Genomic DNA, 72089 nt, shown 5'->3' with positions numbered 1-72089 from the left:
AGGTGGAAATCAAACAACTGGAAGTTTAATGCTGCTCCCAATGGGCAGAAAGCAAGTAGGACGCTCAACTGTGATACACACCCACTGCAATGTCACCATAGTAGGGAATCACTCTGCAAGAAAGGTAGTGTTCATGTGCACTTTCATTTGTACACATGCAGGCTGAAGTGCAAATTGACTGAATTTCAAAATATCTTCGCATCAAAACTGGTTTGTGAAAAAATATATGAACTCATTGAAATAAAGGTATGTTTGAATTGGGGTTGACATTGGTTGTTCAACAGTAAAGAAACCAGCACATGGAGAGCACTAAACTGTAGTGTCAACCTCCGCCCCTGTTTATTAGACGTTTTGTCCTGGGAAACCCTGTTAATCAAAGAAACTTGAGGGCTAGGCCCATGATTTGTAGTAGCCTCAACATTTGACCATACAGCCCCCAGTCTGGCATTAAAATGTCCACACAGCAACAGTCTGGAATTTGGAAATTGGAACTCCAGCTGAGACAAAATTTCTGACAGTCAATCCCATATACTATTGTGACCCAGGTTCTTAGCTAGGGTAGGGGGAAAGTATACATTAATACAGATAAGGGGTCCTAGGGTTTTACCCGTGATCCTCAGAATCTGAATATACTGTGGGCAGTTATTATTCAGCTGCTGGATATCTACTATCAAATCCACGGAGATGAAGATGGTGAGGCCACCACTACCACGACCTTTTGTGCTGCATTTTACGGCAGGATTAGAAAAAGCGCGAAAGCCGTGTAAAAGCGGTGGATTTGCTTCAGCAGCCCAAGTTTCTTGTAAACACAGGATCTTAAATTTTTGAAGGTAAGTAACAAAGTCCGCGTTGTGATACTTATTTTCCCAGCCCATGATGTTCCAGGATAAAATAGATAATTGTCAAGCTAAAGAAATTTTGTCAACATCTTTAGTGTCACATATACAACCATCTACTTTGGTGTGTGATTGGGTAGAGGTTGGAAAATGAGGGCTTTTCCCCCTAGGTTCTGTATCAGTCTCACAATAACCCAGCAGCTTTCGGCTGGACGGGCATGAGTGTGGATGCCGCGTTCATCTTGGCGGCCTGGATTGTGGCTTGGGGCTTGAGCTGCTGTATTATGGCGGCTCCAGCTGAGGAACGGTTGCAGCTTTCCAGTTACCTTGGCGGTTTTTGCGGGGCGTGCTGCGCCCCAGGGTTGCTTCTGGGGTTGCCGTCGTCGCTGTCGCTTGGGTGAGGGGGCCTGTCTGGGCATCGTCGCTGCTGCTGTCGTCATCACTGCGGGCAGAGTTGGCGTCGTTGTCGCTGTTGTCGCTTTCGTCGGCGTGGCGGCTCCTGGTGGTTTTGTTCTCTGCTCGCTGCTGCACCTGGGCTGGGTCTCTGCTGTTGTTGCTGCGACCTGCTACTATCAGCTGTTGCTGCCAATTGCTGTCTACTACTATCATCTGCCACTGCCATTTGTTATCATCTGTCGATTGCCTGGAATTGAATTGCCGTCAATGCTTTGGTCGTGGGCGTTGTCGCTGTTACTACAGCCTTGATTGTTCTATCATTGACCTGAGTCTGGACGTCGCCATCATTATTATTGTTATTTGTTGTTTTTAGGTTGTTGTGTTGTATGACTGAGGACTGTTTGTGTGTATGTCAGTGTGTGTGTGTGTATGAAATCTTTGTGTTTTTAACACGTGCCTGGGAGAGAGGATTTTATGTGTAGCGGGGGGACTTTCGGGGGGCCCGATTAACGTAGTGACGGGTGATGGGAGGTATGGTGTTAGGAGGAGAACAGGCCAGGTAAGGGGAACTCGTCCCAGACAAGTCGTGTCTGTGCCTTGTTCCGGTTCTCCTCATATCCACAGGATTTCGGGTTGTCCTATCAGCCAGCTCTCGGATCTCCAAGTGCTGCTTTTAAATGCCAGGTCGGTATATAATAAAACCTCCTTAGTCCATGATATAATTGTGGATGAGGGTGCCGACCTGGCTTGTATAACCGAGACCTGGGTGGGGGAGCAGGGAGGAGTTGCCCTTTCCCAGCTTTGCCCACCCAGGTACATGGTTCAGCACTGTGGTAGATCCGAGGGCCAGGGAGGGGGGCTCGCTGTGGTCTATAAGAGTTCTTTTCTTCTCACCAGGCACCCTGTCCAGACGGCGACTGGCTTGGAGTGTCTCCACCTTGTGATGGGCCAGCGAGACAGATTGGGAATTCTGCTGGTGTACCGCCCACCTTGCTGCCCAACAGCTTCCCTAACTGAGCTGACCGAGATAGTCTTGGAGGTGCTGTTGGGATCCCCTAGACTTTTGGTACTGGGGGATTTCAACATCCATGCCGAGGCTGTCTTATCTGGAGCAGCTCAGGACTTCATTGCCGCCATGACAACAATGGGGCTGTCTCAATTTTCTACTGGACCAACGCATGTGTCAGGACATACTCTTGATCTGATCTTTGCCACTGGACATGGAGATGGTGATCTGCAGGTGGGGTGTTTTTCATCTACCCCATTGTCATGGACAGATCACCGCCTGCTGAGACTTAGGCTTACGGCGTCCCTGTCCCTCTGCAAAGGTGGGGGACCTATTAAGTTGGTCCGCTCCCGGAGACTAATGGATCCTCTGGGTTTTCAGAAGGCTCTGGGAGATTTTCTGGCTGATAAGACTAGTGCTCCTGTCGAGGCCCTGGTCGAACTGTGGAATACGGAAATGACCCGGGCTGTTGACACGATCGCTCCTGCGCGCCCCCTTCGATGTAGAGCTCATACAGCTCCGCGGTATACCCCGGAGCTGAGAGTTATGAAACAAGAGAGGAGGAGGCTTGAGTGCAGATGGAGGCAAACTCCTGACGGATGCAATTATGCTTTGGTAAGTGCCTCCACTAAGTTGTACATAGAAGCGGTAAGGGCAGCAAAAAAGTGTTATTTTGCTGCCACTATTAGATCATCTTTATGCTGCCCAGCGGAGCTTTTCAAGATAGTACGTGGACTTTTACACTCTAGCCCTCAGGATATCACAGAGTCATCTGAAGCCCGCTGCAACGAGTTTGCGGGGCACTTCCAAAATAAAATCACATGCATCCGTAGGGTCCTCGACTCTAATGTTAGGACAGTTGAACCCATTGAGGTACCTAGATCACAGTCTTGTCCTCAATTATTGGATGAGTTTCAGTCAGTGCAGCTTGAGGAAGTTGACAAGATGCTTGGACTGGTGCGTGCAACCACGTCGGTACTGGACCCTTGCCCCTCCTGGCTAGTTAAAGCTAGCCGGGCTGGAACTGCCGGCTGGGCCAAGGAAGTGATCAATGCCTCCTTGAGAGAGGGAGTTGTCCCTCGCTGTCTCAAGGAGGCTGTAGTGAGACCTCTCTTGAAGAGGTCGTCCTTGGACCCAGATAATTTGAACAACTATTGACCGGTAGCAAATGTTCCATTTCTGGGCAAGGTCTTGGAACGGGTGGTTGCCAGCCAGCTCCAGGCGCTCTTGGATGAAACCGATTATCTAGATCCGTTTCAATCCGGTTTTAGGCCCGGTTTTGGCACAGAAACAGCCTTGGTCGCCCTGTACGATGACCTTTGTCGGGAGAGGGACAGGGGGAGTGTAACTCTGTTGATTCTCCTTGATCTCTCAGCTGCTTTTGATACCATCGACCATTGTATCCTTCTGGAGAGACTTGCGGAGTTGGGAGTTGGGGGTACCGCTTGGCAGTGGCTTCGCTCCTACTTGGCGGATCGTCTCCAGAAGGTAGTGCTTGGGGAGCATTGCTCGATACCCTGGACTCTCCATTGTGGAGTCCCTCAGGGATCGGTTCTGTCCCACATGCTTTTTAACATCTATATGAAGCCTCTGGGTGCGGTCATCTGGAGTTTTGGAGTGCATTGCCATCAGCATGCTGATGACACGCAGCTCTATTACTCCTTTTCATCTTCTTCGGGTGAGGCTGTTGATGTGCTGAACCGTTGCCTGGCCGCGATAATGGACTGGATGGGAGCTAATAAACTGAAACTCAATCCAGACAAGACTGAGACGCTGTTGGTGAGTGCCTTTTCCGCACAGATGGAGGATGTTCATCCTGTTCTGAATGGGGTTACACTCCCCCTGAAGGAACGGGTTTCTAGTTTGGGGGTCCTTTTCGATCCTTCCTTGTCACTCGAGGCTCAGGTAGCCTCGGTGGCTCGGAATGCATTCTACCATCTTCGTTTGGTAGCCCAACTACGCCCCTATCTTGGCGGTGACGACCTTGCCTCAGTTGTTCATGCTCTAGTGACCTCTAGATTGGATTACTGTAATGCACTCTACGTGGGGCTGCCCTTGAAGACAGTTCGGAAGCTGCAGCTAGTGCAAAACGCAGCAGCCAGATTATTATTTTTTTAATTGTTTTTATTGATTTCATAGTAATTTAACATGAATAATATAATGATACAAAAAGACATCAATTTAACTTTAATACCCTCCCCCCTCCCCCCACTTTAGAGCCAATTCCTGTTTTGATTTGGTTTATGTGCTATGTTATGGAAAGTATATTGGTAAGTATTGGTATACAGGTGATTATTGTAGTGAATGAAAATTAAATACAATATTAACATGAGATGGTTTAAAATTGTAGGAGTATTATTATTCGTTTAGGAAAACCAGATAGTTTTTGCAGATGAAGAAAGCTGGGTATGTAGGTCTCGTTGTGAGGTGTATTCCATGTAGTTCCACCATACTGACGTGAACAATTCCGGTTTTGCAGCACCTCTTAGAAATCGAAGATGCAGCGTGATTTTGTCCAATATAGCTATCGTCCATATTTTGTTGAACCAAATCTGCAAGTTAAGTCCATCTTGATTTTTCCAGTATTGTAATATTGTTAGTCTCGCTGCTATGAGTAGTTTACATAGCAGATGTTTTGATTTTAATGTTTTGTTTTCATCTTTGAATAAAGATAATAAAAATAGTTCCGGTGTTAAGTGTATTTTTTCTTTCGTAATGTTGTTAAGTTCGGTATGTACTGAAGTCCAAAATTTTTTGATCTGTGGGCAACTCCACCATAGGTGGAAGTATGTTCCTTTCTGATTGCATCCTCTCCAACATAAGGGCGATGTTGATGAAGATATATGAGAGAGTTGTACTGGTGTATAATACCATCTGTGAATTGTTTTCAGCATAGTTTCTTTATGTGTTGCAGAAATTGTTTTGCTGTGTTTAGAATGAAAGATTGAAGACCATTCAGATGTTTCTAGCTGATATCCCAGATCTTTTTCCCATTGGTTTTTCAGACCTGTCAGTTTTCCCATATCAATTTCTAGTAATATTTTATATAGGCTAGAGACTATTCCTTTACCAGAGCGACCACTATCTAGTAATATTTTTTCAAATTGTGTGATAGTTTTAGTAGCGTATGTTTTGATTTGAGGGTCCTTTAGGGTAGTTTGTAATTGGTATGTATGTAACCAATCTAAGTTCCAAGATGGAATATCAATTTTTAGTTGTTGAATAGTGATTGGGTTACCTTGTGGGAAAAAATCTCTCAATCTAAAATAACTTTTCTCCTCTCCTATTTCTAAATATTTTTTCAAGAAGTCATCTCCTGCTTTCGGATAAGCAGGTAAGGGAGTTAAAGGGGAGTATATTGAAGATAATTTTAATTGCCATTGTTTCCAGATGGAGAATGTGGATTTTGTATATGGATTATTAATAGTTTTAATCCATGTGTGGGTGATTGGTAAGAAGGGTAGATTCCAAATCTTGCCTTTCGATAACATATTTTCTTCTAATCTAATCCAAGATTTTTTTGATTTCATTATGATGAAGCTAAGTTGGCAAAGTTGAAATGCTATGTAATATAAATGTAAATTCGGAAGACCCCAACCTCCAGAACTTGTGTGTGTGTAAAAGGATGTCATTGCTAGTCTTGGTCTTTTATTTTGAAAGATGAAGTTATTTATCATGGTTTGCCATTTGCGAATAGTGGTATGTGTAATAAGAAGAGGGAGTACTTGAAATAAATAAAGAAATCTGGGAATTATTTTCATGTGAACGGTCGCTATTCGGCCTAATATGGTTATATTGAGTTTTTTCCATTTATTGAAATCTAGTTTCATTTTTCGTATTAAAGGGTAATAATTAATATAAAACAGTTTTGATGTATTTTTGGGAATTAAAACTCACAGGTATCTAAAAGCAGAGTTACATATATTAATTCCCAGTATTTTGCGGGTGGTCAATTGGTCTTGAGGGCCAACATGAAAAAACATTATAGAGGATTTGTTGAAATTTATTTTAAGACCAGATATTTCTGTAAATGTTTCAAGCATCAGTTTAAGTGCTGAGGCTGATTGTGATGGGTTTCCTAACATTAATGTCATGTCATCTGCATATAAATTTAATAGATGTTCTTCGTCAGTCGTATTAATTTTATATCCCTGTATTTGAGCATGTAAGCGTAATTTCATGGCTAGAGGTTCCAGAGCCAGAGCAAATAGTAATGGAGAGAGAGGACATCCTTGTTTCGTGCCTCTTTGTATTATTATGGGGTCAGAATCCAGATTATTAGTGCGAATTACTGCAGTGGTGATGTCATATAATCGATTAATCATGTTTAGTATCCTATTTCCTAATTTATATTTATCTAGTACTTTAATTAGGTAGTTCCAGTTTAAACAATCAAAGGCCTTGTATATATCTAAGGATAAGATACCTAATGGTTTTTTGTTTGTTTTGGCGTGATATATGATGTTAAGCAGTCTTCTGATGGGATCAGATATATGTCTTCCTTTAATGAATCCTGTTTGATCTACATGAACAAGATCAGTTATCATTGAATTGATTCTATTTGCTAATATAGAAGTAAATAATTTTTGATCTTGGTTAAGAAGATTTATTGGGCGGTAGGATTCCACTTTTGATTTATCTTTATTTGGTTTGGGTATAACTATTATATGGGATGTTTTCCAGGTGCCTGGGATAATTCCACCTGACCAAATATAATTAAATAATTGTGTGAGGTGTGGAGTTAATATATCTTTGAATATTTTATAAAATGTGCTATTAAAGCCATCTGGTCCAGGTGCCTTATTGTGTTTGAGGTTTATGATTGCCGTAGAAACCTCTTCTGTTGTTATATCTTGGTTTAGAAGTTTTTTTTTGAGCATCTGAAGGAGTGGGTGGAGAAAAGTCAAGGAGAAAATTTTGGAGTTCCTCTGTTTTAATAGGTGTGGTATTATATAGTTTCTTATAAAAATCCATGAAGCATTTATTAATTTCTTTAATATCAGAGGTTATGTTCTCTTGATGTGAAATTGTTGTAATTGTAGTAGCTGTATATTGTGATTTTAGAGCATGAGCTAGTAATCTGGAATGTTTATTTCCCCATTCATAGTATTATTGTTTAGTATACCAGAGAGATTTGGCTATTTTCATAGAATCTATTCTTTTTTTTTTCTGTTGTAGTTCTCCTAATGTGGTGTCTGAATTATTTTGTTTATGCTGAGATTCTAATTTGTCCACTTCTTTTAATAACTGGGTTTTAATTGAGTCGGTGTGACGTTTCTTTTTGGCCATTTCATTTATACAGTGACCTCTCATTGTTGCTTTCATTGCGTCCCATAAAATGTTCATTGTAATGTCAGGGGTAGTGTTGAATTCAAAATATTCTTTTAATTTTTCTTGTAGTATGTTAGTGACTGATCGATCAGTAGTAAGGGAAGAATCAAATCTCCATATTGAGTTGTATGGAGTGTATTTTAGGGTGTTTAAATTTACTCCTACTGCAGCATGATCTGATACCAATCTGGGGTATATTTCTGCTTTGGTGATATTAGTGAGGAGTGTTGAAGATACTAGGATGTAATCTAGTCTCGAGAAAGTTTTAAATCTGGGTGATTGATATGTGTAATCTTTGATATTAGTATTCATGTGGCGCCATGCATCTATTAACCCGTGTTTTTGTAGTAGAGACTGTATGGGAGATGATGTTTTTGCAACCGATTTTGGTAGTCGTATGCTTTTGTCTAGTATAGGGTCACTGCATATGTTTAAATCCCCGCCTATAAGAACTTCACCTGAGGCGAATTTCTGAAGTTTTTTGAGTGTTTTAGATAGAAAATTTAGCTGATTAGTATTAGGAGAGTAAATTGAAGCTAGGGTGTAATTACGATTTTGTAGTGATCCTGAAAGGAATATATATCTGCCCTCTGGGTCTATTTGTTGTTTTTGAACCTGAAAATCTAATATTTTAGCAAAAATAATTCCTACTCCTCTTGAGTGATTTCCTCCCGTAGCTAAGAATTGCTTACCAAAATATTTATGTGGAAGAAGATGATAGTTAGGTTTTGGTTTATATATTTCTTGAAGAAATATAATTGAGGGTTGTTGACTTTTGATGTAGTCTGAAACTCTCCGTCTTTTGATTACGTCTCCCATGCCCCTTACATTTAGAGTTAGTATTTTAAGTTCAGCCATTAGAGATAAGTACATTGATTATTTTGATCACCTGAATATACCAATATCCTTTATCTTTGTACCATTTCCATCTTAACATTTCTGTATTTAACCATATATTATAACATATATTGAATGTGTAGCTCTGAGAACCCCAAATAAAACATAACTTCCCCCCCCAGCATGTAACCCCCGTACCTGACTAATAAAAGACAGAGTAAGCTTACTCTGCTTACAGGTGTTGTCATTGACAGCCCTGTATTAGTCAGTCGAATTTCTGAGGTTTATTACCTCAGAGAAGAATAAGATAGTATAAATTTGAATAGTAGCAAATAGATAAAACTTTTAACTAAATAGCTCATTATGTTTCTGCCAACCCTGGCCTGTGATAAATTGCACCAACTTAGCCTTTGTGCATGTTAGAAATTTGTGATTCAGTCCTTGAGAAATCTGTTTGTATGTTGATTCTTATAGTGATCCATCCGTGAATGTTCATTTCTTTCTTGTAGATGTGGATCTTAGTGCTCTGTGAGTAGTCATTGAGTTGCTGACTGTGTCCACTCTTGGACATCTTCTGCGTCTCATGGTATGAGGGAAGGATTTCCAGTTGTCACAGTCAAGTAACATGTTGAACAGCTCATCTGATTCTGTTTCTTCTTCGTCCCACGGAGAGTTGATGTTGAATAGTGCCAGTAAATTTAGCATGTCTTTTTTAGTTGATGCTTTATGTTGAATGCCATCCATTTCTGTTATTAGCGCAAATGGGAAGCCCCACCGATATTTAATGCCTTCTTTTCTTAGTAGTTCTGTAGCAGGGCGAAATGCTTTACGTTTTTGCAGTGTTGCAGTGCTCAGGTCCTGTAGAAATAAGACGGGGCTGCCTTCGAATTCGATTTGATTCTTTGTACGTGCAATTTTAAGCAGTTTTTCTTTTTTTGCAAAATTATAAAATGAAATTATAATGTCTCTAGGAGGGGCATTATTTTTTGGGCGAGGACCCAGACTTCTGTGTGCGCGTTCTATGTCTGATGCAATAATGCCTGCTTCTGGCATGGTTGCTGACCACCAAGATATTAAAACCTGAATAATATTTTTATTATCAGTCCATTCCTTAATCCCACGCACTCTTAAATTCCGGCGACGACTTCGATTTTCCTGGTCATCGACGCGGGTTAATATTTCTTTTTGATTGCGAATAATGTGTTTGATCACCTCTGTGTGTTGAGTGCCTAAATCTAAGGCCTCATCTGCAGTTTTAGCAACGTCGGCCATTTTGGTTGCCAGGGATGAGATTTTTTCATCTAAGATCTTAAAGCTATCATCCCATTTTTGAAACAGTGAACTTTGTAAGGAGGCAATTTGCGTAGAGAGGAGGCTTCTAGCTGGGTCTTGCTCTGAATCAGGGATTAAGGGTTGCATTAACTCACTTTTTGATGATGTTGATGTTTTCGTTCCCATTTTAATGTTTTCGGGTTGCTTTGATTCACGATGTGTCCAGTGAGAGGTTGTTTTGTCAAGATGAGAAGTACTGCTGTTGATCTAACTCTGCAGGAGGTATTCCTGGTTCTGTCAGATATTTTTGAGAGGAGTTTTGTAATTTGTGTCAAGGCTTTTTTCGAAGAAAAGGCTGCAGGGTTAGCAGAGCTCACAGCTTACCCTGTTGCTCCGATGGTCGCCACCTGGTGGATCCAGCAGCCAGATTATTGACGAGGACCAATTGGTCCTCACATATTACACCTGTTCTGGCCCGTTTGCACTGGCTGCCGATTTGTTTCCGGGCCAGATTCAAGGTGCTGGTATTGACCTATAAAGCCTTACACGGTGTGGGCCCGCAATACCTGATGGAACACCTTTCCCGCTATGAACCTACCCGTATACTTCGTTCGACATCTAAGGCCTTCCTCTGAGTACCGAGTCATCGAGAAGCTCGGAGGGTAATGACAAGATCCAGGGCCTTTTCTGTGGTGGCCCCCGAATTGTGGAACAGTCTCCCCGAGGAGGTACGCCTGGTGCCTACGTTGTTATCCTTTCGGCGCCAGGCTAAAACCTTCCTATTCTCCCAGGCATTTTAATGCATTTTAATACATTTTAATAAACTCTTATGTATTTTAATGCTCTAATGCTTTAGTTATCTTAAATATTATTTAGTGTTATTATGCATTTGTATTTTATATCTAGTGATTTTTGTTGACTTATTGTATTATTGTACGTTGTACACCGCCCAGGGAGCCATTAGTTATGGGCGGTTTATAAATGAAATTAAATAAATAAATAAAGGTGATTTCCTACTTGGAGGAGGAAATTTGGGGGAAAGAAAAGAAATATAAGAGGCAGAAAACACAGAATCCCACTTTGTTTTGTTTCTGTAGGTGTGTGTGTGTAGGTGGAGGAGGAAGGATAGGGTAGAGTAGGGTAGGGATGGAAGAGTGGAGCGTGATTATCTTTGGCGTCTATCATGTTGTCACCATTGAAACTTCAGTTCTGAGCTCATTATTAAATCAATGCTGATGTGAGAAATCTGTGTTTAATTTAAAAAAACCCAACTATTGCTGCTTGTTAAGTGTAGCAAACCGACTGTCTACCTAAAATTCAGTTCAATTCAGATTAAATCTCTGGTCTATTCTGTCTGTCCCTTTTCCATGTGTTGAATCATTTTCAGTGGCAATTTCTTTTTATAGGAATCAACATGACAAACACCATTTGATGCTGTTTTACTGTGCAATCCTATACATCTCTTAGAAATAAGTCTCATAAATTCAATGGAACTTACTCCCAGGTATGTGAGCACAGAAATGCATACTTAACTGCCTTTTGCAAGCTTTAGAAAACTTGGGGTATTCTATTGTGTATTAGATTGTTTGTTCCTTTTGAAAGTGGACAAACATAGCCCAAAACAGGAAAATGTGCTTCTAACCAGAGCCTCATCTCTCCTTCCTATATTTGCATCCCCGCCCCCTTGCTGGATTGTGGTATTTCCATGTACAGCTGAGGAGGGGTGCAACTCAGAGCTAGAGGAAAAAGTAGCCAAAGAACACCTTTTTTATTCCTGATGAGTTACAACAAAAGAGAGAATGCATCCCTCATTTAACTGCAGCTTCTGCTGATTCCTCACTCTCTCATTTCATGCTTTCCCCTGGCCATTCTCGTGGCCACTAGACTAGTTTACTTGCTCAACTCTTTGTCATTGGTTCTCTGTAGCTAGGTTGTCAGCCAGTTGTAGACGTGTCTCCCTGCTGGCCTCCCCAGTGGACTGGCCAACAGCTACCTAGGATATCCACTCACCCACCACTGAAGCAGAACAGAGCAGCAACAGAGCAGAAAGTATACCGAGTTTAAAATTTTATTTTATCTATATTCTGCCTTTCTTCTAGGAGCTGAGAGCCAGTGTGGTGTAGTGGTTAAGGTGTTGGATTACGGTTCGAATCCCCACACAGCTATGAAGCTCACTGGGTGACCTTGGGCCAGTCAGTGCCTCTCAGCCTCATGAAAACCCTATTCATAGGGTCGCCATAAGTTGGAATCTACTTGAAGGCAGTACATTTACATTTTTCTAAGAGCTAAATTTAGTATACATGCTTTCCCTGTTTTTATTCACACAACAAACCTGTGAACTAGGCTAGGTTGAGAGATAGTGATTATCTCAAGGTCGTCCACTGAGCAATGAGGGATGCCATTTGTTAGTTCGCTTCAGGTATCAAAAAGGCTTTGGCTGGCCCTGACCTTAAAGCTCATTCTAGCTGATAGGGCCAGAGTGTGGTTCCTTTCCTGCAAGTTCTTTTGAAACAGAAGGTTTTTTTTATCCATTTGCAAAGTAAGAGAATAAGCCCTTGATAAAGGCAATCCTGCCAAAAAGCGTCAGGCATATATTCAACAATAAAACACTCCACTGTTTTGTCATGTTTCAAGAGTGTTTCTCCTTTTTGTTCTACATCTTACATCCAGCCTGATGAGGAAGTCTGAAAAACTCAAAAGCCGGCTCGCATCTTTTGTGACATTCTGGTTCGTCCTGATGAAAGTTTTGCCTGAATGTGACTTAGATTTTTAAAAATAATACTTCAGCCCCATACACTTCTACGGTTTGGGCACTGTAGTTTCTTATGGATGCTAAGGGTTAATACACACACATGCAAATGCACATATATATATATAAAGATTCATAGGGTCACCATAAGTCCTAATCGACTTGAAGGCATACAACAACAACAAAGCACCTTTCAACAACCTTAACAAACTACGGTTCCCAGAATTCTTTGGGGGAAGTCATAACTGTTTAAAATGGTATAACACCACAGTACTTTAAATGAACAGTGCAAACGGGGCCTTCTATTACATAGTAGGACAGGACACATGGCGCAGCCCACTTAGTGAAAGCTAAGCAAGTCTGGGGCTGGTCAGAACCTGAACGGGAGGCACCTTATTGAGTTCCGTAATGGAAGAAAGGGCGGATATAAAGTCCAACCGCTGTAATAATAAACGTGTTGTTGATCATTATTCCAGCTGCTACCGCCTGTGAAACGTCGCCATCCCACCCCTACACTTTCAGCGTAACCGCGTGACCTCGTCGCCGCACAGCCACGTGCCCTTTAACGTTGCGAAAACGAGCTCAACCAACTTCGTATTATTAGTATTAGCATTTGCATTTTTCTCACGCACCTCCCTTCCCCGCGAGCTGCTGCAGCGACTCCGTCTCCGTTTCCCGACTACCCCCCCCCCGATAACAAACAGTCGCCACGGCAACCGTGGGCTCGACGGCTCTGGGTGGCGCTGTCGACGAGGCAGATTCTTTTAACCAAGCTCTTCCCTTCTTCCCCGTTCCTTTTCTGCCCCTGCGCTTTTTCCTCGCGAGCCACTTAACCCGCCTTCGTTTTTTTCTTAAGAGTTCATAGGGAGGAATCCGTTGCATAGAGAGAGGAAAAGGCGTCGAGTAACACGCAGACTTAAGTTGAGCCGGAAGTGTGAGATCTGCCCTAGGAATTAATACATTGAAATGCAGATTTTTACTATAGCCCTGGCTGGGCTGCCCTCTCCACCCACCACGAAATAGACATACATACAAACAAACAAAAGCTACAAAATGAGGTGTTTCTATTTTTCCTAACTTTGGTCTTATTTCATTGAGAACGTCTTTTGTTTTAGTTTTTAAGCATTTAAAAGTGCTACGTGTATGTTTGCAAGTTAGTGGAATTTTGTATGGGGGATTTTTGACTGGCAATCCAAATCAGCCCCATCTCTGCCTCTGATCTGTAATATTAATTGGACTGCATTGCAGGGCTGTTGTCAGCCACATTCGTCCGCTCTACATTAGTAAAGGGGCTAACTGACGTTGACAACATTGGAGGGCTGTATGCTATTCTCTTAGCTTAAGCCCAACCTGCAATAACATGACTTTTTTACGGGGTGATTTAAATCCCCTTCGGCGTGACCCCAATATTTACAATGGAATACACTGCAAAGCTGTCAAAGCTATTCTATCAGCCACAGGTCATCCCAGCTTCCAATATGGGGACAATGCTATATTTACATTTGGCAGTGTAAAGGAAAAAATGCATACAATATAACACTTTAATCAGACAGAGCATGAACTCCTGTCTTTGCTGCTACATTTTGCTTTGCTTTATTTTGGAGGGAGCGCCTCTTGCCCTGTCACGGTTACAGTAACTTTTTTGTTTTCTTCATTGATACCTGTGTGCAGCTTTCACTTCCGCCCTGAGCATTTAAAAACGTCTCCGTGTGAACCCGGAAACGAATTGTTCAGACTATGAGGTCTATCCTCATTTTTCTTATCTCTGGTGGATCGTGCCTGCGTTTTCGAGCCCTATGTCTCTCAGGTGTGGCCGGGAAAGCAGCAGAGAGAGATATGTGGTCGGGAGTCATTAGGTACGGTAGGTCGCCTCGCTTTTCTTTGGGATTTTTAACATGTTAAGAGTGGTGAAACCTCTCAGTGTTTCTGTATTCAGTCGACTACAGGGTTGTTGTAAACTATTTTCTTTCAGCCCCCTTCTTACTGCTGGTTGTAAAACACTGGATTATACTGGGTTTCAGAAACCACAGCTGTTGCCGACATTGTAGGGGTAAACATACTAGATTGCATTACGTGGTTGTCATATCATTTATGCGAGAGCCTCAGTAGGAATATTAACCAATAAAGGATTATTATAAGAGACTTTTCTTGTAATCTTAATGCTTTCCCTTCGCACTCGCACAAACAACTCTTGAATGCATAACAGAATGGGTGTAAATCACTCAGGCTCATCCACTCCTACTACAGGAAACACTTGCAGGCAATTAATTTTTTATTTTTTTAAAAAAAACACATTTTCCTCAAGGTATTTCGGTATGAACAACTGTCTTTGCTTCTGTTTTGGAGGGAGGGTGGAACATGCTGGCGTTAAATCATGGCAACAATATACTCCTGGCTTTCTCCATTATCTGCTATGGGCACCTGTCAGTATTTCCACTCTAACTTCAGATAGCAAATCCAAACATTTGTTCTTCAGCACACCTGTTTGTAGGGCAAGTAATCCAAGCAGCATAATATGCAATGTCTCATGCAGTTTGGTATACTCTCATCTCATCTCCTTTCTGCTATTGCTTCCATTTACAACAGATGTGGGTAACTTTTGGCCCTCCAGATGCTGCTGAACTGCAAGTCCCACCATTCCAGGCCATTGGCCATGCTTGTTGGGACTGATGGGAACTGTAGTTCAGCAACATCTGGAGGGCCAAAGGTTCCCAACCTGATGTAGAATTTTGCACTAAATGTACAACACAATTTTCCTGTGCAAATTTACAGTGAAGTTGAGCTGTGTCAGCAGCCCTTGGCTGAAAGATCTACTGTACTCTTCCCACAACCCCCCAAATCTGACCAGAGTGCTCTGAAAGTGAGGTTTGAAAAAGCAGATGGCATCCTAATAGCCTTTCATTGGCCAAAGAGGGCTTGGAATTCAGACTTAAGATGGAGTCATGACAGCTACCAACCGGAAGAGACCTTCTGTCACTGTGGGCAGTTTACCAGATTCATCTTGGCTTCAACACCATGCCTCACCCATTTTTTTTAAAAAAAACAGTGGGCTTTTTAAAGCTTTTTGTTGTTGTCTGGTTGAAGGGGGGAAGCAGGGGGGAGGAGATTACCTGCTTTTTGTCTATTATGTTGGGGTGGAGGAAGTAGATGTTTTGCTTTTTTTTTTGCAGGAGGTTCTGAGGACTTTGTTTTTCTTCTGTCAAATGGCTATTTTGCAGTGCCCATGAGTTCATTATATTTCCAGATGTGTTAGCAGGAGCCAAGTCCAAATACTCTTAAGCAGCAGGTAGTGGTCCTGAATTCCATCCTACAGAACAGGTGTCCATTATAGTACATCTGCACAAGCAATTTCTGAGGGGGGCTAAATGTTAAAACCACCTACTATTAATAGGTTCCTGCTTGTCCTTGGGGCCTTCATAGGGTGTTGTGAACTTTTACAGATTCTCCCTTTGAGCCTGTATACACGGTTTCCCTCAAGTCCTTGTCTTGGAAAGCCCCTTTTCAAACTGTTATCGTTTCATCTTGGAGTGTCTTGAGCTGGGAGTTCTTTTGGTGTGGAAGGACCTGTGTACTGCTCATCAGGACTCTTATTTTGCACACAGGACCCTCCCTAGTTATTCCAAATGTGAATTTCACATATCCTCGCTCCCAAGAGCTTATCCTACTGTGATCTTGCCAAAGACTGCTTGTTCTAGAGAACGCAAGTGGCACACATTAGATGTACATAGAGCTGTAAAGACACACCAGAGAATTTCAATAGTCTGAGGTCTTCATCTCATTTTTTACAGCATCCAGGAGCAAGAAGATGCCCAAGGGCTTTCTTGCGAGGCCTATATTGCTTCATGCTACGGGTTTGAGTTGGGAATCACAGCTCTTTGGGAATGCAGCAACTTCCCCATCATTTGGTTTTATCTGCGATAACATCATTTTCTGCAATGGTAGGATACCCTACCTGCCAGGTGAGGGTGGATCTAAAATGGACAGGGGCAAGTTGTTCTATTTCTTCTGTTCTGGAATTAGCTCTCTTGCCTACTTTCCATGTTCTTTCTGTTGGACACTTTTCTAAGTAAGTTATACAGCAAGGGAGTTGTAGTCTGTAGGATATGACTAGGTCCCAATACTGAGGAAGGTTGATCTCTCCGAGACAGGGCATAGCAGATACCTGATCTGCCTAAGTCCTGTTTTCTGGAGTGAGTGGGAAGAGAAGTCCAGAAGTATTGTTGTGCATTTGTGTATTTGTATATGTTCAGTTTGGTCTATGACTAAATAAAAATCAATCAATCAAATCCAGAGAAGGATACCTCCTATCACTGTGGAAAATGAACTTGTCGCTGGTAAAACCACTTTTTTTCTGTCTTGTTTCCAAGCACAATTGTTCCCAATTTCTACCTGGTACAAAGCCTGCAATTACAACCACTTGGAATCTATAGGACACAAGTTTTCCACCTGAGAGATATCAACTGTGACTAAGTTTAAAGTCGTGCATGATGCATAACTGGAAAACAGTTGGAAAAGTTGTTCACCTATTGTCATGGCTAGTAAAGAACAAATTTTAGTGCAAATCACTGCAGTGTCAAATACAATTCTAGAATTTATTTCCCCATAGACTATATACATTTTGGTTAACAGTTCTGATGGGAGAAGTCTGGCTCTGATCAGATATCACATTCTATTTAGTGATGCACTGAGGATGATGCTGAAGCAGGCTGCAGGGCCACTAGTGGTGCATGGTTTAAAATACTGTTAAGATTTGAACTGGAAAGCTAAAAACCCAAACAGCATTCTTAGATTCAGTTCAGGTACCCTTTCCTTATTTTCCAGATTGAAATTGTAATCCTCCTCCCTCCTAGCTACTATTGGCTGGGAGGGGACAAGGAGTAAAATTTAGAGATAAATTATATTTTTGTACATGTCTCTTTATCAACTTAGGAAACATGCACAGAAGCCTTCTGGATTGGAATGAGACTACAAAATCAGAGTTTACTATTTTGTAAGAGAATAATTTAATAGGAAACAGCATTCTCAAATGTGATTTTACATTCCAAAAAGAGACAAAAATAAAATGGGGTACAGAGAACTGATAGCATTACTGAGAATTAAAGTAGCAAGTCTGCATGATTTGCAAACTACCTACAAAGCACACATTTTTTAAAAAGTAAAACAGCAGTGCCATCTAGTGTTAGGCTTATATTACAGCCTAATGTATTGGTTTAAACATTTATTTGATTTCATTTCGTATTTTGTACACATAGCAGAAGTTACTAATTAGCCAAAACAAAGTGGAAACAAAACAAGGGGTTTTAAAAACTGTTTAGCCCCCATCCCAAAGCATACAGTAATGTTTATGTATTAACATTTGGTAAAGTTCTGATAGGGCTGCATTTGCAGAGCACTTGGAAGTCTACAGCCAAATTGCTGTTAGCAGTTTGTAGAATAAAAATGCTGTCATCTCCAACTACTTACAGTAACATAGCCAGAAGATTGTAGACAGTGAAACCCACAGATACCAATTGCAGTGGCGCTTACAGATAGTTATTGGAATATTAGCCCACACAAGAGACACAAAAAGCAATATTCATCACTGTTTCAAAGGCATCTCTTCATATAGAATTTTTCAGCTGACAGCATCTTTAAATCACAAGTGTATCCATTGTTGTTGCTTTTCCCCCTCCATCATAACCGATTTCAAATGGTGCTAGACAAAAACTAAGACTCTGAACACCAAGAGAAATCGGTCAGCCTGTGTAAGAGATGTTTTCCCAGTTTCACATTGGCTGTTAAGAGTACCTGCAAGTCATTCAGATCATATCCTATGAAACTTTGAACAGTGGTCTTGTTTGGCAGTGTATTGTTATTAAGCATTTATTTTGAAAACAATTGAAAGAAGCTGGCCTGAAAAGGATGGTTATAGTATTATTGGTTACTGAAAGTTCTGTCCCCAATTATATGACTTATAGCCACCAACATTCAAATAACCAAAAGTAAACCTTAAATTTCCCGTATTGCTATTGGTACTTAAGCATCCACTAATTTGAAGCAAACACAAAGATGTGTGCTCCAAAAGTTCTCCACTTTTACATTTTTACAAAATGCTTATTCAAGTTGTATGCAGTAATGCTTTTTTGTGAAAGCGAATGGAACTCAAAGAATTACTATTGTAAGGAAATGAGAGGTACTGGAATTAATGGGACCAGCTACTTCTAGAGAGTTAGGACCCTAAAGACCAGTGGCATGAAAATAAAACAAGATTGTTCTGAGATGTGAATCAGTAGCAATCTGCTATCTAAATTAGAGAGGTTAACAATGGTCTGTGAACAGCAAGGAGCAATGCAGACTGCAGAGAGGAATTTGTCACTTTCTGTGAAAGCAGAAGTTAGATAACATTGGAAAGCACTGGACATCTTTTATAAAGAGTCTAACTTCACAATCCTACACATGCTTACTCATAAGTAAGTCTACAATCCTACAGCTAGCCAGAGGCTGGCTGAGCATTCTTTCGAATGTGCGGAACTGCTGTTCCACTAGCAGGGCAAAGCAAACACCCCCCGGAGGAGCCCTCAGTACCAGGGCTGTGGAGTCAGTACGCCAAACCTTCGACTCCGACTCCTCTATTTTTCTACTGTCTGACTCCGACTCCACCCAAAATTGCTTCTTCTCAATCAAAATTTATTTGGAAGGCAGAGTCGGTACATTTCTACCGACTCCGACTCCACCCAAAATTGCTTCCGACTCTGACTCCACCCAAAATTGCTCCCGACTCCGACTCCACAGCCCTACCCAGTACATCCATGGAAAGCTCTGTATAGATGTATTGCTGGTGTTGGAAAAGGGTTTGTTAGGGGTGGCCTTGGATTCTCTCCCACCCAAGGATTTACTAAGTTCAGTGGGACTTGCTTGCTTGTATGATTAGGATGGTGGTGTTAGGGTCACTTTTTAACAGTCCAAAATTCACAAACCACGGGTGCTTATGTTTCAAGGAAGCAATCAAATACTAACTAGTGATTTCTCTTATACCAAGACTGCTTCTTCAAGGTATTTCAGTAAGGATGTTCTAACCTCAAATTTATATATTATTTTTAATTACTCTGATACAAGAAGGGGTTATGCACATATAGAAGCAAGCTTTTGTGCATGTCTCTAGAAAGATGTGCTTGTGTGCAACATGGTTTCTCTTCCTGATCTAATTCCTGGATATGTGAACGTGAAGCCCTTTTCAAAAAACCAATAATCACACCTATCAGTTTTTGATTTTTTTAAGGCAGGGGGAGAGAAAGCTACATTTAGTCTCTCTCATTAAAAAGCGATTCACTGGATAACTGTCTTTTGAAGAGGACTCTCCACTGGCAACCTCAACAGATGCATGCATGGGCAGTTGGATGGGGGCACCCTGTACTACAATGTATGATCCCTTACTGACACACAAAGAGATACATCATATGAACGTTAACAGAACAAATTTGGTGACAACTGTGCAGTTGCTTCATCTTCTTCTTTGCATCCAGTGCTGTAATTCTTGCTCCTAGAACACTGATTTCAAATGGTGCTAGATACAAAGATGGGAAAATCTAAGCCACCATGTGAAACCAGCTTCCAGAGGAAGACACACACTTGTATTGGTACCATCTTCAGAATCCAAGTATTATAAAGGAAGTTGTTGTTCAAGTTTCCTATAACGAAATGCCTAATTTTGGTTTAGCATGTGTACATGTACTATTTTTATTATAATAAATGAATGCTGAAACTCTGAACATAAGTGTATGTCAACTTTCCATTCTACATAAAACCTGAAGAATCCAGAACGTTGGATAAGGTAAACATACTAGTTTAAGAAAGTAAGAAAAAAAATGCCCCAAAACATTTATCCATTAATATGAAATTGTAGCATTTTCTTCTTTACCTATTTATATAGTAAGCAAATAAGAACAGTTATTTTACATAGTTTAATGTTAATAAATGGCTACGCTTTTTACTCACATTAAACCTAATGTTGTTAACATATCAATGTTCCTATTTCAGCAGATCTCCTACAACCCACTGAACCCACTGGAGCAAGTCAGCTGCATTGCTTTTAATGGAACTTGGTCACAATAAAGTCCTCCTTATTATCCCTTTTGAGGAGAGGCAGTATAGTTCAAATAATTCTCTTGTTTGGAACACTGACTTTCCAGCGCCTGATTTCCTCCTCCTCATTGCCCTAGGGACCTCTATGGTATTAATCTACTAAATTTTAGCGCTACTTTCAGTACTTTTACTTTTGCCATATCTAATACTTCTTTTCTGCGGTTTTCCAACTTTTGGAGGGGGTCTTTTGTACTTTCTATGGCTAGTGATTTCTTACCTAACCTTAGTCCCTATTCAATTTCATGTCCTAATATTGTTTCTGTCCCATGTCACCCACTGGCATATTGTGGCTCTAACTGCCATTCAGCAGTAAATAAAAGTTATTTTACACACACTCTTTCTATGCCAGTTCCTATGACTTCTTGCCCTCAATAAGACAGGAAATTCTCACTTTGATAGTTACTTCTGCCACCCTCTTCTTTGGTCTTTTTATCTTTACCCACTTACCTCATGTTACAGATCATGATGGTAAGGTTGTTTTTTCCTCTCCTTACCACTTTATGTATGTTCTTTTCCTCCTATTTTTGGTGAGTTTTCAAGTTCATGGTCCTTGTATCCTTTCACATGTTAATCTCTGCATTACTCTTAGCTCTTGTTGTTTGACTGTTAATACTATCCCCTCTCTTATTCTTCGAAACTTGAATTCTCATATTGATTCTTTTTGTTTATTCTTCTGTTCAACATTCCGTGTCTTCTTGATACTCAGTAATGTTCTCAGTTATTCCAAAGTGATTAATCACTCTGCTGGTCAGGAAGGAAATTTTCATTTCTTGACATGCTGCTTCAGAAAGACAGTTCCATTTGGTGTGACTGGCCTGCTACCTCCTCTTATAAAATAGTGGTGGAGGAGGAGCTGACCACTGAAGCTGAAGAGGCAAGCAAATACATTATTTCAAGCAGGAAGGAATGGGGCTTTCTTCCTCTGTTAACTGCCTGATCATATTCTGTGCTCATTTTACAAGGGCAGGACTCTTGGAGAACCAGGTGCTGTATACAAGACTTGCAGATAGCGTCTTGGACCTGAGAACATGCTGTCCCTGGGGACTATCTTCATCCTTTGAGCCTGTGAAGGATAGAGAGAAGCCAGGGCACACAGAAACACAGACAAGGGAACGGGTATCCCCCTTCTCTTAATTTTTTATTAGCACTTTCCCATTACCGACTATTGTTCTCCAACTGTTTTTGTAATCTTCTTTGTACCCTCCAGTTAATACAGAGGCTTAACTCTGAACCTCAGGCAAAATAAAGATTCCTCGCACTTGCCAGAAAGGTTGTCAAACACCCTTTGGCTCTCCCACTTTCTCCTAGAGTGAACCATCAGCATCCAGCCCCACAATGCCAGATAATACATACATTCATGAAGATATTTTAACTATTCAGTCTTCATTACCATCTTCTTTTGTCACAACCAATTCTTCCTTCATTTCTTCTTTGGTCTCTTCTGCTTCTTTTAAATTTACATTCTGTTCAAATAGTGATGCTATTCTTTATTCTGCTGAAATCACAACCCATCCTTTTGTCCCTCTTCTGTCTGGGTTTCTTATAGATTGTTTTTAACATGTTGGGAACTTTCTTTCCAAGCTGCTTGAGGAGGTTGTTCACTCTTGACCCCTTTTCTGTCCACTTTCTCACCTCTTCATTTTACAGAAACCATGCTTTGTATGTAAACCCACATCTTCTTACACTAATGTATTTTTTCTATTCTTGGGTTTTTCTTCTGCATTTGATACCGTAGATCATGCTATACTTTAGGCATCTCTTCACTCATTCACTCTTACAGGTTCTGTTCTTTCTTAGTTTCACTTATCTTACTAAACACCCGTTTATTGTTTCTATTTGTAGCTTTTTTCGTCTTCATTGCCTCAAAGTTCTTGCGCCCCAAGGTTCTGTTCTTGGCTCTCTTACTTTTCTTTATCAGCAATGCAGCTTAATGTAATCGACATAAAAGTATTGTTCTATTTGATCTGTATCCTCCTCTGTTCTTCAAAATCTGTCTGTCTGACTAATGGTTGTTTCCTCACAGAGGTCTAGCCAAAAGTTGAATTGAACATTTTCCCTCCTGAACCTTCTTTTGTTTCAGTTTTGTGATAATTCTGTAATACATTCTGCATAGAAAGTTTATAGTCTTGGAGTTATTTATGGTTGTTTTTTGCCCTTCAAATATCTGCTTTAGTTAAAACGTATTTATTTTCCAGCCCTCCCTCCTTCTACAGTTTCATCAACCTTCTTCCCACTTAAGGAGCTAATTATTCTGTTATTCTCATCTAACTTTTCCAGGTACCCCTTTCCTGTCTCCTTCTGCTTGTCATCTCCCTTGCCATCACCACCGCATAATCAACCTACAGCAAGTTCCTTCTGTGGCTCCTTTGCTACTGCATTCAAATATGCCACCATCTTACCTTTTCTTAAAAAAAAAATCCCGAGTCAACCTGCCCTTCTAATAGAAATTCTATTCTGTTCTTTTCCTGAAAGCGCTTGGGAGTGTACAGTGTATTCCTCACTCAAGGAGTAGCCAACATAATGCTCACCAGATATTGTTAGAATAGAACTCCCGTAAGTCTTGACCACTATCCATGCTGGCTGGGGCTGATGAGAGTTGTAGTCCAACAGCATTTGGAGGGCACCACATTGGCTACTCTTGCCCCAGCAGCCCTGTAGCTAGCCTTCCTTGTTAGGTGGGGCATTTGAGGGGGAGAGGTACACAGCACCAGCCAATCCCCCCCCCCAACTGGTGGAGAGGATGTGAGGGCAGAGAGTGTGTTAACTTACTTGAATGAAGTTTAATCTGTTGAATTCTCACCCTTTTTTGAGAGATTGCCAGGAATACCAGACTTAAAGGTTGCCTGTAGCCACAGTCCTTTCACCTGCAGTATGCCCGTGTTCTGATTCTTCATGAACTGAACTTCTTTGGTAATGACAGTGAGGTCCTGAGCTTGGCTTTGATGCTGCATTAGTTATCTCAGTTCTAAATTCCACCTGCAAAACAACCTTGTCCACAATACAGGTTTAGGGAAGGGCAAAGAGAAAACAAATACTTTAGGGTGTGCTTGTTAACTCCTCCTTGAGAGTCCCTCCTTATAGTCTTGTTCCTAACCTTTAGATTTTCCTTCCCATTGGACAATCCAGGGAAAACCTTTTAAATGGCTGCTACATAAAAGACTAACTAAACAACTGGAAACTAATTGTGGAATTGTATAAAGGGCTAATTAAGCAATTGGAAACTAATTGTGGAAAGTGATTTTTCTTTATTGGTTGCTGGGTTGATTTTTCTGGCCAGAAACCTGAAAAGGCCTCACACCGAGCTGTATATATTCGGAAAATCAAAAACTAGGCCTGCGTTACAGCCTAGGAGGGCAGCCAGCCAGCCAGCTAGCTAACTATAGTGTATACAGCAATGTTTATATTCCTCTAAGGCTATTTTCATCAAATACTCAAGAAAAAGAAGAAAAATAGCCACTATGATTGTGGATACAGTGAGTGCTTTAAAAGAGTAAATGGTAACTTAGGTAAGGTAGCCATTTTTTCAAATCACTTTGTTGTCTCTGTATTTCACCCTCTAGTAATAAGCACCCAATCCTGTTCTGTTCATAGTAACTGTGGAATTAGCAAACTCTTATTACTTTTTTTCTGTAGGCAAGCAAACATGCTTCTTTATTGCTGGCCTTATAGAGAACACAACTGAAACTGAAAAGAAGAGCAAAGGAAAGTCCAAGTGGTGGAGTCTAACTCTATCCTGTAATACAAAGTTCTAATATTTAACTTTTCAAGGGTTATACAGGCTGGGTTTTTTAAGGATCACTTAAGTAATTATAGGGTGACTGTAATCATAAAAAAATCCACCTTTAGTGAGGGAAAGTCTTGAGTGAAAATAATTGACAGTAAGCCGATTCATAAATCCAGAGGTCGCCAGTCTATCATCAACCAACCTAAACACACTTCTCCTTTGATAGAGTTGATTACCCTTTTCTGTTTGACTCTCTTTATGTCCTAGGTTTCCGTGACTGCCCTCAGTTGTTCCTTCCTTTCCATCTAATCACTCAGCATTTTCACAACAAGAAGCGCTTCCTCTACTTGCTTCTCTATTAGGCATCTGTTATCAGTCCAATGTCTTAACATTGCTTCTCTACACTAGGAATGAGGAACCTGTGGCTGTCTAGATTTTGGATTCCAATAGCCATCATCGGCAGCCAGCATTGCAAATGGCCAGGGATGATGGCATTGTAGTTCAACAAATCTGGAGGGCCACAAATCCCTCATTCTTACTCTGCACACTGTCCCAGTGATTGTTTATCAAATCCAACTGCATTCAGTACTACCTCCCAACTCTTAATTCTTAACCCTAGAACAGGAGCCTCCCTCCTCCCTATGATTCCTCCCTATCTTGTTTCTCCTTATTGAGTCTTACTTCATCTTGTACAAAATTGTGAAAATACAGCTAATACAACCCTCTCCTTTTTTACCTGCCAGTTACACCTCACCCCTCTCACCTCTGTTCAGAATCACGTCCCAGAAATCATTCACCAATCTCATCACTCAGACTCCATGATGCCCTTCTTTAAATCCCTATAGGTGCTGACTTTATCTCCTGCTCTTAGATCTGGCATAAACTCCTCATCCTTATCTTCATTGTTCCTTTCCCCCCCTCCACCTTCATATCCTGCTATATCCCTGTCCATGACCTTCATTCTTCCAGTTCCATCATCCTCAGCTGTCCAAAGGTTTCCCATTCCTTCAAACAACTCTGAGTAGTGTCCAATGAAGTCATACAGTAGACCAGCCTTTCTCAACCAGTGTGCCTCCAGATGTTGTTGGACCACAACTCCCATCTTTCCTGACCATTGGCAATGCTGGCTGACGCTGATGGAGTTGTGGTCCAACAACATCTGGAGGTACACTGGTTGGGAAAGGCTGGAGTAGACTAATGAAATCAATGGATTTAAATTAGCAATAACTGAGTCCATTGATTTCAATGGGTCTATGAATATAACCCTCTGCCTTTTGTCCTCTTATGCCATGTCTCTCATCTTCAACATCCTCCTAAATCCACCTTTTCTGTACAGTTTCTGGCACTAACAAAGTCCTCATTCTCTACTGAAACTAAGCCTAAGAGTGCAATCCTACACACGTTTTCTCAAAACTAAGTCTCACTAAGTTCATTGGTGCTTATTCCCAGGTGAGCAGGTATAGGATTGCAGCCTAAATATAATGGAATTGAATGTACATCTATTCTAAGTGCTTACCTGCCACCTTTCAGGGTAAACCCCACCCCCAAGGGATTTTAAAGACAGTTAATTTAATATGCATAACAGGATAATTTAGCTTCATATACATTAGCAGGGGCTCTCAGATGGAACTATATCCAGGCACAACAGAGGGACTGTGTTCATATTCTTTACCTGTTTTTCCTCAGTTGTCTCCACAGTTGAATTTTATGTTAAGTCCCTCAGCCAGAGATCCTTTCTTGTTGCGAGTAACGTATATTAATTGCATTGCATAATAACAGTAAAAATGAAATACTTCCTTGACAATATTTCCAAGAAATGACCATGCTGAATCCTTGATTCTGCTAACACATATATTTAGTATATTTATTGTTACTGGGAGTTGTAATATTATTTTCCCCATTTCTTTCTTTCAGCCATTAAAAGCTGTCTGGTTGCTTTTTCTTTCCTCTTGTTTTGACCTTTCTCCTTTTCTTGCATTGGTTTTCTTGTTACTTGTTTTTAAGTGTCTCCATGATCTTAGATACCTCTCATCTCTACATATTCCTTCTTGGCTTCTTCAGTCTTTAAAAACTAGTTTTCTTCTTAAATTTCATTTCTCATGCACTATTATCTCAGCTTCATTTATTCTTTTTGTCTTTCTGCTGCACGTGGCAGGAATGTTCATCCACCGTTGATCCAATTAGCTTCTTCTGTTCCTGTATTTAAAAAATATTAAAAATAGCAATTATTTCATAACAAAGAAGTTAGATTTATTCTTGCTTTTTCCTCGTGCATCAGTACATACATGTATTGATTAAAATACAGGCATATCCCGCTTTAACATACGCAATGGGACCGGAGCGTGTATGTAAAGTGAAAATGTACTTAAAGTGAAGCAATTATCTATGCATGTACTGCACTGCAATCGCCACTAGATGGCAGCTGTGTCATGCCATTAAGTGTCCGTAATTGCAAAGCACGCGTACGTTAAGCGGGGTATGGTGGCGTATGGAGCATGTATGTTATAGCGAGGCGACGTTAAGTGAAGCGACGGTAAGTGGGGTATGCCTGTACCTAGCAAAAAATCAATGCTGGTGAAATAAAATCTCTTCCCGACAAGGGACTAAGACTCCATCCAATGTGGAAGTCCTGATAGTGATCTAGGAAGCGAGTAACTAGCTGCAGACCATATCTAAAATGAAATAGCCATTCCTTTTAGGGAAGTAGGCCCCTAGGAGCCTCTTAACCTCTCGGACCACTTTGATACTTAACCATAAGGTTTCTTTATTGGGATTCTGAGCATCTGCAATTAAAGGGTAAATCTTTACTTTTACAATGACATTTTCTGAAGAATCTACCTCAGCAGTTTCATATTCTTCTTCTTTATCTTTAATTTATTGTAATGCAATGAAAATACAGAAAATAAAACAAAATATACAAATCTGAACCAAGCAAACAAACGAAGCCAATAAATACAGGGTTATTCACATATCAAGTCAAAGGGGAACTCAAATGTAACATGTCTATTTAAAACATGGAAAAATACACAAGACGTTCATTACGAATAATCCCAAACAAAAGCCTAATGTTTTGGGATATGGAATTTATAAGGTTCACTCGCCATAAGAGAGATGAATGACCACCATACTGCTGAAAAAGCTTATGGTTCAGCTTTGCCGTTCTGTACTTTCAGATGGTGTGTCAATTTTTCCAAAATGGCTATAAATGAAAGTCTCTTATACCAAGCATCCAAAATCAAATGTTGTGCTTCCTTCCATTTCTGATATACAATAAGCCTCACAGAAAGCAAACTAAAAGTGACTAAGTCCTTTGGGCGAAGATTCATAGCTTGATGAGAGAAAATAGACAGAAGGCAAAGACCAGGATTATAAGGAACATCAACATATAAAATAACCCCCATTTCTTGTAGGACAAACTCCCAGAAACTCTTCACAGCAGGGAAAGACCACCATAAGGTGGTTTTAAGAACAAGAAGAATGTCAACCACCCAAGCCCCTTCCCCAAGTCTTGTTAAGGACAAGTAAAATAAGCAGTTTTATGTTAGAGCTTTTGTTAAGGTGTAGTTAGCACAGAGAAGTGGTCAGTATGCAGGCTGACCTTCCTACCCCACAGATATGATTTTGGTTTGCGAAGCATCACATCAGCCCACCAGATTCAGTTCAGAGTAGCACAGTTCCTGTAGTAGGGGCAACAGTATTTACCACAATGGATGCATAACAATTAGAGGCAGCTAGTATTGGATTTGCCATCAGACATTCACCAGTCCCCTCACAACTTTTTCTGTGAGGGAAGTTGCCACATCACTAAACTGCTGACAAAGGGATAATAGAAACCAACCGATTTCTCAAATACTATTTTTATATGTTAATCGTTAACTCAAGGATGGGGAAACTGTACCTCCCCAGATGATGCTGGGTGACAACTCCTATCATACCTGACCATTGGCCATGCTGGCTGGAGTTGATCAGTGTAGTAATATCTAGAGGGCCACACGTCAGGCTGCAATCCAACCCCCCTTATCCCATTCCTCTGCTCACTCCTGTCAGCTCAACTGGCCTCCTACCAGCTGCCGCAGGACCCCCCCCTTCTACCTATTGAATGTGCAGGTGGAAGTCCACAGGCGCCATCCCTGCCAGCAAAGACTAATAGGATAGCCCTGAAATTGGTCATTCTAGGGGTTGGGCTGAGCCAGCCTGGGATCTGCTGGATTCCAGCTGCTCTCACAGCCGGTCCTGGCCAGCATCAGGCCTGATCCAGGCCCAATCACCTGAAGCTAGCGCAGGGTTCAGGCCCAACGTTCACAACACATACCATATAGAAGTTACTTTAAAATAGTTTAAATACAAAAAAGCCAAGCCCAGTAAAAAATAACCTGGATGTTCTACTAATTTGTAAAATCAAACTAAAAAGAACCAACTTGTTTTTTAATCGCATGATTTTTAAAACCAATGGGCTGACTCAGGACTAGATTTTTTGGCTTTATGTAGCATGACAAGAGATGAATTACTTTATATGGCAGGTTTTCAAACTAAGGAGGAGGGAGGCAACTGGATATTAGGCGTATCGCAAGGTTGGTGCCTTTTTCCTAGTAGGTTGTTAAGGAAGATAGAGATTATACAGCTTTAAACTTGTTGACATGAAATATCCCCCTTTAGCATAGAGGAAAGCTTTTATCAAGCTCCTTATTGGTACTGGAGATGGTATTAAAGGTGCTTGAAGGCTATATTTAAAACCACCAATCTTCAAACAGATGGTATTTTAAAAGAACCAAACAATGTCAGTGAAAAAAATTCCAGTTTCATGTTGCAAGCTACAGTTATTAGCAAGTGGCTTTATTTCTTACTTTTTAATAATGCAGCAAGCTGCTGGCTCTTTCATGCTCTCGCTCTCTCCGCCCCCTTTCATAAGTCCTTTTAAGGACAAGTAAAATGTCAACATGAACCAGGCGATAGTGCTTCCAGGACTCCTACCACATATGCAAATTATCATGCTGCCACGTAAGATGTTTTGCAACAGCTAATCTGTAGTACCTCATTTTTCCTCTTTTAATTGAAGCAGGACCAGTTGAAGAGATTATGAAACACAAGGACTGTATGCTCCTTTTGTGTATATGGCTAGAATGCCCACATAAGCCATTGGGGGGGGGCAAATGAAGTGAAAGCTTATCTTAAACATCCATACTTTCCTCCTGAGGACTTTCAGTGCATCACTGCTAGAGGAAACTACTGCCCAGCGAGTGTGGAAATACAGAATAACACATGCAGAAATCATTTATTATGCATATGTGCTGGTGAGAGCACCCAAACCCATAAAGTGGCTGGTGGTTATCTACAAGAGTTACAACTTTCCTGTGGCTGCTTTCCATACCATCCTGGGAAGACAAGACACAGGAAGACCTTACAAGAGGGGTGTATTATGCAGTTACTTCCTGTTCTGTTCCCATTACCTCTTCTCCTGAGGCTGGCTGCTGTAGTGTGGGGAATAAGCATGACATACATCCCTTCCACATGGTCTCCCCTATGTGACAACATTTTATTTTTAAGATTTATAATCTCTGTTTCTATAAATTGTATCCCAAACAGTATATAAACACCTACATGAAAGAAAGAATTGAAAAGTTTTATATAAATATAATTATAATAATATATAATGTGTACACAATATAATGCCATTAACCATGCCATAACATAGAAATGGGCAGGCCAACTGGGAAATAACTAGGCACAAAGGCATACAATCTAGAGAGACAGCTTCTTCAGTGTGTTTAGTTTCCATAAACGACCTGTGGATCACCTAGTGCCTGCTGGGTGCTGTGATACTAGCCTGCTTCCTGGACTAGGTGAACTTTGAGCTGATCCGGCAAACAAACATTCTTAAGCAGTTATGCCTTGACTGTTAAGGACTCATGAAGATACACTCTTGCTTTCTAAATCTAAAATGTGTCAATGGAGCATAAGGATTCTAATAATCAAAAAGAAATACAAATAAGACTGGAATAAGCCCACGCTGGCATCATTCCACTGAGGAAAAGAAGTGCCCGATAGCTATCAAGGAGGAGGGGTTACATAGGTTTTGTTTCATCATTCAGTCAACTGACCAAAATTACTCTGACTACATGTGAGCAAGTCATAATTTACTTTATGAAGAAGAGGCATTCTGTTTGCTAGGTCCAAGAAAACAGACAGTTATTCAACCCCTTCACTGCTGTTGTTGCAGCTATAATGTACCAAACATATATCATAGGATGCTATACACAGGTCAGCTCACATTCTTTCCTGTTCATAGCAAGATAATTAGCACTGAGCCATTTTACCTTTGCCTAGAGCTAAATAACATTTCACGTTCAACAAGTTTACAGTTGACTCAACAACTGAAACCCATTTCTTTCTTAACAAAATACCTCGTAATGATTGGCTGAAATGTGTTAGATGTTTCAATATTAATCTAGTATTTCTGAAATGGCAGACCAGGAGTGGGTTGTAGGAAACTTGCTAATATGACAACAAGGAGCTATATAGTTTAAGGGTAAAAGACAGTGTGCATCTGAAGCCTGGGGCCCCCAAAAGGACATTTTCAACCCAAACAAGATTTTATTGATGAGTCCTATTTGTTAGATGTATACTTGTGTACCACAGTTATGACTGTTGTATCCAAATCTGTATTTCTGGCTATTCAAAAATTCCTGCTTCTGCTGAAGTCAATGGAAAATCTGTATCTAAAAAAATCATCTCTAAGGAAACAACATAAATGTAACCAAGAACTGGAATGAACGCTTTAGAATGCAGCAGAATATTACATTTAGTATAATATTCACTTGTTTTTATTTTCTTATATTTTAAATACCACCTTTCTTCCATCATTGAACCCTATACATGGTGTACACACAGTTTCCAGGAGATATTCCATCCAGGCACTGGCCAGGCCCAGATTTGCTTAGGTTCAGGAAAGTGGTGGCCTTGTGTGCCTTCAGACCATACCCTGGGACATATCTTGGGTTTCTATAACCTCAGTCTAAATAAAAGTGGGTTTTTCCCCACAAAAATTACCTAAATCAAGGGCACAGACATGAATGAAGAGACAGGAGTTAACTTTGTAGTTTTCTTGCTGTATATAATCCACTACCATTGCTCTCACTGCAGAGTGAAAATCAGGAATTATCTAGGACAACAATAATCACTAATTTTAAACTGGGAAGAAACATTTGAGAAGCAAACATGTTTAATTTTTTCTTCTTTGCCATATCCCCCCCCCCGATCTTCAAGAATGCCTCCAACTAGAAGCAGTGTATCAAAACATATATACAATTGTATAAGGATTGCGGGGGCTCACAATTGGTCTTTCATACTCGGAAACTGGATCATCACAATATTATTTATTATTATTATTTAGTTTAAACACAAGTGTGTCAGTTAACTGTGCTGAAGAGATGTTTCTTTTTTAATGGCTTTACATCTATATGCGAAGTACTCTCTGAAGGAACTGTTCAGAACAGCTTTAGGAATCCCAATTTTTATCCAGAGGCTAGCCATCTTAGGGTTGATCGTTACCAGCCATTTTAGCCAGGATATGTCCCTAAACGTAGTGCAAAAGCTGATATGCTCTGTATCACATCTTAGGCACAGTCGTTTATTAGCTTCCAGCTCTACCCTATTCTTCAAGGTTATGTGCAAGTAAATTTACTCACAAACAGATGCAACAGTGTGTCATTTCAAAAAGCTGTGCCTGCTTGTAAGTAAATATATTTGTGTGAAGACACAGCAGAACATCCAAAAGGATTAACTGAGTTTGTGCCTTATTTTTCTTGCACCTAATTATTCTTATGCTTGTACTGGGAATGGTCAAAAAGAAGTCCAGAGACACACAGAGAAAAAGCTACCATATACTGTCAGACCAACCTACTATGGTCTACAGCAAGGATGGGGAACTCTTGCCTTTCCAGACAGCATGGCTAATGGTAAGGGATAATGTTGGAGTCCAATAATAGTTAGAAGGCCACAGGTTCCCCCATCTATACTATACTGTCTAGCAGCGGCTTTCCAGGGTACTTGGGAAGGATATTTCCTTCCAAGGCCTGCTACCAGATGCTTGGGGCTTTGTGCATGAACAACACGAGAAGGGTTGTAGCGCAGTGGTAAAGTGATGTCAGGTTCAATCCCTGGCATATCCTAGTTGGGCTGGGAAAGAGACCGGCCTGAGGCCCTCTCAGTGCAAGATGGATCAATGGTCTGACTCAGTAGAAGACTGTTTCCTGTGTATTCAACCACTGAGCTACATCCATTGAGCTCTGCCTCCCTTGAATCATAACAAGACAGTTTTCAGAGGGACTCTGGTGCAGACACACTATGTTATGCCATTTCTACCTAACATGTAGACAAACAGATCACTTGGCTCATATTTGACTGACTAGGTAGCTCTGTCAATTGGAATCTATAGTCAGCATTCAATGCATGGAAAGCTCAATGCTGTCTGTTTGAATGTTGGATATCTGTTTGACCAAGTTCTCTCTCTAGCGCAAGACCTGTTCACAAGGTGCAGACAATACTTTTAAATCAAAACATTTTAATGCAAATTCTAAACCAAACCCTAACTTTTATGAGATCCCCAAATTAATCCTTACCAATTTTCTATTCAGGCTGATGAGTAATCAGTTTTACTCACTCACTTTTTTAGTGAGTGGCATCGTTGTACTTGACTTGCAACCTGATCCAATGCCTGTTTATCCTGGAAGCAAGTCCCACTGCGCTCAATGGGTCTTACTCATAGGTAATTGTGCATACGTTTGCAGCCTTAGGGGCAATCCACACCCCTGGCCAGCAGTGGTAGGGCTTAAATGAAGTGGTATAGCCACTACCCCATTTGGCGGCCTACTGCATGCACCAGCCAGGATGGAAGATGTGGGAACAGGAAAAAATGCCTCTATTCTAGCTGCCAGGCTGGCAGAGCAAAAGGTCCAGATTGGGCCACATGCTGTAACATGATAGCAGTAGGATCAGCACTGGATCCAACGGATCCTGTGTGCACCCAACCCGAAAAGCCACATTTGGGGGGGGGGGAGGGTCTGTTCTCAGGGACACCACCAGCAGTAGCTTCTGCCCAATTGCTGTTTGAGCCAGCAGGGCTCCTTCCCTGGCAGCAGAGGGATAGCTCCTCTTCATCCATAGCTCCATCCTCCAGCCTGGCAGATTGGGGTTTTGTATTGCTCTGCTCATAATTCAAAATAATCTTATTAAAGTTATTTCTTGTCCTACATATGTGATGATACATTTTTGCTCTTCCTGTTCTACTGCTTTTAGCATATCTCCGGATGATTGTGCCTTTACCAGGAGCTGCTGCCCTGTTTGCTTCACTCGCCAACCCTGCCTACGCTCCACCCTACAGCACCCTCAAGAACACTCCCCACCCCCTCAGCCAGGTGTCCCCTAGCCAACTCTCCATCCCCTCTGCCATGCTGACCTCTACCACTCCACTCCCTCTGCCAGGAGGCCCCCATTCCACACAGGTCACCAGAGCCCCCCCTCACACTGTCCCCCAAAGCTTTCCCCTTGCCCATTCATAGATCTCTGAAGCTCCCCTCTTGCCCCTGCAAGGGTCTATGAAGCTCCCCTCTTCCCCCCGCAAGGGTCTCCAAGCCTCCCCTGTCCCCTGCAAGGATTTCCAACCCTCCCTCCCACTCCCCACTCCCTTATGGCCTTGCTGCTGCTGCTCACTCACTTGCCTGCTAGACCCTGGCTAGACCCAGGTTCAAGCCAGATAGGCCCCCCTGCCTATCTCATGATCACCACAGCCCAGGTTTGCCTCTACTTGCCCTCCTCGCCTGTAAGTGTCCTGCTACCTGTGAATGCTTCAGCACAGGCACACCCTATGCAGAAGTGTCCACGGGTAGCAAGAAATTTACAAAAATATAATAAAGTAAGATTTTGCTTTGCATGTGTAAAGCTGTTAGGGTTTTTTGTTTCAAAGAGCCTGATCTCCCTTTGTAGAGACCTGAATGATATAATGATTCCCTTATGATATACTTTTAAGTATTCTAAAGTATTGTGTTCTGTGTTTATCTCTGCTGTGTACACTGTGTCCAAAGATCAGCATCCAAAGTTTACCTCAAGACAAAAAGACAGACAACTGTTCAGAATGGTAGGAACAGAGATTCTTTTTTAAAAAATTCCTCACTCAGTCCTGACAGAAAGACACATCAGTTACTAAATAGTGAGATGATTCATACATTTCAAATTGCTAGAGGTATTATTCAAAGGAATTTGCATCAACAGGAATCCATTTTGTTTCCTTCAGCAAAGCCTGCCAAATTCTGATCAGCCAGTGGTGGGAAGATATATTCTACTGTTTTGTTGGCTATTACTCCCAAGAGGTTATTCAAGCATGCAGTCAAGGCAAGATACTCATTTAGCACAAGCCGATGAGGCATCATTGAAGGTCTTAGCTACACTGTAAGAGTTTACCCTGCACTGTGAGGATAAACAAAAATGGCTGCATAATGGTATACCACATGCAGCCATTTGAGCAAATTAACATCTTTACAATGTATTAGCTCTGGTGATGTCCAAAAGCAGTCATATAGGCTGCAGCTAAATAGCTGTGTTGATCAACAACTTTGCATTTCCCTCACCATACCATGCCTCTGATGAGCTTACCCAAGACTCCTACAATCAGCAGAGGGGAACTGGTTATGATTTATAGGGACTCAGAGCAGGGCCTTCTACATAGATGCACCTGAGTTATGGAACTCTGCCCCCTTAAATGCATGGATGGCTAGTGCAGTATAGTGATCAGAGTGTTGGACTAGGATCTGGGAGAACAGGATTCAAATCCATACTCACCCATGAAGCTCACTGGGTGACCTTGGGTCAGTCACTCTCTTTCAGCCTAACCTAATGTTGCAGGTTGTTGTGAAGATAAAAATGGAGAGGGGAATAACCACGCATGTCATGGTTGAGCACCAAAGGTGGAATATAAATATAATAAACAAACATTGGTGGAATTTCACCACAGAGTGAAGATGTTCCTGTTTTCCCAAGCTTTTGGAGGCTCTGTCTAGATTTTCAGCCATTGGCTCCCTTGGTATTTTTGTGTTATGATGGTTTTAATGTTGGTGCTTTAATTATATTTTATTATTTGTATTCTTATTGTTTTTGATTGATATATGTGAGCTGCTTCAAGGTCACTTGTAACAGTAAAGGACATGCAGATCATTTATGCTTTAAATAAATAACACAATTATCCATCCAACTTGATCAGGAAGAAGGCAAAATTCATGCCACACACAACTATTCACATCCTTCTGTTCCTTGTCTTTACAATATAAGATAGCTGCTATCCAATAAGAAATCCTAGAACACTATCTAGGGTCCTTCAACATATGTCAACAGCTAGAAACTTATATCTTAGTGAGACTGAAATTAGTACTGACTTTCTGCCACATGAGCTATTAGTCAGGGCACACTTAGCTTGGGGCAATGGTGAACATATCAGCCTGCATGCATGTATGCTATTGACTACAGCAGCCTTTCCCAACATTTGGGTCCCCAGATGTTGTTGCACTACAACTCCCATCAGTCTCAGGCAGCATGGCCAGTGGACAGGAATGATGGGAATTGTAGTCCAGCAACATCTGCAGACCCAAAGGTTGGAAAGGCTGGACTAGAGGAATGCTGGCTATTATAGAATTAATACATGGTATTCATTAATAAATATTGCATATGGAAACTTGTGCTATCCTGATTGAGTGGACAGGCTTTATTAGTAAAAAGAGAAGATCATGGAAGATATTACTCCCACCTGACAACCATACCCCACAATCCCAGTTGTGTGGCAGACAGCTGTGGATACCCACCATTAAGGGAAAAGAGATATCACCCACATGCTGAGATGCACTCTCTAGGTACCCTGAAGTACAAAACATAAACCAAGATAATAAGTGACACAGGAGTTCCTGGATGTGACACCATTCTAACTAACAATGGATTCAAGTGGTGAGTACATATACTGAGCCGGAATGGAAATGGACTGCCTTCAAGTCAATTCTGACTTATGGTGACCCTATGAATAGGGTTTTCATGGTAAGTGGTATTCAGAGGGGGTTTACCATTGCCTCCCTCTGAGGCTGCAAGGCAGTGACTGGCCCAAGGTCACCCATCGAACTTCATGGCTGTGTGGGGATTCGAACCCTGGTCTCCCAGGTCATAGTCCAGCAGTTTAACCACTACACCACACTGGTTATCACTGAGCCAAAACATGGCCACTAAGAAACAAGATGAAAGTATCAGCATGCTTGAGAGTACTATAAGCTTTGCAGAAGAACAAATTATTAAACATATATTTGAAAAAAATTAAAGGGGCACACCGTCCCCCAATACAACTCAATAAAGATTGAACATGCTCAGTAGCCATTGAATGTTGAATGGCAATTGGAGAAATAAAATGAAAAAGGGGGAGTGACCCTGGTTGAACTTTATAGCTTACAGATTGTCCCAGAGTGCAGGACATGGAATAATGGGCACAAGCTGCAGGAAGCCAGATTTCGACTGAACATAAGGAAAAACTTCCTACCTGTTAGAGCAGTATGACAATGGAACCAATTACCTAGGGAGGTGGTGGGCTTTCCAACACTGGAAGCATTCAAGAGGCAGGTGGATAGTCACCTGTTGGATAGGCTTTAATTTGGGTTCCTGCACCGAGCCTTATAGGCTCCTTCCCACTCTACTGTTCTATGATTCTGTAAGATGACACAGTTGGCTAGTGAAATCCTGTACAGAGGCAATCGTACTTGAAGGTGAGGATACACTGGGACATTTTCTTGCAGGTACCACTTGTCAACTTGTGAAATTGATTCTGTGATCTGATTCCATTAGGCTGTGTTTGAAATTAAGCACCTAAGCCAAGTCTTCCATTGTTCTGATAGTTGTCCAATCCCTGATCTGTTTACCTAAGCTTCACGTCTCATCTTCCAGCACATTTCCTACCCCCAGTTTCTCCTTTGCTCTTTCATCTTTCCTGCAGCACTGCTGTCATGGCTACCTTCCTGTGGTCTTCTTTAACAGGCAGAATATACAGTAGCAGCAGAAATAAGCAGTTGCTTTAGCAATGTGCCATGGAAACGCAGTACATGACTGAAGCGGCAGTTCTAGTTCCTCCTGGCTTTCAGGCATGTTTGAAATTTATCATTGAAGATCTCTAGTATTCTCCCACTTGTTCATACTATCCTGCTATTCAACCGATATATCCATCCATTTATCTAAAAGCCAAGACATCCAATTCTGCAATTTCTACAGAAATTGTTTGAAATAGATGTGCTAATATGACACGCATGGTAGCCTAATTTCAGAAACCAGACTAGTTTCATACAAAAAACTCCAGCTGATTTTGGCTACTTTACCACAGCATTATTCATTTCTCTTTGGCATTGCAAGCAATTGCACAGGCATTCTGAAGGACTGTTCCCTGTGGCAATTCTTTAGTGCATGGGAAAAATCAATAACTGCCTAGACATCCCCAACAAAGCTCTGCTGGTTTCCCCAAGGCTTCTACATTAAATCTGTTGTAGCAGCTGTACTGGCTGTCTATATGCTACTGGGCCAGGTTCAAGGTGTTGCTTCTTGTTTACAAAATCATAAACCAGGGACCACCTTCCCTCTTATTCTCCCACCCAGCCACCACTTTCCCAGGAGAAGACCCACTAGTGCTACCAAGAGCTCCTACTATTCACATGTCCAGCAGCAGCAGTGGCCCCTTTAATGTGGAATTTTTACAATTAGAGAGAAGGCATGCTCCAACAAGCCACTCTTTCATATACATACTTAAGACTTTTTTATTTACCCAAGCCCTTTCAGAATGAATTTTTAAATTATTGTTCACTGATGACTGTTTAATGCTATAGGATATAAATGCATTAGACATGGTATATATATTCTATTCTAGTTTTGGTTTTCTGTACACCACTCAAATGTTATAATGTGAGCAGACTATAACTTTCTTGAAATAAAATAAAAATAAGATAAATAGATGTGTCAATATGCTTCACCTCAGTCTTTGTATGCCAAAGGCACTTGGATCAAGAAAAAAAAATCCTATCTATTACTAGCTTTGTTCAAACATAATGCTAAACCAAGGATGGGGAACCTCTGGCCCATGGGCAGGACATTGTCCATGACACCCTTGGTCCTACCCCATGACACCCTCTTCACAGCAATCAATGTTTTTAAAAAACCCTCCAGAATCATTTTGGGAGCTTTTTTTAGGCTTAATTGCTGGGTGGTGGGTATGCGCACAAGCAAGACAGAGTTGGGGGAGCAGCTGGGGAGGGTTAACTCTTACTTCCCCACAACATGTCCAGATAAGTTAAATGAAATCATGTCATATTTATTTTATTTATGAACCGCTTCCCATGAACCATCCCAAAGTGATTAACAATAAAACCTTAACAGTGAAAACAATTTCAAATCCAATACAGATACAGAGTGGGATAAAAACCTCCACTGAAAACAGAAAAGTCTTCATCAGGTGTCAAACAGACTATATAGGCAGCCACCATATAGCAGGAGGAAGTTCTAAAGGGTAGGTACCACCACACTTGAGATTCAATTCCTACTTCATATGGAATGGATCTCCTGATGAGATGGCATCTGCAGGAGGCCCTCTCCTGGTCAAGTGCAGTGACTGGTTGGGGATATAATGGGTGAGATGATCTTTTAGATATGTATCACTATATAAATTGAGGTTGTATACTTCAGGTCATTCTGTTTTAAGAACGGTCTGCTGAATATTTCAGGTTATTCTGTATTAAGGAGGGTAACACAGAAAAACAAACAGTGAAGAAAAGGTCAAAAAACAAAAATTAAGTATGTAGAGACCATGACCAACTGCAAAAACAGTTTTTCATCCATGTAAGTCCTGTTTACCGTCTTGATAGATTACTTGGGCTAATTTAAAACTTACGGTCTTCTTATGGGGACAGTGATGTTTTTATTATCCCTATGTAGTATCAGTGGCTAGACAAACAATAGTTTTGATGTGGTGTGTGTCATCTACCTTAGCTGTTTATATCAGGGACTTGCTGACCCAGTTTCCCCACCAGCTATTACTACTCAAAAAGAATTGGCAGGGATGGCATATTTGGTTGCACCATGCATGATGAGAATCTAGAAATATCACTAAAAATGTCACAGCCCAGAAATAAACAGGGCACAATTTAGCAACTCTTGATTCATAACTTGGCTCAACCAAAACCTTCCTGTGACTGGTTGTGCAGGTAACATACATCCAAGTATGTAAGCATTCTGGCTAATACCTGGGGAATATTCCTTACAGTATAAATGCTAATTAATTCCCTCTCCCACTGTTTCCCACAACTACAGTGAACTTCTACAATGGGCCAATAGGAAAGTAAGAGGTAACCTTTATGATCTTACTCTGGGCAGAGAAATGAGAAGTAGCCCCCCCCTTTACACTTCCTCTTCCTGCCCAATCTGTCATCTTATTGATGTGACCTGCACACTCAAGAGAGCTGACTGAGTCTAAACATTTCCACTCAGATTACTAATATACTATATAGGATCTAACTTCATGAACAACACAGTAGTGAATGAGTAGACTGTGGAGAGTAAAATCATAATAAGAACTGTATTTTTATGTGTAAATTCTTATGGATATGTTTGATATATTGTAAAGCAGGACTACAGCTAGATTAAAGAAATGTTAATTAATCATTAATTTGGCAGAGCAATCAAAACCTCCCTTATGCTGTGTGTGTATTGAGTGGAGCCATCCCTCTGCTCAGCTCTGTCAGCTCAGTTGGCCTTCCATCGGTATCAACCTTCTTTTTCTGGCCACCAAACATGCAGGCGGGAGATTCAGTGGAGGTATTTCTGAGATGGGGAATTCTGAGGATGGGGAGGGTGCAGGCTGAGTCAGCCTGGGATCTCACCAGAGCTTGTGCAGCGACTGGGCATGATCAGCCTCACCACCACCACTTTCTGCTGCTGTGAGCAGCTAGACTAAAGATACAGAAGTGGCTCGGCTGCTCCACAGCAGGGAGCTGTGGGTTGGGGTTGGATTGCACTCTTAATCTAGTGATTAAATTTGCATATCAGTAATAGAGTACTCCCGAAGCAAGAAGTATACATCTTTGTTTTTACATCAGAGTGGGGAATCTGTGGCTCTCTAGGATGTTGCTGGACTCCAACTCCCATCTACTCGGACCATCAGCCATCCTGGCTGGGGCAGTTGGGAGTTGGAGTCCAGCAACATATGGGGGGGGGAGGGGGGAGGGGGGAGGAAGGAAATCCTCTTTTAAGATAGTGCTTGCTATCTGCAGTTTCTATAAGCAGTTGTATTAAAATACTTGATTTAAAAAGGATGCTGTCTGATTTACTGTGGTACCTTTTTAGTCAATTAAAAGCTTTTTTAAAAAACATAGTTTATTGGGAAACCCCAGTCACCTGTCCCTAAAGGACGCTTTATATGTGAAATATGTTACCCCTAAATTTGTATATTTTTAGTAATAAGTAGCTTTGATATGGGCATTTCATATATTTCTAGTCATTTGATATATTATAAAAGAATAACAAGTTTTAAAAAATCTAACCTATTAATTAAGCAATTAAACATTGCAGCTCTAATTGTAAGACAATTTTCTTGCTGTGCAAAACAGAAATACTGGTTGACAATTTGCTTTCTTTTTAAATAATTAAAATGCACAATTCCATATTGGTATGGAAAGTCTAACTGGACAGAGTTTTCATCTTTCAAGGATTGAAACAGCCGTTATCAATTTCTATAGTTTGTTTTTTAATTTTGCCCATCTGCATCTACTGCTCCCAAAGATGCAACGTATATCACCTTTCTAACCACTTTCCCATTCCTAAACAACTCCTAAAAACTGCTCAAGCTTCCTCCAGCTTGCAAATTAATATGTGCAGATGTGTACTATTGGTATATTGTATTGAAGAAGAATATGTTTTTGGCCTCAAAATAAATGGAAGCAAACTGAAACCAATGGAAGATTCACAGTGAATGAGAATGGAAGCCTTGACCTGTAACACAATGTACAAGCCAGCCTTCCACTTCTGCTCAGAGACAAGCTGTTTGCACTGTTTAAAAAGAGGTCACAGCTATTTCTTCAATAGTTTATTGGCAAGTAATTTTAAATCAAAATTAGTGTCCCTTTATGATGCTCAGCTCCTAATTTGAGAGCTCTTAATAAACTTCACATATCTCTGTTTTTGCAACACTTATATGCTCAAATGAATACTATTAAGGTTCAAATCAGCCATTGCTGCAGATAAAGGGGCTCAGAAAACAATCCAACTTTCCCATAATCAAGAGCTGCTCTATTGGTGTTCCAATGAAACTCCCCTCTCCTGTTTTTCAATCTCTTGCTGTATGATTACACACTTCAACTTGGTCATTTCAACCTGGTGAGGAATAAAATGAGATGTCAGAAAGGCTAAGTCTGGGATACAGTATGATGAGAAACAGGGTCCCTGCATTTTTCATTGATGGCACTGTTTTAGCCCTTCGTAGAGGTAAAAACCCAAGACGCCTGTTCAGTTCATCTGCTTAACCATCCTACACTAAACAAACTCCCACCATCTATTCCATCTCTGAAACAGTATACAGGAAACTGACTTAACAGCATCTTGATATTTACTGGATCAGTTCAGGGCACAAGAGGTTGTGTTCAACTTAGTCCTGAGTGAGTAGACCCACTGAAATTAATGAACCTAAGTTAGTCATGCTTATTAACTTCAGTGGGTTTACTTTGAGTAACAGTAGCATCAAATGCCACTCAAGCTAAATAGCAGCTGGCAACAAAAGATCTAAAAAGAAAATCAGGCAAGCTGAAATGCAGGATGAAAAGAGAAACAATGCACCAAGAAATGAGCAACTCAGACGCAAAAAAATTCCCATTTCTCCCCACATTTTATTTTGAAATTTAAGATTAACATTTCTAAAGCTGCAACAATGGGTGGTATTCATTGCTAGTCAAACTCAGAGTAAACTCATTGAAGTTAATAGACATGACTCCCCCTCTAGAATGCACACCTTAATATGGTGAGGGCGTTTGAGAGTATCGAAGAAGCTGACAGCAATGCTGTCAGGAGTCTAGATCAAGAGGCTAGACTCCTAGCAGGGTCACCCAAGGTAGAATGATCAAAGGTGAGACACCAGACTAAGATGCATCCAGACTCAGAGGAAGGCAATGGTAAACCACCTCTGAATACCTTTTACTATGAAAACCCTATGAACAGACTATCCAAAATGCAACACAAAATAATGCTGGAAGATGAGAACCCCCCCCAGGTCAGAAGGCACTCATTGAGTTACTGGGGAAGAACAATGGACAAGTATTAGCGCTGTGACTAATGATGCTACTGGATCAAAGCCGGAAGGAAGCCCAGAGGCTGAAGAGCACAGAAGCGAAAGGAGAGTCTGGAGTTGCATAACACTCACATTAGGAACATGGAATGTGAGAAGCATGAACCAGGGAAAGCTAGAAATTGCCAAGAAAGAAATGGAACGTATCAATATCACAATACTTGACGTGAATGAATTAAAATGGATGGGAATGAGACACTTTCAATCAGGTAACTACAATATATTTTATGCAGGAAATGAGAAATTAAGAAGAAATGGAGTTGCTCTGACAGTGAGAAGTAATGTAAAGCAAAGCAATTAGGAGCAATTAGGTCTGAGCGAGTGATATCAATGAGATTTAACAGGAAATCTATTAACATAACAATCATTCAAGTCTATCCTCCAACAGTAAACATAGAAGAAGAGGAAATGGAGAGATTTTACGCAGAAGTACAAGAAAAAATTGATCGCACAAAAACAGGATACTCTGGTAATCATGGGGGACTGGAATGCAAAAGCAGGGAACAGAGAATAACTAGAAATTGTGGGAAAATGAGGCTTAGGAGAAAGAAATGAAGCAGGAGAGAGACTTACTGAATTCTGTGAAGCCAGTAATTTCTTTCTTGCAAACACATTTTTTGAGCAACCGAAAAGATGAGTGTACATGTGGACATCACCACTGGACAATACTGTATAGGAATCAAATTGATTATATAATTGGTAGCAGAAGATGGAGAAGTTCCATACTTTCTGTAAAAACAAGACCAGGAGCAGACTGCAGTACAGATCATGAACTGGTAATATAGAAAATCACAGTAAAGCTAAAGAAGAACAAAGCAATCATAATGCCCAAATACAATTTAAATAATATCCCAGTAGAATTTAAAGATCAAATAAGGAACAGAAGAACTATGAAGTCAGAGACATTATCAGGGGAAAATGCAAAAAGACAATACCTCAAATTAAGAGAGAGAAAGACATCAATGGATGAATGACAAAACTCTTAAAATGGTTAGAAACAGAAGGAAAGCAAAAACAAAAGGAGAGAGAAACACAGTTAGAACCCTAAATGCAATAATACAGCAACTAGTACGTAGGGACAAAGAGAACTACTACAATAATTATTGTATAGAAATAGAAGAGGATAATAAAAAAGGTAGAACAAGAGCTGTATTAATAGAGAAATCAAAAGGAAAACCAAGAGGAGGGATGTTGAATAATCAACAGAGGAACACAATGACTGACCGAGATGAAATAAAAGGAAGATGGAAGCAATACACTGAAGAACTCTATAAAAGAGATGCCAGGATAACAGATTCATTCACAGAGGAACCGTATGATGAAGAACCAGAAATTTTAGAATGCGAGGTGAAAGCTGCTCGTAAAATATTTGGAAGAAACAAATCACCAGGAATAGATGGCATAACAATTCAGCTGCTACAAATTACTGAGACTGAATCTGTCCAAATTTTGAGAAAAATTTGTCAACAAATATGGAAAAGAAAACAAAGGCCCACAGACTGGAAGCATTCAATCTACATCTCAATTCTAAAGAAAGGGTACCCCCCAGGGAATGCAGTAATTATCAAACTATTGCCTGAATATCCCATGAAGGTAAAGTAATACTCAAGATTCTACAACAAAGGCTCTTACCATATACGGAACGAGAAATGCCTGATGTCCAAGCTGTATTTAGAAAGGGAAGAGGTACCAGAGATCATATCGCAAACATACGTTGGATAATGGAACGCACTAAGGAATTTCAGAAGAAAATCACCCTGTATCTTATAGATTACAGCAAAACCTTTGATTGTGTAGATTATGGAAAGATCGTCTTGACGAGGTGCGCCTGGAGCCAACACTGTTATCTTTTCGGCACCAGGTCAAGACTTTCCTCTTCTCCCAGGCATTTTAGCATGTGTTTTTAATTGTTTTAAATTTTTTAATTGTTTTTTAAATTGTTTTTAAAATATGTGTTTTAAATTGTATATTTGTTTTAATGTTTTTGGTTGCTGTAAACCACCCAGAGAGCTTCGGCTATGGGGCAGTATACAAGTGCAATCAATCAATCAATCAATCTATCAATCAATCAATCAATCAATCAATCAATCAATCAATCAAATAATGCTTTAAAGGAAATGGGGGTGCCACAGCATCTGATTGTCCTGAAGCGCAATCTATACTCTGGACAAGAGGCTACTGTAAGGACAGAATATGGAGAAACTGACTAGTTTCCCATCGGAAAGGATGTGAGACGGGGTGTATTTTATCACCCTATTTGTTTAATCTATGTGCAGAACATATACAGAAAGCGGGATTGGACCAAGATGAAGGAGGTGTGAAAACTGGAGGGAGAAATATCAGTAATTTAAGATATGCAGACAATACCATACTACTAGCCAGTAATGATCTGAAACGAATGCTGATGAAAGAGGAAAGCACAAAAGCAGGACTACAGCTGAACATCAACAAGACTAAAGTAATGACAACAGAAGATTTATGTAACTTCAAAGTTGACAATGAGGTCATTGAACTTGTCAAGGATTATCAATAACTTGGCACAGTCATTAACCAAAATGAAGACAATAGTCAAGAAATCAGAAGAAGACTAGGACTGGGGAGGGCAGCTGTGAGAGAACTAGAAAAGGTCCTCAAATGCAAAGATGTATCACTGAACAGCAAAGTCAGGATCATTCAGACCATGGTATTCCCATTCTCTATGTATGGATGTGAAAGTTGGACAATGAAAAAAGTGGGTAAGAGAAGAATCAACTCATTTGAAATGTGGTGTTGGAGGAGAGCTTTGAACATACCATGGACTGTGAAAAAGACCAATAATTGGGTGTTAGAACAAATTAAACCAGAACTATCACTAGAAGCTAAAATGATGAAACAGGTTATCATACTTTGGACACATCATGAGAAGACATGATTCACTAGAAAAGACAATAATGCTGGGAAAAACAGAAGGGAGTAGAAAAAGAGGAAAACAAACAAGAGGATGGATTGATTCCATAAAGTCACAGACTTGAACTTACAAGATCTGAACAGGGTGGTTTACAGTAGATGCTACTGGAGGTTGCTGATTCATAGGGTCACCGTAAGTCATAATTGACTTGAAGGCACATAGCACACACAGAGAGATATGACTAACTTATTTTGATTAATTTCAACAGTCTACTCTGAGTAAGACTTAGTCAAATACAACCCAGTGTTTTTAGCAGCACAATCCTATGCAAGTGGCTCAGTGACAGAGTATCTGCCTTGCATGCGGAAGGTCTCAGGTTCAATCCCTGGTGTCTCCAGGTAGGACTGGGAGAGACTCCTGCCTGAAATCCCGGAGAGCCACTGTCAATCAGTGTAGACAGTACTGAGCTAGATGGACCAATGGTCTGACTGAGTATAAGGCAGCTTACTATGTTCCTAAGTTTACACAGAGGGTTCACCAACTTCTATGGGAATTACGCCCCAAATAAGTGTAGGTAGGATGTAGGAATGGCCATCTGTCAATTTCAGTTCTCCAAATTTCTCATTTTTCCAATCTTAAATTCAGTTCTCTACATTTCTGCAACTAATGTGTTGGACTAGGACCTGGGAGACCAGGGTTCGAATCCCCACACAGCCATGAAGCTCACTGGGTGACCTTGGGCCAGTCACTGCCTCTCAGCCTCAGATGAAGAAAATGGTAAACCCCCTCTGAATACCGCTTACCATGAAAACCCTATTGATAGGGTCGCCATATGTTGGTATTGACTTGAAGGCAGTCCATTTCATTTTCATTTTTTGCATGTTTTAAAAAATCCTTATGAAAATTGATCAGCATTTTAGTGCAAATCTCGCCTAAAAGACACATTATTGCATGCTGTTTTGACTAACAGACACATTTTTGGAAGCATGTTTCCCTAATATAATGCATTTGTAATGTTATTTTAACTATTATATGCATTTTATGCACACTTTATCCTAGTATTTGCATTTTTGTGCACATTACTTAACTGGAGAACTGCATTGCAAAATTCAGAAAAGTAAAAAATTCTAAAAGATGGCTATGTTTCGGTTTGTATATTGTTTAAAAATGTGCAAATTTGCCTTTAAATATAAGCTGAACCAAATTTCCCCCCATTCCTAATAGGATGGTAGCATAAAAGTAATGGATCACTTCTTCATAGAAGATGTTTACATGCATCTATCAATTAAATTAAATATATTTTACATTAAAGCAAAATAAGAGTAAGAACTGTTACATGCAGCACAATCCTAGGCAGGTTTACTCAGAGGTAATTATCAGTAATTTTAATAAGAATTACCCCCAGGTAAGTGTGCATAGGATTGCAGCCTGAACGAGGTAAAGATAACTCTTTTTATCTAAGACCGAATTGCTTAGCTTTGGCTCTGCCAATCTTGTATACCAGGTGAGGTGGACAAAAAAAGAAGAGTGTCCTCAATGTTCCATCCCCCCCAGCCCCCACGACAGATATTTAGAACAACTCAGTATGCCAGGAAAATTAAACGTGAGAACAAATCATCTTGAAAACTGACAAACTCATGGTATTGTGAACTACAGTAGTCTGAGCAAGGGATTCCCTCCATTTAGCTAAGAAAGTTGCACTGTCTCTCTGGGCCTTTACTGTCCTTCTGTAAAATGTTGATAAATCTATCAAGAATGCCTGGTTTGAAAGGTTAAAAACTAAAATAGTTCTGAGGCAAGAAATTGTCAAGCAAGAAATGGAACGCATCAACATTACAATACTTGGTGGGAGCGAACTAAAATGGACAGGAATGGGACATTTTCAATCGGGCAACTACAAAATATTTTATGCAGGAAATGAGAAATTAAGAAGAAATGGGGTTGCTTTAATAGTGAGAGGTGATGTAGCAAAAGCAATAAGGAGCTACAATGCAAGGTCTGAGCGAGTGATATCAATGAGATTAAATGGGAAACCTATCAACATAACCATCATCCAAGTCTATGCTCCGACGTCAAACGCAGAAGAAGAGGAATTGGAGAGATTTTACGCAGAAGTACAAGAAAAAATTGATCACACACCAAAACAAGATGTGCTGATAATCATGGGGGACTGGAATGCAAAAGTAGGGAACAGAGAAGAATTAGGAAATGGGGCCTAGGAGACAGAAATGAAGCAGGAGAAAGACTTATTGAATTCTGTGAAGCCAATAATTTGTTTCTTGCAAACACATTTTTTGAGCAACCGAAAAGACGACTGTACACATGGACATCACCAAATGGTCAATATAGGAATCAAATTGATTATATAATTGGTAGCAGAAGATGGAGAAGTTCTATACTTTGTTGTCTCAAAAATCAGAGTAAATTGAAAGAAGAACAACAAAGCAATCATAATGCCAAAATACAATTTAAATAACATCCCAGAAGCATATAAAGATCAAATAGGGAACAGGTTTGAGGCTTTAAATTTAGTTGACAGAGAAGCAGAAGAACTATGGAATGAAGTCAGAGACGTTATCAGGGAAGAATGCAAAAAGACAATACCTCTAGTTAAAAAGAGAGAAAGACCTCAATGGATGACTGAAGAAACTCTTCAAATGGTTAAAAAAAGAAGCAGAAGCAAAAGGAGATAGAAACACAGTCAGAACCCTAAATGCAACAATACAGTGACTAGTACGTAGGGACAAAGAGAACTATTACGATAGTTACAGTATAGAAATAGAAGAGGACAACAAAAAGGGTAGAACAAGAGCCCTGTTCCAAAAGATTAGAGAAATGAAAGGGAAATTTAAACCAAGAGTAGGGATGTTGAATAATCAACAGGGGAACACACTGACTGACCGAGATGAAATAAAAGGAAGATGGAAGCAATACACTGAAGAACTCTACAAAAGAGATGCCCAGATGACAGATCATTCACGGAGGAACCATATGATGAAGAACCAGAAATTTTACAATGCAAGGTGAAAGCTGCTCTTAAAATACTTGGAAGAAACAAATCACCAGGAATAGATGGCATACCAATAGAGTTGCTATAAGCTGCTGAGACTGAATCTGTCCAAATTTTGACAAAAACTAAACAATGGCCCACAGACTGGAAGCATTCCATATACATTCCAATTCCAAAGAAAGGGGATCCCAGGGAATGCAGTTATTATCGAACTATTGCCTTAATATCCCATGCAAGTAAAGTAATGCTCAAGATTCTACAACAAAGGCTCTTACCATATATGGAGCGAGAAATGCCAAACATCCAAGCTGGATTTAGAAAGGAAAGAGGCACCAGCGATCATATTGCAAACATACGTTGGATAATGGAACGGAGCAAGGAATTTCAGAAGCAAATCACCTTGTGCTTTATAGATTACAGCAAAGCCTTTGACTGTGTAGATCATGAAAAACTATGGAATGCTTTAAAAGAAATGGGGGTGAGAATTTGGCAGCAATTATATAAGGACCCTGGTTTGTCATTATCGGCAATTAATCACTACTCTCTTTTAAGTATCTCAGCTCAACAAATCTCGGATCAAAATAGTCTTTAAGTTTTCATCTGCTTTAGTTATGGATTTTTGTTTTACTCCTCGACTCTATACCAAAGGCCTTTATATCAACAAAAAAAGGAAAATGAAGTGGAAGCAAAGGATCAGAAACGGTACAAATGCCAAATACACATATGTAGATGAAACAATGATTAAACAAAGGAAAACAAGGACAGTGACAAACCATACTGGTTTTGAACCCGTGTCAATATACATTTGCCCATTTCATTCATGTGGAATACATTTTTCCACCTCTCATAACAAGCTACAACCCCCCAAAACTATATAGTAACAACAACCTTAAACAACTGTGAATGTTTAAGAAGGTAAAGCGTTTAGTGCCTGTCATTCCTACTAATGGAAGACACTCTGGTCAGTCAATTCATCTATGTGCCTCTTTTGTAGAAAGTGCATGCCAGTCTCTGTCACCAGGATTCTTTGTTCAGCAGCTGAGGAGTGTATGCCTGCCTGCCTGCCTGCCTGCCTGCTGCTCGGCTACCACCACCACCACCACCCTCTCCTTGTTAGACTTGTGCTCGGCAGGGGTCACACCTTGCAGGACCAGGCCCCCAGATACTCAGCCAGTTGTTGCTGATTTCTTCCACCTGTCCCTTCTCTGGAGAGGATACATAAGCTGGCTGGCTGAGGCAGCTCCTGCTTTACCTGCCTTTTTGTGGGTCTTGAGTCATGTGCCTGGGAGAGAGGACTCAGAGCCAAGTGGGGAGATTTGAGGGGGCCCCAATTAGTGTAGTGACGAGTAGAGGGAGATATGGCATTGTGAGGAGGACTTGCCAGAAAAGGGGAACACGGCACAGGCAGTTAACGGCTGTGCCTTGTTCTGGTCCTCCCCGGATCCGCAGGTTTGTTGGTTGCCCTATCAGCCAGCTCTCAGACCTCCAGATGCTGCTCCTAAATGCCAGATCAGTACATAATAAGATCTCCCTCATTCACGATTTAATTGTGGATGAGGCAGCCGATCTGGCATGTATAACCGAGACCTGGGTGGGTGAGCAGGGAGGAGTCAGTCTCTCCCAGCTATGTCCACCAGGATACCTGGTCCGGCATCAGGGTAGTCCTGAGGGTCGGGGAGGGGTGTTGCTGCGGTCTATAGGAGCTCCATCTTCCTCTGCAGGCACCCTGTCCATGTGACTACTGGTCTGGAGTGTTTGCACCTTATGTTGGGTCAGTGGGACAGACTGGGGATTCTGTTGGTGTGCCACCCACCCTGCTGCCCAACAGACTCCCTAGCTGAGCTGACGGAGGTGGTCTAGGTTGTACTGTTGAGATCCGCCAGACTGATGGTTCTGGGGGATGTCAACATCCATACCGAGGCCACCTTATCCGGGGCGGGTCAGGATTTCATGGTCTCCATGACAACCATGGGACTGTCCCAATATGCCATTGGCCCAACACATGTAGCAGGGCATACTCTAGATTTGTTTTTTGCAACTGGACATGGAGTTGGTGATCTGAATGTGGGGGGCCTTACATCAGTCCCTCTATCGTGGACAGATCACTGCTTCCTGAAATTTAGACTTACAGTGGCTTTTCCCCTCTGCAAGGGTGGGGGACCTATTAAGTTGGTCCGCACCCAGAGACTAATGGATCCGGATGGTTTCCAAAGGGCTCTGGAGAGTGTTCCAGCTGATAGGGCTGGCGCTCCTGTCGAAACCCTGGTTGAACTGTGGAATACAGAAATGACCCGGGTGGTTGACATGATTGCTCCTGAGCGCCCTCTCCTGTGTAGAGCTTGTACGGCTCCATAGTATACCCCAGAGCTGAGAGCAATGAAACAATATAGGAGACGGCTTGAGTGCAGAGGGAGACGAACTCCCGGTGGATGCAATTACACACTGGTAAGTACCTATAGTAAGCTGTTTTCAGGGGCAGTAAGGGCAGCAAAAAAATGACATTTTGCTGCCACTATCAAATCATCAATCTGCCGCCCAGCGAAGCTCTTCAGAATTGTCCGGGGGCTATTACACTCTGGCCCCAGGGACATGGTAGAACCATCTGAGGCCCTCTGTAATGAATTTGCTAGGCACTTCCAGGATAAAATCTTTAGCATCCGCCAGGACTTAGACTCCAGTGTTATAGCAGGTGAATCAAGCAAGGTATCCAGAGCACAGCCTTGTCCCAATTTCTTTGATGAGTTTCAGTTGGTGCAGCTTGAGGACGTTGACAAGGTGCTTGGAGAAGGTTTGTGCAACCAATTCTGTGCTGGATCCTTGACCTTCTTGGCTAATAAAAGCTAGCAGGGATGGAACAGCTGGCTGGGCCAGGGAAGTGATTAATGCCTCTCTGCAAAAGGGGGTGGTCCGTGGCTGCCTAAAAGAGGCGGTAGCGAGACCACTCCTGAAGAGACCCTCCCTAGACCCAGAAAATCTTAATAACTATAGGCCGGTAGCAAATGTTCCATTCCTGGGCAAGGTCCTTGAACGAGTGGTTCCGGGCCAGCTCCAGACACTCTTGGATGATGAGACCGATTATCTGGATCCATTTCAGTTGGGTTTCAAGCCTGGTTTTGGCACAGAAACAGCCTTGGTCGCCCTGTATGATGACCTTTGTCAGGGGAGAGACAGGGGGAGTGTGACTCTGTTGATTCTCCTTGATCTCTCAGCGGCTTTCGATACCATCGACCATGGTATCCTTCTGGGGAGACTGGCTGACTTGTGAGTGGGAGGGACTGCATGGTGGTGGTTCCGCTCCTACTTGGCAGGTCGCCTCCAGAAGGTGGTGCTTGGGGAACATTGCTATGCACCCTGGACTCTCCAGTATGGGGTTCCGCAGGGGTCAGTTTTGTCCCCCATGCTGTTCAACATCTACATGAAAATGTTGGGTGTGGTCATCCGGAGCTTTGGAGTGTGTTGCCGTCAGTATGCTGATGACATGCAGCCCTATTTCCCCTTTTCATCTTCTTCAGGTGAGGCTGTCAATGTGCTGAACTGATGCCTGGTTGTGACAATGGACTGAATGAGGGCTAATAAACTGAGGCTCAATCCAGACAAGACTGAGATGCTGCTAGTGGGTGGTTCTTCTGACCAGATGGTGGATGTCCAACCTGTCCTGGATGGGGTTGCACTCTCCTTGAAGGAGCAGGTTCATAGCTTGGGGGTTCTCCTAGAACCATCTCTCTCACTTGAGGCTCAGTTAGCCTCGGTGGCACGGAGTGCCTTCTACCAACATCGGTAGAACTACGTCCTTATCTGGACAGGGATAACCTGGCTTCAGTTGTCCATGCTCTGGTAACCTCCAAATTAGATTACTGCAATGCACTCTACGTGGGGCTGCCTTTGAAGGCGGTTCGGAAACTGCAGCTTGTGCAAAATGCAGCAGCCAGATTGGTAACAGGGACCAGACAGTCTGAACATGTAAAACCGATTCAAGGTGCTGGTTTTGACCTATAAAGTCTTACACGGCTTAGGACCACAATACCTGATGGAACGCCTCTCCTGATACGAACCCACCCATACACTATGTTCAAGATCAAAGGCCCTCCTTCGGGTGCCTACTCTGAGGGAAGCTCATAGGATGGCAACAAGGGAGAGGGCCTTCTCAGTGGTGGCCCCCAAATTATGGAATGATGTGTGTGACGAGGTGCGTCTGGCACCAACATTGTTATCTTCTCGGCACCAGGTCAAGATTTTCCTCTTCTCCCAGGCATTTTAACATGTGTTTTAAATTGTTATAAATTTTTAAATTGTGTTTTAAATTGTTTTTAAAAGATGTGTTTTTAAATTTGTATATTTGTTTTAATGTTTTTAGTTACTGTAAACTGCCCAGAGAGTTTCGGCTATGGGGCGGTATATAAATACAACAAATAAAATAAATAAATAAAATGCGTAAAAGCGAACATATGAACAGCCTGCTGAATCAGGCCGATGGCCCATCTCATCCAACATCCTTTTTTTTTTTAATAATTTTTATTCAAATTTTTCAAAAGACAAACAAAACAAAGTCAAAAAACATAACAACAAAAAAAATAAAAATAAAATAGTTGACTTCCGATTTGTCGCAGATCAGCTATAAGTATATAATATACATCAAACCTGTCCCTTAATATATACATACAGGATCACTTTTCTCCATAGGCTATCTTAGTTAATCGTCAAATCCCAATATCATCATTTTATTTTGATCTTTCAACAAAAAGTCTAAGAGAGGCTTCCATTCCTTAAGAAATGTGTCTGTCGATTTTTCTCTAAGTAGACATGTCAATTTATCCATCTCTACTAAGTCCATTAATTTCAATAGCCATTCTTCCGTTGTTGGTGTTGATTCCATTTTCCACTTTTGTGCATATAATAATCTTGCTGCCGTAATCATATATAATATTATTCTTCCATATTTCTTTTCTATTTGTTTATCCATAAAACCCAATAAAAAAAAAATCCTGGTTTTGACTGAATATTTATCTTTAGAATTTTTTGCATCATCCTACCTATCTGTGCCCAAAATGATTTTGCCTTTTTACACAGCCACCACATATGATAAAATGATCCTTCTTGTTGTTTACATTTCCAACAAACATTAGAAACATTACTATACATTTTTGACAACTTTTCTGTCTCATCCAACATCCTAATGATCATTGATAGCCTTATTCTCCATGAATGTGTCTAATCCTCTTTTAAAGCCATCCAAGTTGGTGGCCGTTACTGCCTCCTGTGGGAGTCAATTAAATAGTTTAACTATGCACCACATGATTAAGTACTTTTGTCCGTCCAGAATCTTCCAACATTCAGCTTTATTGCATGTCCACAAGTTCTAGTGTTATGAGAGAAGAACTTTTCTCTATTATTTATTTATTTATTTATTTATTAAATTTATATACCGCCCGACTAGCAATAGCTCTCTGGGCGGTGAACATAAAATAGTATAAAAATACAATGAATAACAAAATAATATTAAAATACAATCAACAATACAATAAACATTATTAAAACTAGATCAATGTAACTTAAAATGCTTCAGAGAATAGGAAGGTTTTGACCTGGCGCCGGAAGGAAAGCAGAGTCGGCGCCAGGCGTACTTCCTCAGGGAGACTGTTCCATAGTTCGGGGGCCACCACTGAGAAGGCCCTAGATCTTGTCATCACCCTCCGGGCCTCCCTGTGAGTTGGAACCCGGAGGAGGGCCTTCGTAGCAGAACGTAGTGCACGGGCCGGTTCATATCGGAAGAGGCGTTCCGCAAGGTATCGTGGTCCCGCACCGTATAAGGCTTTATAGGTTAATACCAACACTTTGAATCTAGCCCGGAAACATATTGGCAACCAGTGCAAGCTGGCCAGAACAGGTGTTATATGCTCGGACCGCTTGGTCCTTGTCAGCAATCTGGCCGCCGCATTTTGCACTAGTTGTAGCTTCCGAACTGTCTTCAAAGGTAGCCCTACGTAAAGCGCATTACAGTAATCCAAACGTGAGGTTACCAGAGCATGTACCACTGATGTAAGGTCCTCTTTACTCAAATAGGGACGTAGCTGGGCTACCAACCGAAGTTGGTAAAACGCATTCCTAACCACTGAGGCTACTTGAGCCTCAAGTGAGAGGGAAGAGTCTAAAAAGACTCCCAGACTACGAACCCGGTCCTTTAGGGGGAGTGTAACCCCGTCCAGGACAGGGTATATATCCACCATCCGATCAGAGAACCCTATCCACTTTCTCCATGCCATGCATAAACTTTACACAGTTCTATCATGTCACCTCTTACTCACCTTTTCTCTAAACTAAAAAGCCCCAAATGCTGCAACCTTTCCTCATGCCAGAGTCGTTCCATCCCCTGGATTATTCTGGTTCCCCTTTTGTGAAACTTTTCCTACTCTACAATATCTGTTTTGAGGTGAGGCAACCAGAACTGCACAAAGTATTCCAAATGCAGTCACACCATAGATTTATATAGTGGCATTCTGATAGTGGCAGTTTAATTTTCAATTCCTTTCCTAATGATCCCTAGCATGGAGTTTGCCTTTTTCATAGCTGCCGCACACCAGGTCAACAACTTCACAAGCTATCTATGACAACCCTGAGGTCTCTTGTTCCTGGATAGTCGCTGCCAGTTCAGATCCCATAAGCATACATGAGGAATTAATATTTTTTGTCCCAACATGCATCACTTTACATTTGTTTACAGTGAATTGCATCTGGCATTTTACTTCCCATTCACTCAGTTTGGAGATGTCCTTTTGCAGATCTTTGCAATCCCCATTTGTTTTAATGACCCCAAACAATTTAGTATCATCAGCAGATTTGGCCATCTCACTGGTCCCTCAGAGTCTAGATCGTTTATGAACATTAAAAAGCACAGGTCCCAATACCAATCCCTGGAGAACTGCACTTTCTCAATTTGTCCATTTATTCCTACTGTCTGCTTCCTGTTTCCTAGCCAGCTCCTGATACACGAGAACCTCTCCTCTTATTCCATGACTGCTAAGCTTATTCAGGAGTCTTTGGTGAGGTACCTTGTTGAAAGCTTTTTGAAAGTCCAAGTATACTGTATCCAAGTCCACGTCAACTGTATCAATATGCTTTTTGATACAGTAGGGCCCCACTCATATGGCGGATTACGTTCCAGACCTCTGCTGAAAAGCGAAACCCGCTGGAAAGTGGGGGGAGCTTCAGGGGCCAAGCGCTGTCAGCTGGAGCGTGGCAGTTGGAGCTCCCCACGCTACAGCTGATCACCCCGCTGGCGCTGTATTAGCGGAATGCTGAAAAGTGGGACGCCACTGTATTCTCAAAGAACTTTTATTTATTTATTTATTTTATTTATTTTATTTATTTTTTATTTATTTATTTATTTATTTATTAAATTTATATACCGCCCGACTAGCGATAGCTCTCTTTTAACAGATTGAGACAGGACTTACCCTTGCAGAAGCCATGCTGGTTCTGCTTCATCAAGGCTCACTATGGTTATTTTACCTTTAACAAGTGGGTTGAAGGAGGAACAGATTAGGGAAGCCTGGTTCTGTTCACTCCCCAATCTAACCAAAGCCGATAAATTATGTTTGGAACTGGCTGTATTCAATGCAGCCAACCACAGCTCCCAAGTAATCAGTACTCCACTGTCTCTGTATCTATTCTGTCTCACTGGTTCATGTGTACTAGGGCCCCCTTGGTCCTGATTTGTTCACAATGGAATAGGAAAGCATAAGGAATGGCCATCACTGGTGTTACAAATTGTTCACACAATGGAAGCATGCATGCGTGAAGTTCTTTGGAGAAAACCAGGGAAGGGATGCAGAGCCTTCTGCTTCCTTCTGCTCCACTCTCTCCACATTTGTCACACATATTTTTATATGTCTTATAGAGGAGACCATTATCATGACAAAGCTGCAGTCCTATGTACACTTTAATGGGAATAAGCCATTACGTACAATGGGCCTTACCCTTCAGTAAACATGCATAAAATTGAACTTAATATCTTATTTACAGCACAAACTTTTACTAAGGCAGAAGCACACAGAAAATAAAAAAGGAAAGACCTTTAATCATTTATGGGACATTAGTTGCCCTACAGGTTCTCCAAGCAAAGGGCCTGTGTGTAAGATTTCCAATTGTTTAAGTCATCGTCGCTCAGCACTATCCAAACTATATGGTATATTATTCACATGATTTAGCCTTAAAATTCAAGATTTCTCTTTCACAAACAGCCAGCACTTGGGGAGGGGAGAAAGCTTGACTGGCACCATTGGCATGTAGCGGGAGAGATGGCTTTAACCATTACTCCTGCCATAGTTCTAACCCAGATTGCTGTCCCCCACCTCCTATTAATATGGGGAAAAGGTTCCCAGTGGAGTGAATGGAGGTCCCTCCCCCATGCAAATATCAGGCAAAGAGCCCCCAACTTGTACTGGAACTGCAATGGGGGCAAAGGGTGAAAGCTCTCCCGCCTCCCATGCAGTTCATGGGGCTCTATTTATGAAAGTAAAATCTTGCACTCAAGATCAAGCCATACGAATAACAACACAGAAGCAGCCAACATGGTGCCTTCCAGTTCTTATTGGACTCCAACTCCCATCAGCCTGAGCCAGCACAGCCAATGATCAGGTGTGATAGGAGTTGAGGCATAACAACATGTTTCCTGCTCACTGGAGCAGGGTATCGCCAACATGTCATCCTGCTGCTGAAAGAATTGCATTAGCTACATATTAGCTACTGGACTAAGTTCAAGGTTCTAGTTTTAGTGTACAAAGCCCTATACAGCTTGGGCCTAGGATACCTGAAAGACCGTCTTACACCTTATATACCCAGCAGATCACTACACTCTGCAGGTGAGGGCCTCCTGCAGATACCATCTTATCAGGAGGTCTGTTCTGCACAACATAGGAAACAGACCTTTAGTGTGGTGGCACATAGCCTTTGGAATTCCCTCCCCTTAAATATTAGACAGGCACCATCTCTGTTATCTTTTTGGCACCTACTGAAGACCTTCCTCTTTCAACAATCCTTTTAAGTTGAGACCTTATCCCAGAGTGCGTCTGTACTGGAATTGCTTTTTAATATGTTTGAAAGCCTTTTTTATTTTTTAAATTATGTTTTTAAAGCTTTAAAAAAATGTTTTTAAAGATGTTTTGTTTTAATATATTTTAAAGTCTGTTTTTATGATGTTTTAAAGTGTTTTTAGTGCTTTTGTTTGCCGCCCTGGGCTCCGACTGGGAGGAAGGGTGGAATATAAATAAAGTAATAAATAAATAAATAAAACATCTGGACACACCACATTGTTGTAATATGTAGTTTGGCCCCAAGGCAAATATTTCTTACAGTTCCTCCTCAAAGCACTCCACAGTCCCATTTACTTCTCTGGCGCCTTAGCCAACAGAACACTTTGAAAATCAAACTGTTCTTCTCTATCTGCAAGAGTAAGGCTAATAGTTCAACTTGATCTAAAGATTAATCATTTATATATTGTCTCTCCAAAACTCTGGCAATGAGACCAAGAGAGAGAGATGAACACAGAATGACTTCACAAGAAAGGTACTTTTACTTATTTGGGAAGGGCCTGAGCTCAGTGGTACAGCACATGCTTTGCATGCAGAAGGTCCCAGGTCTAATTCTTGGCATCTCCAGATAGGGCTGAGAAAGGCCTGAAACCCTGGATAGCTACTGCCAAGTCAGTGTTGACAGTACTGGGCTAGATGGACCAATGGTCTGACTCAGCATAAAGGAGCTTCCTATGTTCCCATTTTATTTAATTTATTATTTTAAAACCATATCATACTTTTCTTACAAAAATAACACAAATTTCACAGGATAATGAACCCATCAAGTATGTGCCCAGAGATGTAATTGGAAGGAAGGATGTGGGGCATCAACGAACAAGGAGGCTAACTATGGTAAACAAATTAACATGTCAAAAACCAATAATGCTGTCTCATTTGTTCTTACTTTCTATGCTGAATTTATTTCTCCACAAATTCTATCCAGTGTCCATAAGAATTTGTACAATACTTTTTAAAAATAGGATCCAATCTTATAACAGTAGAAAGTCAGAAGATTATGTGCACTCCTGTGCCTTACCACATCAGGTTTTGATGGAACCAAGGAATGTCAACCACCTTATACCAGAAGAGATTGGATTTCTGCTCTTAGAAGAGTTATTCTCTCCAAACTCTGTGATCTGTTTCAGCATCCAATATAAGATTGTCCATGAGGTAAGAATGCTGGGAAAGCAAAGCAAAAGCAGGTTAGCATTTACTGAAAAAACAACATACAAATAAAAACCAAATCCCCAAATGTATTTCTTCTCATTTAACATTGCAGTCTGTATCATATTCCTGAATGCCTGACTCATGATTTTAAAAATTACCCTCTCTTACCAAAGGGCCGCATTTCCTTGAAGTTAGAAATTACTGCCAGTTGAAGTTAGTGGGAATGCTTTGTCAAATAGCTTTTAATAAGAAATAGGGTTGGGCTTGTACAGAAGTTAAGTCATGTTGCTCAGCTGCTTCTAATGATGGCAGGGGTGGGAGTGGGCATCACTCAGCACATCCTTCAGTGTTTTCTTTACTCCCATGGCAACCTTTAAGGGACCCCAAGGGTGACAGTCGGGATTACTTGCTGTATTGCGAAGAGTAGCTGCTTAGCTTGTATGGTGATAGTAAAAGGGCTCTGCTGTAACCCAGTGCTTCATTTTCAGCAACAAAATAAAGGATCACAATGCACTTTGCAAAGGTTTCTCTTTCCTTGCAAAAGCCACCATGGACTATGGTAGCATCAGACCCGTAGCCAGGGGTGGGCTGAGGGGCCTGCACCCCCAAATTTCTCTCCCCTATTTTTTTTACATACATAAATTTATTACAGTTTTTTTTTCTTCCCAACCCCTGATGGACAGGACAATTGGAAAAAGCCAAAAAGGAAAAGTTAAGCCTCAGAATTGGCACTCAGAAATGAAAGTGTATGGTGACATACAACATGCTTGACATGTGGTAAAAAACATTCCTCAAAGGGGGGGGGGGCTTTACCTTATTCCAATAATACTGAACTTAATGGTCCCATGCCTTTCAGTTTGGCAGTGAAAAGGGGCCACACAGAAAAGGTAGCAGTTTCTGCACTCAGATGGTCAGAAATACATTGTTTGAAAAAAGAAAAAAATGCCCTCCCAATGCTAGAGAAAGTCTAAGCATATTCAGTGGCTTCCAGGAACCACAGAATATTAAGAATCCAGAGCTTGGAAAAGTTACTTTTTTGAACTACAACTCCCATCAGCCCTAGGCAACATGGTCACTGGATTAGGCTGATGGGAGCTGTAGTTCAAAAAAGTAACTTTTCCAAGCTCTGAGAATGACAGTTATTGGGCGGCGGGGGTGGGAGGGGGGATTGGCCTTGGTTGAACCCCTAACACCTTATAATATTCCAAAGATAGGGATTAGGGTTGGGGAGGATGCATGATATGAGATGGGGAAAAAACCACTTCCTGCATTACATGAGAATGTTTCAGACTACAGGAAAGGAGGTGGACATCTATTCCCTTCCCTACTTTCCAGGCCTTTCCCTCCACCTCCACAACTGCATATATAGCAATGATGTGCAGAGGTTCAAATCTAAGCTCCTTAGCATTACATTATAAACCAGTAAAGGAAGATTTCAAAGATGGGAGAGGAAGATGGTATGCCTTTTCTCCCTCAGTGTCCTTTGTGAGCCATAAATAATGTTAACAAAACACTTAGCTTATCCCCACCACCATCAAATGACTGACAAGACTCCTAAACAGGAGCACTGTTGTGAGGTGTTGGGGATGCCCCACCACTTCCTGTTGTGAGTCCCCACTTGTCTTATTATGATAAAATGTAAATGTACTGCCTTCAAGTCAATTTTGACTTATGGCGACCCTATGAATAGGGTTTTCATGAGGCTGAGAGGCAGTGACTTGCCCAAGGTCACCCAGTGAGCTTCATGGCTATGTGGGGATTCAAACCCTGGTCTCCCAGGTTGTAGTCTAACACCTTAACCACTACACCACACTGGCAACTCAAAAAATAGTTCACCTGATAATATTCCAATTCAGTCACACTCTATAACACATTCAGTTTCCCCTTTCAAAGAGAACAGAGAGATTTACTGACTAGAAAGCACATCTCATTAAATCACCTATGAAAGACAAGACACAGCTGGTTCCCTACCCTATGCTAGCCAGTTTCCCTCATAATCAGAGCTTGAAAATCCATGTTAAATCCTAGCTTCAAAACCTGGTTAAGATAGGATCCCAGTTAGCATTAATCATGGTTAAGTGGACAGTGTCTGTTCCAGCTTTTTTTGGGGGGGGCAGGGGTATTGTCACTTGCTCTCTGTGCCTGATCTGCACCAAGCAGAGATGGCTACTCCTCTTTTTTTGCTTTTATTTTTTTATTTATACATACATACAAGTATTTATATGCTGCCCTCTTGCAAATCATCAGGGTGATGTACAGCAACGTAAAAATATTTAAAAGCAATACGAAACAATCATTAAAATGACTGGCACTCAGAAAACAATTTAAACAGCTGCACAGGCCTAGCAACAGAAAAAAGTATTCAAGGAGTTCCAGAAAGTCAAAAGCGAGGATGTCTGTCGAACCTCTGCCAGAACAATGTTCCATAGCTTGGGACCAGCAACACTAAATGCCCAACTTATGGCTGAGGCCAGTTGGGCCTCTGTAACTCAGGGCAAAACAGTGCTCCTCCATATGATCTCTTGCCACAACTTGCGTGCTTGGAAAATGGGCAGTAACAGCAAGGAGAAGGAAGACTAGTGAGGCACTGCAGATCAATAGTGGGCCTTGCTGGGATGTGACCCTCAGAAGATGCCCAACAATATCAACCCCTGATAGTAGCCCTGCTGACGCTCAAAGAATGCCCCTCCCCTGTTTTTCTCCAGTGGAGAGAAAACTGTTCCTTTGAGATATCCATCTAGATTTTAAAACATCTGCAGGACACATTTTGGAAACAACAGCTGCAGGGTAAATGTGAGTGAAGTGGGAGAAGCCCTGGTGAATGCGGGTGGAGCAGGAAAAGCCCTGGCAATCCAGAATGGACAAACACTATGTGCCACAACAATCACATCTGCTTCTAACTGAAATCCTCACTGCATCAAAGGCTTATGCTACATCACTAGAGATACCAAGGCAGTGGCAACTTCACAGAAGTGAAAGAAAGAAAGATACCATGCCACAGAGCAAAAGCAATAAAGGAGATAGCATGACCTAGAGTGGTACAGTCCAGGCAGTAAACAGCTAAGGATCTACCGTTACTAATGTAAATAGTACAGTGGTATCATGCAGTTTCCACTCCCCTTCTTCTCTGTAGCACAGATGTACGTCCTTACACATCACCCACAACACTATTTAAAAATATGTACACATAACATTTGAAAAAAACCAAATGTAACTGAGAAAAAGGTCAAAACTGATTAGCCAGGTTCTAAAGAGCTCCTTTAGGCACGCATAAGGACTTGAACATGCCCTACAAAATCATCTTCTTCTTCAAAAAGCAAACACCCATTCCATTTCAAGAGCCATCTGCCATGTAGAATAATGCCTTCTTTACAAGAAACACAAGGCACTCTTGGGCACATGGAATTAGTTCTTTGGATCCTTGCCATTATTTTTCTATTTCAAAATTATAAGAGAAGTCTGATTTGTTTATAAGAGAAGTCTGATTTGTTTACTTTTTAAATCAATAGAAATCTAAATATTTAGATTAGTAAAAATCTCCGTAGTTGTCTTGTCTCACACTGACACTGTAAACAATGAATTACTTAGGGCCCGGTTCATGATCTGCAACAGCAACAGAGCCACTCCCTCTACTAAATGGATAACTGTATATTTGCTCCAAGTTCAGATGCACTCAAACACAAAGGAGAAAATAATGACTCCATGAGCATAGCCCTGACTACTTAGTCCTCTGCTATACTCATAAATGTCTGGACCAGGACCACATATGTGATGGATACGTCCTACTGGGTCTACTGGGCGATCTACATAGCACACACAATATTTTTACCAGTTCTCGACACAAGAACTGAAATCTGTGGGAAAAAACAAACTAGGAATGTAAGCAGGTCTGGGTCTGATCAGTACCTGGATGAGAGACTGCCTGGGAACCACATGTATGCTGCCTTGGGTTCTATGATGAAAGGAGGGATATATATAAATAAATAAGGAAGGATCAAGAGAGCAAGTTACATTATTCCAGTTATATTAGACCAAGAGAACAGTACATATTATGCTTCATGCTTGCCATTCAATTCAGCTGTAGATCTGAAATTAGCTAGAGCCAAATAAGAGGCCAATGATAGCTTGATGAAATGGAAATGGACTGCCTTCAAGTCGATTCTGACTTATGGGCAACCCTATGAATAGTGTTTTCATGGTAAGCGGTATTCAGAGGGGGTTTACCACTGCCGTCCTCTGAGGCTGAGAAGCAGTGACTGGCCCAAGGTCACCCAGTGAGCTTCATGGCTGTGTGGGGATTCGAACCCTGGCCTCCCAGGTCATAGTCCAACACCTTAAAACACTCAGGAAAGATGCTGTGACGCATTTAAATTAGAGGTTTTCAACTGCTAGTTCTCTGCAGGGTCAGTTTTTAACATGCAAACCACAGACTACAGAGGAAGCCTTGCCACCAACAGCCATAAAAAAGGCAGCAGCGGAGGCAAGAGATCAGGTCCCTAGATTTGCAAAAGTCATTAAAATAGTCAGTAGCGGCAAGTACCAGGGAAGAAAAAGTCTCCCATATCCAGGAGTCTGCCTACGTTTTTGGCAGAAGGGCATGAGAAAATATAACCCAAACAAAAGTGAGGTATATATGTACGTGTGCTCGCACACACACACACACTGCTGCAACTATGGCACAAGCTCCCAACAATGCTATGATAAACATAACCACAGAGAAAAGCACAGTATCAAGCACAACTTAAGGTTCATTAATATCTATTCAAGAAAACCGGTATCAATACAAATAGTTTCATACCTGCATACTTTTGCGAGAGGGTGAAGAGCTTTTCTACTTGTAGGTAATTGTTCAATCTTTTGAGGACCTGACATTAGGACACCCATCTATTCCACAACGTTTTCAATATGCTTTTTAAAAATGATTGGTTTTTGAAAAATGCCACTGTTTCCATCCAAATGTAAGCCCAGAAATCCTTATTTCTTTACTATTCTCTGCACTAAATTATTGCTGTCACCTGTGTTAGATTATTGTCAGTTTAAACTACAAGCAGTCTAATGAGCTACCCAGAGAGTTCCCATTATTCCCTGGTGAGTCTCATCCCACCACCTGAGCTTCATTGTTGTACACAGTCCAGAACACGCAAGGTGTTCCAATGTGATTCAAGTAAATAATCTGGAAGAGATCATCACAAATGGTTACAACTGGAGCAGAATCCACATCCTTTCTAAGTTTAGTATCCCGTCTCTCTGGCAAATGAACATGTAATGCTGCAAAAGAAAGTTCAAGACATTGCAGGAGGCAGATATGCAACATGATGGAATGAATCTTAGAATACTCCCAATTAATTTAGGCCCAGGCAATTATAGACTTTTTGTAAAACACATATCTGATTCTAACCATAATTTAGGGTTTCACATTACTTCTGAATTCATATTTGGGTTTAGACTATTGCAGAAGGAAGGGCTGGTAACAAAATAAAAACATTGGTCCTGGGTATATGTCTCTGAACTACAAGTAAAATATAAACTGGCGTTCTGGAATACGCTAGTGGTACACAGTGATGCAGCAAAATGGCCTCCCAAGCAGCTACGTGGCATTCCCCTTGTTCTGGCAATGCCACGCAGTCGGCATTCGACTTCTGTGAGTCAAAGCAGTCATTCTAAGAAAAAAATATTTTTAAAATCAAGTTCATTTACTTTTTTTTAAGTCAATAAACTTAGCCTATTAAACACAATTCTCCACTGCCATCTTCTATATAGGAACACTTGTGCTTAATATGTGGCCCTCGTAATAAACAGTTTCATGTTCATTCTTATCCATTATTAACACAGCCATAACAGAATTGCAATAGTTTTTTCCTTATTCCTTGCAGTGTTGGGGAGGGCGATGGAAATGGTAGACAAAGGACACACCCAAACCACCTCAAAAGACGATTGGGCACTGAATTAAAAATCGCAATGTGGGACTGTGCTGTAGATTTTTATTTTGGCTGGGGGGGGCGCTCAGAGGTGGAAATTTAGCTCTATAGCAGGAGGGTGGTTTTTTTTAAAGAACATAAAAGAAAAAAAGGGGTAGAGGAAAGGAAATTCTCAAGAAGATTTTATTCTCTTCATAGCATCAGCAAAGCTCCTGACACAAAGCCCAAGACTGTTTTGATGTGACATGGAAATTATCAGCAGCAATGCTGCAAGCACCAAATCTGCTCTGCCAGCAACAAAATGGCCAGGGGTGCCGTTGCCTCCATCTATATTCTTCTGCTGTTAGCTAAAGTGAAAGCAACACATGCAGACTCCACAACTATTTTTGAATAAGGGCATGTGTTTTAATACTGAGGTTTAAAAAATATGCTTCTTCCTCTCCCCCACACCAACCCCCCCTTTTTGTTTAGATCTTCTTCCTTCTCAAAGAAGCGGAAAACCCAAACACAGTGCATCAAAATGAACCACTAGCAAAAAAATACACAACACAATTAGGGATCATGTCCATCTGTTTGCTTAAATGGCACCAATAAAATAATAGACAGAAGTTGTTACACTCTCATGGTGTCTTCTATTGTGTGGCCTCAGTGTTCTTTACAAAAACTACAGAGTCCTACTGCACTGGAACAATACTAGGCTGATGAAGGAGAATTTTGGTCTCGGTAAAGACTTGAAGGTTCTCCTTACTAAAAAAATATAATTTTCATCATTCCTCAGAAGCAGATCTTATTATGCCCATTTTGGGGAAGGGAAAAGAAAGGCAAGCAAAAAGGAACAAATTAGCCGAACATCACGAAGTTCAGTCAAGAACTGGAGCCAGATTTTCTGACTTCCAGATAAGCCATGTAAGCTTCAAAACTACTTTCAGCCAAGCTTACCTGCCTCCAATGCCCTTGTATTAATAACTCCAGACACGTAAGATGGACAATCTGGCTTTCCCCATTAATCCAAAGAAAGGTCATCCCTCTCTCACTTCTCACAGATTTCAGGTCCCATAGATTCCCTTGCACAAGCAGCCACTGTGGAAAGTGTTTTAAAAAAATACCTAACCTAGATTCACAAAAACAACAAAACACAAACATCTCTGAGCCTTGTTTTTCTTTTAAAAAGGTAGCAAATAAATCTCCACACTCAGTCCTGAACATTCAGAAAGGTACTTTGTGGAACCAAGAAAGGAGATGTTTGTTCCATCCATATTTCTCATTTACGAATCCAGCTCACACCCCAAATATACTAAGGAACGCTATTATGGAGCATTATGGATATGCAACCCCTAGTGGTCATATCGAGAAAACACAAGAGATGTTTGTTTAGATGGCGTTGGTCAAAATAAATTTAACCCAGTGCTCTCCCAACCTACCAGCTGCCTTATATTCTCCAAGCTCTTGCCAGGAACAAGCACGGTGTCACCACTGAGTCCATCCCTTCAAGGGAGCAGCCATCATAGTTGTGCCTCTTGTTGCCCTCCTCTGCGGAACTAGCACTGCAGGATGCAAGACTGCCTCTGGAGGAGACGGCTCTGCAGAGCAAGGGCTCACACTGGGGCCGGGGGGGGGGGGGAGAAGAGAGAGAGAGAGAGAGAGAGAGAGAGAGAGAGAGAGAGAGAGAGAGAGAGAGATGCACCTACAATGAAAGATTTTCAAATTAGGTATAGCACTTAGCAAAGAAGACGAGAATGGAAAAACAAAGGTGCGTATATGGGGATAATATGGGAGGGGTGTATCTGCCATGTTTCCCTGCCTTCCTCCTTTCACGCATCATGTCTGCCTCCAAAAATGGCTTCCTGGTTATTACTCCTCTCCCCCCACCTCCTTTGAACTAGTAAATGTGAGTATTAGACTATGCCTATTCACCTTTCTTGAGGCTTTCAAAGCCTACAGGTGAGAATTCATCCTGTAACCAAACTTGAGAAGACAGTACTCTAAAATAAATTACGATGGAGAATCAAAATACATCTGATCTGGTTCCAAACCTAACAAACTGCTGCCGAGTGACTGTCTGAACTTGACGCTCTCTATGCCGGTGAGTCACCGACATGAATCCTTATACCATCGTAAACCCTTCAGTTTATTGGAGCATTTTATAAGAAAATGCCACAAGAAACTCGCCCTCCTATGTTATGTGCTAATACTAGATACGCTAGATTTTATGGTAGGTTCCAAAGAGAAGAGAAGATAGACACCATCCTCCAGAATAGAATTGGTTTTTTGACTAGAATTGGCTATGGGATGGACTAGAATGGAAAACAGGGTTCATGAAATGGTTAAAGCAAGCACCACGTCTACCTATATGCCAGTCCTCCCCCCCCCCCGATCTGGTGGTTTATTCTTCTTGACTGTCCAGCTATTCTTCTCTGGGTATCTTAGACCTCTCCATCCCCTCCTTTAAAAACAAAACAAAATGACAAAAAACAAACTTCAGATTTCTTACCACTATATTCTGTTGCCATTCAATTCCATCTCAGCACTGACTTTGAGGTTACACTGATGTAATCTATGACACATTTCAGTGTTTAGTTCTGTCCAGGTTTTTACAGGTACAGTGACAGGCACCTCCCTGCCCCAAAGAGTTACAGTGCAAGTAAATTGCTCCATCTAGTTAGAGTTTCTCCACTTAGAGAGGTAGACACCCACCAAAGTCTCGTTTTCTTGTCTCCTCTGAAGCCTATAATAATGTCACGTCATCGTGGCTTGTCTCACAGCAGCCGGAAACACGCCTGTTACTGATGCAACTCGAGTCACAGAATATTTGTTTTTCCTTCTGCGTCACTTGCACCAGTAATAAACTAAACTAATCCACAATACTCAAGTTCCTGCTTTTTGTTTTTCTCTTTAAGTGACCAGCCTTGAGAACACAGAAACATTCCAAAATGCCTGCTTAGGGGAAAGAGGGGTGGAGAGAAGCAAACAACCAATATTTTAAGTCACAAATTGTTCAGAGCCCCTTTTAAAGAAAGAGGAATGGAATATTTAGATTTTATATCCGGCCCCAGCCAATCTGAGGCAGCTTTTCACCTGCCACTGCATCTCCCTCCAATGGAAATGTCTATTTAGAATGAGGGCCCTCCCCAGCCAATCATGTGTAGGCTCAGGCACTCAGTTAATGATGCAGCAGTACAGGGAAGACTATCACATGTGAGCTGGAAGGCTGCCAACATGGAGACATGGAGAGAGCAAGGTAAACAACTTTCCAACGCCAAAATGATGACATTTAATTCCTAAACGCTATCTTCCCTTCTTAACTCAGTCCCTCTCAGCTGGCTTGGAGATTCACAGTGTACCTGTTCCTCTTGATGCTTTTAAAACCCAGTAACATCCCAGGCAGATCACTGCGTCATCATTCGCTACTTTCTGAACTATGCATATACAGTCTCCCAGATTTAAAAATCCGGAGAGTGTCTTCTTAACCCCTCTGCCAACTCCTTGATAGCAACCTCTGCAAAACTACTGTCCTCCCTTCCTTCCTTCCCCAAATCTGCATTATAGCTACGCAGTGACATTTTACAACCTGTGCCTTCAATTCCATTGGTGTGACGCAGGACACAGCAACAATATCTAACCACAGAAAAACAACACGAGGTGAAAGAGTTTGAGGGGGAGCTAGGGGACAAAAAGAAACCCCCAACAAATACACAGAGACACACAGTTACGAGACAGTTGGTTCAACTCCCCCCAATCCCGATCAAAGAATACATACGTAAGGAAAAAGAAGAATCGTGAGATCTGTTCATCTACACCTGTGCAGTCCTCAACTCTCTGTTTGCTGCGCCGTAGGATAGAACATTCCAGAATTTTCCTCCCATTAACCCTTCCTATGTCTGCCTGCCCCCCCTTTACGGGATTAACTGCGTTGCATCTTTCCAGTATCATCACTGGACAAAATCTGCTGGTACTAAACAAGCTCCCAAACAACGCTTTTTAAAAAAAAGATGCTGTGTGGATAAAGGAACCGTGCTTCCCAATGTTGTTATCACTTCTCTTTCATGAGCTCTCTCTCTCTCTTGCTGCAGCAGGGCTGTTGCTAGTAGACCTATCGACAGAGCTTTCTTTCCCTCTCTCTCCCTATCTCCCTCTGAGCTGTGTGACGCAGCTCAAAATTCTCCAGGCTGCTCCTTGTGTTTTAACAGCAGAACTGCAGCTTTCCCCAGAGAGCCGATGCCAGCAGTACCAGGGCCGGACAAACCAAGAGAGAAAGTCACTCCCAGGCTAAGCACCCAAGTTATTTATATCTCCGTGTTCCCTCCTCACCTTGGTTTCTTTGCTTCATTTCCAAGCTTCTCCTTTCTCATGTTCGCATCATCAGCTTCATGTGGCTCCCTCACAGTTATACTTACTACATTAACTCTTTTAGGGTTGGCAGTCAACTCTTACACAAGCACAGCTAAAAACAAAGCAAACTTTTGTGTCATTCCTTCCCCCCCTGCCGAAAAAAAAGCCTCCTGGTTATTATACAACAACAACAAAAAGCAGATGCTTTTCAACCTTCAAGAAAAGATCCCAGTATGCCATGCAATATTCCTTTTAATTTAACTCTTTCAAAGGACCAAAACTGTATTGCAGCCTGGAAAAGACAGTAGCTTTCCAACAGGACAGGCACACGTTCATGTGTGTGCTTTTAACTGTTTCATTCCTGTGGATGTCTGAAAATGTCAAGCCTTCCACACTCCACTCAAACTTATTTTGGAAACTTGGCAATGGAGGGAGGAGGGATAAAAAAAATCTGGGTCCATGGATGCATGAGACTCTGCAGGTCTAGGTCAGTCATCAGCAGTGCTAGCCTCAGGAGAGGGGGGTTGTCATTGTCTTAACAGCTAATCACTTCAGCATGGCGAGAGCAGCAAATGATTTTCCCTCCAAAATGTTTCAGGGGGGCGGCGTTTGTGTGCGTGTGTTCCAAATTCCCCTGACAGCAGGCTATGTGTTAACTCCCTTTGCACCATTGATAAGTTTACCATCAGGTTAAAAGGCCTGTCCCAGCTGTGAAAGGAAACCATTAGAAGCATTAAGTAAAGTGATCAGCGCATGTCAAAAGGACCGTTTGGGGAGGGATTAGTGAAAAAGCAGAATACCAAAGGCTGCATCCTCTGCTTTGTTGGGATAAGTGAGAAAGAATGGATAAAAGAAAAGCTGTTGGGATCACCTCAAAACAGAAACATGCCAGTCTTAAAATTTGTGTGGGAAAGCTGACTGCACAATTTGGATGTTCTAAATGTAAATGTACTGCCCTCAAGTCGATTCCAACTTATGGCGACCCTATGAATAATAGACTTGAAGTATCCAGTGATTCTCCCCTCCCTCTTCTTTACATAGCTATTTTAAAGTTACTCACTGCCTGAAAGTGACATCTGCTGTGCACAGATGCATGCAAGAACAATTCCAAATGCTAAAACTGTGTACACAGAGATACAGAGCTTGAAATGCATGGGAAGACAAGGCAAAAGAAGCAGTGCTGGACAGAGTTACAGTACAAGGCATTTCAAAGACTCCAAAAGTTCTGACTGAATTTCCTTGGTGCCTTTGATACGTCAACATTTCTTCCAACTTTTTCCCATGCTTTTGTTTTGTTGTTTTAATATATATTTTTCTTTAACTGGCATTCAGATAAGTTAAATGGGATGCTAAATGGGATGATGAATAAATGGGTTTAAGCAGGGGAGAGGGGGCTTCTGTTTGGGTGCCTGGGAGTCTGTATTTTGCTAGGAAAAACTGTTACCAAATAAATAAATAGAATATTTTTAAAGTACCTGAAAGCCACCACAACAGCAACAAGAAGTTAAAAGGAAACATTGTTCTTAATATGAAGAAATTTATTTATTATTTATTTATTTTATTTATACCCCGCCCTTCCTTCCAGCAGGAGCCCAGGGCGGCTTAGCTTTCTTTGCTTGGAAAGACCACTGCAAAAGATGGCAACAGGGTTTGTATTCTATAACTGTAAAACTACCATGGAACCATATGAGGCTTAAATCCACAGATAGCTGCTTTCCCCAAGAATCAAAGCTGCAAGAGCTTCCTGGACCCACCATTTGAGGAGCACTACAGAACGTCAGAGGATGCTTCAATAAAACCTGCCTGCTGTGCCTTCACATGTCTTATGAGCACAAACTGTTCCCAAAATTGAACCGTGCCCACATATTTCTTTATTTTTAACTAGAATGCAACCTGTAATGTAGAAATTATAGGGTAACAGGCACTACAGTGTTTCCTTGAGCTGTAATATGGGAGAATGCCAGCAACAGTACTGTTGAACAATATTTACAAAGAGAAGTTTAAGCAGACGTGCATTGCCCATCACTCACGAGGATTATTTCCAGCATCCAAGGGCAGGCATGTTCACACTGGAAATATACATCAGTTTAGAACTACAACTGGAAGTGCCCCTATGACTGTAAGATTCACACTTGACCGGCAGTAGTTTGGTATTAAATTACTGCTTAAAGATCCAGAAATAGTTTATTACTGTTTCCTTTGAGAAGCCTCAAAATATAGACAATGGAGACAGTTGTAGAGTACTGTATAGCTGCTTTTGTCCTACTGAGCAGAAAAAGTTGGGTAAGGAGGCATTTTAAAAGGCAGTCTGCTCCACACACCCTTAAGAGAATAAGGTCTACTTTTCTTCCCAGCATGGGGGGCAAAGCCAAGAGAAACAGCAGTAATCTAATGCCTTACGGAAGTACTTTACTGCTGGATTTAAATGAGGAAAATAAACTACTGCTGTTTTAAAAAGAAGGCATGGATGCATCCTCGCTTTCAAGGTGGCGATGGAAGAGTGGTCAGGTTCCTGCTGAGTGCATAAAATTGGGATACTGAAAAATAAGAATGAAAGTTGTATTCCTCAAAACGTTAAAATATGTTGTCTTCACCACTACCAGACAGGTACTGAAATTACTACAGTCTTACAGCCACAACAGTAGGTAGCTTTGAAAGGGATACTGGACACACAGTAGGAAGATGCATTGATACCTATTCAAGTATGAGGAAAGGAAGAATAAATGCATTATGTTTTGACTCTATATAAAATCAAACTCACTATTACCAGCAGAATTACTGACCATGACAAGGAAACCACATGCTAGCAACACATACTCTTTGCTGCATGATCCACTTTGAAATGGGACACCCTTCTTCTTCATTGGCTACAGAGTAGATCCGGTTCCTATACAGCTAACTCACCAAGTAGCAAGTCAGAAAACGAAGGAAGTTATGTCACCAAGATCCAACAGTTGAATACATAGGACCAAACCTCACATGCATGCCAATTCTCCCACCACAAGAACGGATGGCCTAATGGCTGTAGAGATTACAGTGAAATACTACAG

The 72089-nt window shown here is 41.3% G+C and overlaps 2 long non-coding RNA genes across 6 annotated transcripts; one reads left to right on the top strand and one right to left on the bottom strand.

Moving 5' to 3' along the window:
• Nucleotides 1-25774: 25774 nt before the first annotated feature.
• On the bottom strand, nt 25775-68456 carry LOC133387395 (uncharacterized). 5 transcript variants are annotated; one of them, XR_009763465.1, is made up of 7 exons: nt 67202-68456; nt 66132-66394; nt 65650-65790; nt 63591-64060; nt 62699-62744; nt 58662-58804; nt 25775-26468 (listed from the first exon to the last, which is right to left on the bottom strand). It is a non-coding gene; the product is annotated as an uncharacterized LOC133387395 (long non-coding RNA). The 5 variants fall into 5 exon arrangements; XR_009763462.1 differs by having other exon boundaries at nt 66132-68456; XR_009763464.1 differs by lacking the exon at nt 62699-62744 and having other exon boundaries at nt 66132-68456.
• Nucleotides 67858-71499, top strand: LOC133387396 (uncharacterized). The gene is made up of 2 exons (XR_009763467.1): nt 67858-67948; nt 70625-71499. It is a non-coding gene; the product is annotated as an uncharacterized LOC133387396 (long non-coding RNA).
• The last annotated feature ends 590 nt before the right edge of the window (nt 71500-72089 follow it).

This window comes from Rhineura floridana, chromosome 6 (genome assembly GCF_030035675.1).
Source record: "Rhineura floridana isolate rRhiFlo1 chromosome 6, rRhiFlo1.hap2, whole genome shotgun sequence".
Lineage (NCBI taxonomy): Eukaryota > Metazoa > Chordata > Lepidosauria > Squamata > Rhineuridae > Rhineura > Rhineura floridana.
The sequence above is the reverse complement of the archived record's forward strand: the minus strand, read 5'-3'. Positions and strand labels throughout refer to the sequence as shown.